The sequence below is a fragment of the Aquarana catesbeiana genome, linkage group LG10, assembly GCF_042186555.1.
Source record: "Aquarana catesbeiana isolate 2022-GZ linkage group LG10, ASM4218655v1, whole genome shotgun sequence".
Lineage (NCBI taxonomy): Eukaryota > Metazoa > Chordata > Amphibia > Anura > Ranidae > Aquarana > Aquarana catesbeiana.
Genome location: NC_133333.1, coordinates 201,018,109 through 201,090,197, shown reverse-complemented (window position 1 = coordinate 201,090,197; position 72,089 = coordinate 201,018,109). Strand labels below are relative to the sequence as shown.

Here is a 72,089-nt window from a genome sequence, read left to right as displayed (position 1 = left end):
CTATGCACAGATGCACCAGCTGCACCAGATTTTGCTGTAGCATTGACTTCTGGTGTGTGTCCATTGCACTGGGTGAAGGTGTGTGCTATACACTGGAAAATTCAGTATATTAAGGTGAAGGTACAGGATGGTTTTTGTTCAGTGCATAGGATGCTGTCTGCTCACACAGCCTCAAATGCTCTATTTACAGTTACACATTGCAGCCATTCACAGGACATTCACTCCCACTTTATTTACAATTACTCCTGTGCATATGCAAAATCTATCCCTCATATGGGTTAGTTATATAAGGTCTTCTGGGTGCCACTCACATACCATACAAAGTGGAGACACCCAGCTGTGATTTTATGACCTGTGGAGCATTGCCAGTTCAGCCAGATATGACAGAAATCAGCATAAATACTTCCCGGCAATAAGCTTTACAAATGACTTTTATTATCTAATGACCATTATTATTATTATACAGGGTTTATATGGCGCCAACAGTTTGCGCAGTGCTTTACAACATGAGACAGTACAGTTACAATACAATTCAATACAGGAGGAATCAGAGGGCCCTGCTCATTAGAGCTTACAATCTAGGAGGGAGGGTCAAGTGATACAAAAGTTAATAACTGTGGGGGATGAGCTGATGGAGAAAATGAAAATATAGTTTTTAGGTAAGGGGTTTTTTTTCTGAAGAGGAGGGTTTTCAGGGATTGTCTAAAAGCTAATAGAGTAGGAGATAATCAGACAGATTGGGGTAAGGAGTTCCATATGATTGGAGAGGTTCTGGAAAAGCCCTGGAGGTGAGCATGGGAGGAGGTGACGAGGGAGCTAGAGAGCAGGAGGTGTTGAGAGGAACGAAGAGATCGATTATGGTTGGTATTTTGAGACTAAGCTAGTGATGTAGCTGGGAGCTAAGTTGTGGATGGCTTTGTAAGTTGTTGTTAGTATTTTGAATTTACTTTGTTGGGTGAGCGAAAGCCAGAGGGTGAACATAGCATTTGTGGGGGAACAGGATCCAGAGGACAGGTGGTTAGCTGGACATTAGCAAGTAGTTTAGCAATCTCATTTATAGTGGTGGGGTTGAATGAGGGAAGTAATTATTGTACCTGTGGGCATGAAGTCAGCAGAGATCTCCTCAGGAATTGTGTCAATCTTATGTTTGAAGTGATTGGCGATCTCCTTTGCAGTGAGTGAGTTAGTAGTGTTTTCTGAGTAGGGATGAGCTTTATGTTCGGGTCGAACATGAGTTCAACTCGAACATTGGCTGTTTGCCCGTTTGCCGAATAGCGAATAATTTGGGGTGTTTGCGGCAAATTTGAAAGCCGCGGAACACACTTTAAAAGTCTATGAGAGAAATCAAAAGTGCTAATTTTCAAGTTTAATATGCAAGTTATTGTCATAAGAAGTCTTTGGGAACCTGGGTCCTGCCCCAGGGGACATGTATTAATGCAAAAAAAAAGTTTTAAAGTTTTTTCAGGAGCAGTGATTTTAATAATGCTTAAAGTGAAAAAATAAAAGTGAAATATTCCTTTAAATTTCATACCTGGGGGGTGTCTATAGTATGCCTGTAAAGTAGCGCATGTTTCCCGTGTTTAGAACAGTCCCTGCACAAAATGACATTTCTAAAGGAAAAAAAGTAATTTAAAACTACTCGTGGCTATAATGAATTGTCGGGCCTTGGCAATACAGATAAAAGTCATTGAAAAAAATGGCATGGGATTCCCCCACAGTCCATTACCAGGCCCTTTGGGTGTGGTATGAATATTAAGGGAAACCCCGAACCAAAATTAAAAAAAAAAATCGCGCGGGGGGTAACCCCAAATTCTGTACCAGGCCCTTCAGATCTGGTATGGATATTAAGGGGAACCCCGCGCCAAAATTAAAAAAAAAATGGCGTGGGGATCCCCCCAAAAATCAATACCAGACCCTTATCCGAGCACGCAACCTGGCAGGCCGCAGGAAAAAAGGGGGACGAGAGAGTGCCCCCCCTCCTGAACCGTACCAGGCCACATGCCCTCAACATGGGGAGGGTGCTTTGGGGTAGCCCCCCAAAGCACCTTGTCCCCATGTTGATGGGGACAAGGGCCTCATTCCCACAACCCTTGCCCGGTGGTTGTGGGGGTCTGCGGGCGGGGGGCTTATCAGAATCTGGAAGCCCCCTTTAACAAGGGAACCCCCAGATCCCAGCCTCCCCCTGTGTGAAATGGTAACGGGGTACAAATGTACTCCTACCATTTCACAAAAAAAGTAAAAATGGTAAAAATGACATGACACGGCTTTGGGACGAATCCTTTATTAAAAAATAAAAAAATAAAACTGTCCCCTCTGATGGATGGGGACATCCCTATGGCTTCCTCATAGCGTCAGAGGGGGCGGGGCCACCCGGTCATGGTGTCGCTGGTGGCGTGCAGGTTTTTTTTTTTTCGGTCTGTCGGCGGAGCAAGAGAAGAAGAAGAAGAAGACTAGGTGGGGACATTTTTATTTTTTTATTTCTTAATAAAGGACTTGTCCCCAAGCCGTGTCTTGTCATTTTTACCATTTTCACACTTTTTTTGTGAAATGGTAGGAGTACATTTGTACCCCGTTACCATTTCACACAGGGGGGAGGCCGGGATCTGGGGGTCCCCTTGTTAAAGGGGGCCTCCAGATTCTGATAAGCCCCCCGCCTGCAGACCCCCACAACCACCGGCAAGGGTTGTGGGGATGAGGCCCTTGTCCCCATCAACAAAGCACCCTCCCTATGTTGAGGGCATGTGGCCCGGTACGGTTCAGGAGGGGTGGCGCTCTCTCGTCCCCCTCTTTTGCTGTGGCCTGCCAGGTTGCATGCTCGGATAAGGGTCTGGTATGGATTTATGGGGGGGACCCCACACCATTTTTTAAAAAATGTTGGCGCGGGTTCCCCTTAAAATCCATACCAGACCTGAAGGGTCTGGTATGAATTTTGAGGGGGACCCGCACGCCATTTTTTTTTAATTTTGGCACGGGGTTCCCCTTAATATTCATACCAGACCTAAAGGGCCTGGTATGGAATTTGTGGGGACCCCCACACAATTTATTTTTTTTAATTTTGGTTCGGGGTTCCCCTTAATATTCATACCAGACCCAAAGGGCCTGGTAATGGACTGTGGGGGAATCCCATGCCATTTTTATCAATTAACTTTTATGTGTATTGCCGGGACCGACAATTCATTATAGCCGTGAGTACTTTTAAATTATTTTTTTTCCTTTAGAAATGTCATTTTGCTCTCGGACTGTTCTAAACATGGGAAACATGTGCCACTTTACAGGCATACTATAGACACCCCCCCAGGTACGAAATTTAAAGGAATATTTCACTTTTATTGTTTCACTTTAAGCATTATTAAAATCACTGCTCCTGAAAAAACAACAGTTTTTAAAACTTTTTTTTTGCATTGATCCATGTCCCCTGGGGCAGGACCCAGGTCCCCAAGCACTTTTTATGACAATAACTTGCATATAAGCCTTTAAAATTAGCACTTTTGATTATTCATGTTCGTGTCCTGTAGACTTTAACGGTGTTTGCGTGTTCGAGCAAATTTTTTGTCTGTTCGCATGTTCTGCTGCGAACCAAACCGGGGGGGGGGTGTTTGGCTCATCCCTATTTCTGAGTTACAATATTTGGAACAGGGTCACTTTAAATAGATATATTGTTGGTGGAAATACTCAAAATGGACCTTGCACTAAAACTCAAAGTCTGCCTAATATATCAGGCCTCCCATATTTTTCTAAAATGTCACATTATGCTGTTAAAAAAATATTGGAAGAAAATTTAGAAAGCATACTTACCTTTACCTACCTTTCCCTTGACTCTGCACTGGGGAGGGTGATGTCAAGATCCTTCCAGATAAGATTCTAGGAATGTTGAGTATCCTCTCAAGAAGACGCTTATGCACTGATCTCCATTGTTTCCAGGATGTCATTGCAAAGACCGCAACATTGCCCCCACCATGCACTATGTAAAAGGTAGGTAATAAATTATTTAGCATTGATGCAGCATTTTGGAGTGGGGTTGTATCTTTTGGCTGGAGTTCTGTTTTAAATTTGAGTAGGGAGTTACTAGAATCTCTGTCAACTTTTAATTGTCGTTTATGTTCCTGTTGTATATTTTTTCACTGGTAAAACATCTTTTGAACAGAAAGTAAGGTAAAATTTCTCAGACTTAGCCTCAGATAGCAATAAAAATGTGACATGGGTTCTAACCCTACCCTTTTTCAATTCAAAACAAACAAAAAAAATTGTTATATAAATGTTTTAGATAACAAATAATCCTTTGTCTGAACAGCATTTATTATTTTTTCAAGTTTAAAGTACACCTTTAGCAACATGTTACAGTCCCCTCCCTGTGACAGTGTACAGTGGGTGTAAATGAAAGCGGAAATTACACCCAAAAGGGGAAGCTCTGCTTGTTTGCATCTTCCCCCGTTTCATTGCCACATTTGCCACTTTTTGAGGGGGAGCGGGTACCTGGTTTTGACAGGTACCAGCTCCCTCTTCTGGGTAAAATCGCCGTGGTGACCTTCGAGTATGTCCGAACCCTCCTTCTTCCCCTTGCAGCCATCTGGGACACACGGGTCCCAGAAGATAGCGGGGACTATTCACAAAGCGCAGCATGACTCATGCATGCGCAGCAGGAAATAAGCTGTGAAGCGTGAAGGCTTCACTGCCAGTTTCCCTTAGTGAAGATGCCATCACCTGCACCCAAAGCTGAATAAAGAATTGGCTCCGGTGCTGACATTTCTGGATCCCTGGACAGGTAAGTGTCCTTATATTAACCTCCCTGGTGGTATTCCCGAGTCAGGCTCGGGGTGGATTTTTAATACCAAAAGCGGTATCCCCAAGCCAGACTCGGGATCGCATCACAAGATCGAGGAAGAGTTTATTTACCTTGTCCCCTGGTTCCTGCGATGTCTCCCTGCTGTGATCAGCGAGCCGCTGTGTCTCGCTCGATTCACAGTGCCGAGCTCCGTTCCCTGCGAGCGTTGCGACGCACGGGGACGGAGTTCGGTGGCAAATTCAAACAGTAAAACACACAGTATAGATACAGTATACTGTAATCTTACAGATTACAGTACTGTATCAAATAATTTCACACCCCCTTTGTCCCTAGTGGTCTGTCCAGTGCCTTGCATGCAGTTTTATATTGTAAATACTGTTCCTTCTGCCTGGAAACTGGAGATTGTCCATAGCAACCAAAACTGTCCCTTTACATCAAGAGTGGCTTTAGACCAGCTAGAAAACAGCAATAAAAAATTAGAATCACTCGCAAAATTGAGTGATAGTGATTTGTGGGGAAATCTGTCACCAAACACTAAAAGTAATGAAAGCGACAATTCTGCAACTGAGCAAATTTCAGTGTTTTTTATTTGATTACATTATTGAATATTTTTTATTATTATTATTATATTATTATTTGTTATAATTATTTATAGTTATTTTTTATATTATAATTTTTTATTTCGTTTTTCAAACTTTATCATACCCGGGATGTCTACTAGACTCTTGTTTGGACATATTTAAGTGAATTATTCCTAAGAATTACAGGCCTACAATATAAAATGCCAAATTTCTGTGCAAAATAATGGTACCGCTTTCAGCACCTAAAATCTGAAATAATCATACCGCCAGGGAGGTTAAATGTCAGCATTTTTGTATTTGTATTTGTACAGTATTTGTAGCTGCTGACTTTAAATTTTTGTTGGGGGGGAGACTAGAGCTCCTCCTGAAAAAAACTACAAGTCCTGTCTGCCATTGTGGTTCTCAGTGGAACATGAGTGCGGTCTTCAGAACATTTGTATTTCACTGACACTTCCTCCATCTTTCTAACTGAAAGCCCATATGGAGATATTGGCAGAAAGCTGGTGGAAGAGTGTGAAGGAGCCTAACATTTCACCTACAATCCACTGGTCACGGGTGCAATGCTTTGCAGGCTCCTGTGAGAAAAAATAATAAATGCACATTTTTCCTGCAAAAATATGTACATTTATTACTTTTTCTTTAAAGATGAACTTAGCCTTTAAACTATTTGGGCTTGTTCAACAGGTGCATTGAGCTGCACTGCTCTGCATTGATCAGGCAGGCTCGACGCATAACATAGATGTGTATTGGTGCGCCTTGCAAAAAATGCAACAAGAACTGTAATTTAGAGCTGTCAATAGGAGTAGAAGAAGACATACAGAGTAACAATAATGAAAAACATAAAAACAAATCTGTGGCATAATGTTTGTGACTTAAAATGTTTCAAGCAATGTCAATGGACTGTTTAAAGGGTATGCAAAAAAAACTACATCCTGCTCATCAAGGGACAGTCCAACCCTTCCTAAGCACCTGACAGTCCTTTGTACCTTTAGTCTGCTGCTCTATGCAGTGGAGTTCAATGATCCTGAAGTTTCCAGGGTTTCCCAAACTAGTGGCAGATTCCCTTTCAGCATCAGTCAAGAAATGTCTTGGAGAAAATATGGCTATGCTGTCAATATTGTTTAGAAAGGAACTTTCCTGGTGTCTCTATTAGTGGACAAGTGTGACCACAGTCTCTTCTTCTTGCCTGTATTCCTAACAAATATTAAGATGTTCTTTACTGAACCTTGCTGAGTATCCTTAGTAGCCTTCTAATTCTTGTAGTTATGTCAATTATTTTATTTGGGACATAATGCAACCCTTAAAAAAAAAGACAAAAAAAAAATGAAAACATGCCAATAGCAAAAGGAATAAAAAAACAAAAAAGGAAATAGCTAAGGGGAGATGGGAAGTAAGGTGTTTAATAGCAACAACTTTGATACTTTTTTTAATATATTTGCAGGTTTGCTAGAACTGATATTATGTACAGATCAACTGAAAAGTGCAGGTAAGCACGAAAAATATGAACTAACAATTGTTACACTGTAATAAGGTATCTATGAAAGAAGCCTGCAAACAGTGCAGGCTTTATTCATACAATCAAGCCCAAATGACAGGTACTAGCCCACTCCTCTCTTGATGATCAGGATATGGTTCTTTATTTTTAGCCATGGGGCTGTAACTTTCAAATCTCATAGGGCGCAGTGGAGAATAACTGTTGCTTTTCTGAAAATAAGAATCTTATTCTTGTGTGTTAACTTTGTGAATTGAATCTTATGTATTATATTACTTCTAAAATTAGTCTAATTTATCATGACACCAAATTTATGGTTCTGGTAGAAAGCATAGTAGCCTTATTTACAAAAAAAAATTAAGATTTGTTTCTTTAAAGAGTAACTCCACTTTTGAAAACATTCCCCTCTGGGTGATCTATGTATATTACAAGGATTGCAACAAACTTTTTTATCAATCAGCTGCTGCACCTGCAGGGCACTGATGGGGATAATTTCTGGGCTTGAATCCCTTAAGTCTGGGTTCACACTGGTACAACACGACAGACATACTACTGTGGATCTAACTTTGTCCTGTGACTTGAAGTCCGATTTCCATCCGACTTCAATGAACGGGATCCAACTTTGATCCCGACAATACCAGTCCCTTTGTGTCTTGTATGAATCTTGAGGGGAACTCCACGCTAAAATTTAAAAATAAAACAGCATAGGGCTCCCCCTTCAAGACCATACCAGGCCATTCTGTCTTGGTATGGATTTTAAGGGCAACACCCATGCCAAAAAAACAGCGTGGGGTCCCCCCAAAATCCATACCAGACCCTTATCTGAGCATGCAACCTGGCAGGTCAGGAAAGGGGGTGCGGACGAGCGAGCCCCCCCCTCCTGGACCATACCAGGCCACATGCCCTCAATATAGGGGGGTGCTTTGGGGCAGGGGGGTCCTGCACCCCCCACCCCAAAGCACCTTGTCCCCATATTGGAGGGCCTCTTCCCGTCAACCCTGGGGGGTGGTTGTCAGGGTCTGTGGGCGGGGGATTATCGGATCCCGCCCCCCCTTTGTGAATGAGTATGGGGTACATTGTACCCCTACCCATTCACCCCAAAAAAGTGTCAAAGATAAAAACAGTACACAGGTTTTTGACAAAGTAATTTATTAATGTAGCTCCGGTGTCTCCCTCCGGCGATGTCTTCATCCTCCAGTTCTTCCCCTTCTGCTGTTGACTCCCTCCGGTTTGGTTTTTCTCCCTCCGCTGATGTCTTCTTCCTCTGCCAGTTCTCCTTTCTCCGCTGTCTTCTCCCTCTGCTGGTTCTCCTCTCCCTGCTATCTTCTCCCTCTGCCGGCTCTCCTCTCTCTGCTGTCTTCTCCCTCTTTTCTTCCTCGGATCTTCTCCCGACGCTCACTCCCACTGTAATGCTAGGTCCGCTGTGTGCCATTACTTAAATAGCCATGGGGCTTGGCCTCCCAGTGACGTCATCCTGAGGCCATGCCCCTTGTGACGTCACCGCCCCATAATGCACATAAAATTACTTATTTACAAAATATGTTGACAGAAACTAAGGAAAAAAAATTTTTTTCAAAATTTTCGGTCTTTTTTTGTTTTTTTTAGCAAAAAATGAAAAACCCAGCGGTGATTACCACTTCACGCAAAACTACGTACCCGTACGTCAGTACTTTGATGCTAAATACCGGGGTTTTGGCAGCAGCTAGCTGCCATAACCCCGGTATTTTCGGCAATGCATGCTTTTCTCTTTAAGATAAAAGTGGTCTCTGTGGTGGATTCACTGTGAGTTCACTTTTATCGGTGGCGGGAGAGGTGCCCACCCCCCACCCGCGGCTATCCGGTTGTCTCTACCGCTTACCGGACCCGTCAGAAGCAGCAGAGATGATTGCGTCCTTTTCCCCTGGATGCCTAGCTGCCGACTGAGGGGAAAATGGCCCCCCGCTCGGCTCCATAGCATAGGAGGGCAGAAGCGACCACAAACATCATTTCCGCCCATAGCTCTTAAAGGAGAATTTTTTTTTTCAAGTGACTTTTTTTTATTTTTTATTGCATTTTAATGTAAATATGAGATCTGAGGTCTTTTTGACCCCAGATCTCATATTTAATAGGTCCTGTCATGCTTTTTTTCTATTACAAGGGATGTTTACATTCCTTGTAATAGGGATAAAAGTGACCCAAAATAAAAAAAAATAAAAAGACAGTGTCAAAATAAAAAATTAGAAGTAAAATAAATAAGAAAAACTAAATATTTTTTTTAAATCGCCCTGTTCTGACGAGTTTGCGCGCAGAAGCAAACGCACACGTGAGTGGCGTCCGCATATGAAAATGGTGTTCAAACCACACATTTGAGGTATCGCCGTGATCGTTGGAGCGAGAGTAATAGTTCTAGCCCTAGACCTCCTCTGTAACTCAAAACTGGTAACCTGTAGAAATTTTTAAACATCGCCCATGAAGGGCACACTCCCACAGCGTGTAGGGGGCGTGGGAGCGCACTCGCTCTTTGTTGCGCCTGCACTAGCCGCCGTACAGCTACGGCGATTTGCGCAGTAGAGACAACCTGCCGCCGTATAACAATGGTGGCTGGTCATCAAGTGGTTAACCACCTCAATACAGTACACTTACACCCCCTTCCTGTCCAGGCCATTTTTCAGCTTTCAGCGCTGTCACAATTTGAATGACAATTGCGCGGTCATGCTACACTGTAACCATGTGAAATTATTATCATTTTCTTCACACAAATAGAGCTTTCTTTTGGTGGCATTTAATCACTCCTGGGCTTTATATTTTTTCCTAAAAAAAGACCAAAAATTTTGAAAAAAATTTTTTTCTTAGTTTCTGTCAGTAAATTTTGCAAATAAGTAATTTTTCTCCTTCACTGATGGGCGCTGATGAGGCGGCACTAATGGGCACTGATAGGCTGCACTGATTAGGTGGCACTTATGGGCACTGATGAGGCGGCACTTATGGGCACTGATTTAGGTGGCACTGATGAGGAGGCAGGAATATGCCGCACTTATGGGCACTGATAGGTGGCACTGATATGTGGCACTGATGAGCACTGATAGGTGGGACTGATGGGTGGCTCTGGTGGGCACTGGGCACATATAGGTGGCACTGGTGGACACAGATAGGTGGCACTGGTGGGCACAGGCAGCACTGGTGGTCACAGATAGGCAGGATGGATGGGCACTGATGGGCATTGATGGGTGGCATTGATGGGCAGCAGTGATGAGCATTGATGGGCAGCAGTGATGGGCATTAATGGACAGCACTGATAGCCAGCACTGACTGGCATTACTAATGGCCACTGATTGCTGGCACTTGTGGGCACTGGTTGGCACTGATTGCTGGCAGTGGTGGGCTCTCATTGCTGGCACTGGTGGGCACTTAATTGTAATCAGGGCACTGATGATCAGTGCCCTGATTACATACCTAGCTGTCCCCTGTGAGGAGATGCCACTGATCGGCTCTCCTCTCCTCACACTCTGTCAGTGTGAGGCGATGAGCGCCAATAATCGGCATCTCCGTGTTTGATTGGACACAGCTGATCACATGGTTAAAGAGTCGTGGCGAGTGAGGCGATCATGGCCACGCCGCATTGCTAGGACACGGCGCGGCCGTGATTGCCTCACTGCGCACCCCCCAGGGGCGCACGAGAGTGATCGTTCTGGGAAGCCGTCATATGACGTCCACCCAGAACGAGAGCTGCACAGCCCAGCCGCCATTTGACAGTGGGCAGGCAGGCGGCAAGTGGTTAAAGAGCAACAATAAAAATGAAAAATTCCTTTAAATATAATGCCTGGGGGGTAGCCTCAATCTGCCTGTAAAGAGGCACATCTGTACCGTGTATAGAACCTGCTGCAGCAAAACTGACATTTCTGAAAAAAAAAAGAATGACTGAAACTATATTTAAATTGCCAGCAGCACAACACCATTGCCAGCAATAGAAAAAAGTTTTTAAAAAATGGCGTGGTGTCCCCCCTTCAGTCCATACCAGGCCCTTCAGGTCTGCCTCCCCACTCAAATGCACTTTGTCCTTATGTTGATGGGAACAAGGGCCTCATCCCCACAACCTACGCTGTGGTTGTGGAGGTCTGCAGGCAGGGGGCTTATTGGAATCTGGAAGCCCCCTTTAACAAAGGGGCCCCCATATCCCAGCCCCCATGTGAATGAGTATGGGGTACGTCACAAGGGGGGTGGTGCCACCAGGTGACGTCGCCAGTTGGCTCCACCCCTTACCTATATAGGAACTGTCAAACAACAAGTCAGGCATTTGGCGGCTTGCCTTAGTTGACGGCTGAGCATTTTGTTTTCTTCTTTTTGGGTATGGCAGTGGCATCGGCGTCATGATTGATGATGGATCTACATTGGGGGACAATGTTTTTTAATACTCATTCACATGGGGGGCGGGATCTGGGATCCCCCTTGTTAAAGGGGGCTTTTAAATTCCTATAAGCCCCCCACCCCAAAGCACCCCCCATGTTGAGGGCATGTGGTCTGGTGTGGTTCAGGAGGGGGGCCAGACTCTGCCTGCTCGGATAAGAGTCTGGTATGGATTTTGGAGGGGACCAGATGCGTTTTTTTTTTTACATTTTTTAATGCCGGCAATGTTTTTTTTTATTCAGCTGTCAGCGGGGAAGCCCATTAACAGATGATGACTCGTCGGTTGTTAAGGACACTGCGGCCTGGCTTCCTGGCCCGCTCCTTAGCAACCAGATATATTTACTGCACCCTGATTGGGGCTTAGAATGCACTGTGTAGCTCGCAGTACATTGCAGGGAGTTTGATGTGGCGAGCACCCAACGTACACCCTGCAAATTTGGGTGTTCGTGGAATGGGCGAACAGGCGATGTTCGGGCTGAACTATTTCTCTGCCCAAACCATTAGCCCAACTCTGTGTAAACTTCAACTAGAGCAACTTGAAGCCTACCCATAACTTAATTTCATCCCTCAAGGAGGCTGAATGGAGCAGAAGGGGAAGCAGAAAGAAGGTAAGCATATTCGGCTGCAGAGGCGACATTAAAGAAATCTTGTTCTACACAGGTTCACAAGAATGGCCCTAGCTGGGTTTCTGTTACATTAGCTACTAGATATTTATACACGGAAGTAAAGTCCGCTATAATTTTTTTTTTTAAGGCCCCCAGGTGGGTTATGCCATAATGTACTAGTATGCACAGCATATTAGTACATTATGGCAGACTTACCTGTCATATGGTGTCCTCCAGCGTAGCCCTGGGACCGATCCGGCAGGCCCCCTGTGCTTTTATCTTCGCCTGGTCTTCCTTCCGGGTCCCGTGCCTTTGGCCACTTGATAGGCCAGCGCAAAGGCACGGGAGTCACATCACCGCGGCACGGATTGGGGCCATAAATGCTCGCTGAGCTGTGCATGCATTACTCAGTGAACACTGCTGACAGGCAGAAGAATGCATTTATGGCAGGAGAGACCAATAGGGTCTCTTCTGTCAAAAATGCCCTGCCTGTCAGCCATTTGATTAAAAACAACTTTACTTCTACTTGAACATTTAGAATCCTTCTGTACTAAAGTCCGCGTAAAGCCAAAACTTTTTTTGTTTTGGAGTAGGGAAAGGTGTTGGGTTATTGTGCTTGCCTCCCACTGAGAAGATTTTCCATGACTCTTTTTCTGGTGAAGCAACAGGAAATGAGAGGAAATCTCTCCAAAGAGACAAGATTTCCATCTCAGACAGTTGTCACAGGAACAAGTTTCCCAACTGAAGGATATTCCCTCAAAACTTAGTTTATTGATAGTTCTAAAATGTTGGATTTCCAATCACTTTTTTGTGTCAGTGATAATGGTCACCAGAACAAATAAAAGGTTGAATTTCCCACGCCGAAATACAGACAGCAATAAAAACTTGACAACTGACCTAACCCATCCACACACCATTCTTAATAAAATAAACAAAAAATATTTTACATACTGTACACTTTAAATACAGTAAAAATTTTACTTTGCAGTTACAGCCAACATATCTTGCCACTGTTTTAAAATTGTGGGATACAGAATTTCATAAAAATAGGCTTAGTTTGAAGGCACCTGGCACCTGTAAAAAATTGCTCCCATGGATTGGAGTTTTTATAAAAGATAAGATACAACATCACTTTTTTAATACATAGAAAAAAAATGAAAGAACAAGCTTGTAAAATATGAAAGCAAAGATTATTTTTATAGTAAGTGCAATAGTGTATAGTGCAATTATAGCTCAACATATTAGCTAAATGAAATACGCCATACTTTATATTTAAAGCAAACCAAAGTTTGTTAACTACAGGTCTATCTCAACTGATTTTCTGGCTATTTTTCAATGTAGTTATGGACAATGTATTCTTATGTCAACAGGTATATATAGATCACACACCTGTACAGACTGTGAAGAGCCATCCCATAAACACGCAGTGGACACTCCAGGCAGGTACCATTTTTGAAGTTCTCATGAAACATGAAATAGTCCTCACAAAAATAGGATTTTCTTGGTAAAAATAAACCTCATTTACGCCTTCTTCTGAGTTAATTAAAAGTTTGAAGATGTAGTTAATCATCCACACACTTCACACCAATTTACGTCAGAATCAATTATCTGGTATGGTCTTTTTCCATTATGCTGGGGCATTGATTTGGTATATAGGTTATCTATAGATGTTATGGGTTCTTCATCCCTTCTTCTGCAGTATTGCACAAGGTCTTCCTCTTTTCAAATTAGCTGCATCCTTTTCTTGCTTCTGTATGCATTAGCTTTCTTATATATAAACCTGTCAAGCAGTAAACTCCTCTGTGTGATGTCATCCTCAAATGTTGGATAACAGACAAGGCCCCTGACTCCTCCTAGTTCCATTTAGAATAATCAAATAATCTAATTCATAGTCAAGCTATTCTGCAAAATACCAATCATAATACTTTAATCATAAGTACTCTTACAACTTTTTCTTTTAAAATATGTTTTTTTTCCCCCATTATGCATGTAAAGTAAAAAAGGCAACGTTCTTACCAAAAATACAGGCTGACAAGGATAAACACAAAATTGTCTATCTTGAAATACAATAAGCATTCACAAGCAATTTAAAAGAGTTTTCTTAAACTTTGCATGCCACGACATAGTAAATCTTACATGTACTGTATGTGTTTAGTGTACCATATTTTATTTTAGAGTTTGTTTCACTTATTTTTGAAATAGAAAAAAAATAGGTGCATACTGCGAAGTAAAGATCATAATACCTATGTTTTAACACATTCTCATATTTATCATTATAATATTTTTACATGATGTATTTTTGTCCAAAAAACAGCAATACATTCTTTGAAATAGGTAGTTACAAATAAATTAGAATACTGTGCATTTCATAAACAATTAAGAACGGCATATGCTATGTAATCCATAACAAAATCTTATACAATACATACACACATTCTGTTACACAATAGTAAGTCATGTATACATATATTTCTTTCTGAAAATTTATGTTTATACTTTTTCACTCATATACACACACCTAGGTCTAGCTATAAAGTGAAAAATAGGTACATTGATTTCACTCACAGTTATCACTATAATCAAGGTATGACAATGTAATACAGCTGTAATCATATATAAACTTGATACTTTGTGAAGCTTTCATATTTGTATTTTAATTTAAAAATAACTTGTAACGTGCAGGTCATTTCTATCTACCTACCTACCTATCTATCTATCTTATATACAAATCAGCAGGGGAACAATTAAGAAGTTTAAAAAAAAAATTTGGTGGTGTTTTTGATAGTGAAAAGCCTTGTAAACAAGATCAGAAAATCGTACAAAAATAGCGCTTTCCCAGCGATTGTACAATAATCCGATCATTAGTATACAGTTTTTGAAAACCAACCAGGACAGGTTGTGTAAAATTATCCAAAGGGACAAGCACAAAAATAGTTTTCGTACGATACCAGATCATACGATTTTCGTTTAAGTGGTACACTTTTCATCCAGAAATACAATACAATATAGTATATTACATCACAAAATTTTTATTCTGTCATACGAGAATTTTCATAACTTTAGTAACCTCTTAATTTTCAAAATCGAAACTAACTAGTATGATTATTCGTCCGATAATCTCATGGTGTGTACCAGGCTTAGGATTGGGCAGCACTACTGATCTATATTTCTTACTGCTGTCTGTGTCCTGATATGGGTCACAGAGGGCAAAAAAAAGAAAAGAAATACTATACTCTATAAAAAATTTTTTTATAGCTGTCTGTGTTTATTTCCACTGTAACTCTTCTCCCGGTGGCACCAGACACCAAAACAGGAACTAAAAAGAACTTCCTCCAACAGGGATTCAGCAATACGGATAAGAAAATCTGTTTGTGTTTGATTTGCGAACAGTTTCCCTAATCTTATTCAAAGTTCATAAAGTTTATAGCGAATTTCTTTAAAGCCTATAGAGTGAGCAGATCTTGTTATTCAATTCTAGCCATTGGTAGGGCTAAAAAGCAAGTTCCTGTCTGGCAAAAAGCACAAGAATCTGGGAACTGCTATTGTGGACATGTGTCAATGTAAAAAGAAATCATAAAAATAAAAATAAAACAGTATCTTTCCCTATACAGAATTGTCAGTTCTCCCTAAAATGTCCAACACAGGACCATAAGCATGCAAGCCTTTCATAGTGAGTGGACTGGGTTATCTATTTCTTCAAATTATTAACTCTTTTGTTTCAGCTGACCGGGCAAAAGGCACTGTATTATTTTTTTGGTGGGGAATCTGCAAAGTTATCAGGCAATCATCAAAAATCATCAAAAATTTGCAATTCACAATCTTCGCGAACCTATGATAGGGCAAAACCCAAATTTAATTTCGATTTGGCAAAAAAAAAAAAAAAAAATACAGACAGTGGTTCTGTTCCTTTTTTTATCCAAAACTCAGAAAAAATGTGGAAGAATTCTGCTTTAATCAGTACTCTGTAGTGTGAAGTTGTCAGTTAATCAGTACTCTGTAAAGTCTGTAATTCTGTGTTCATACATTCACAATTCAACAATTGCACTGAATAAAATATTAAATGAAACACCAAAATATCACCATAGAGGTAAAGTAATTATAGATCTTGTCATTGGGGGGTTTGATTCCTACCTTGAGCGCTGTCTGCATGGAGTTTGTACATTGTATGTCTGGAAGGGGGAGGGGAGGTTAAAGTCTAAAAACATACCACAGATTACTGTGGTACAACTGTATGGGAGCTCCTTTGAAAGACATTTTCCAATGTGCATGTATCTGTTTTATGCAATTCATTGTGTAGATTTTGTGGCACTATATACATTTTTTAAATTAGTAGGTGCATTCTTTTTGGGGGTAGCAGGAAAAATGGCCTTTTCAATGACATCCTAACAAAAACTAACATCGGAGAGCACCTGACCACATACTCTTAAAGCATCTTTAAAAAAAGGGATAATATAAATACACTGGTTAAAATTAATAATGGTTTTGGGACATTTTTTATTTTAATATGTGTTTTTAATGATGTTACAAAGGTTATCTAATACTCCAAAAATGTCCAAAATGTTATCAAAGTTTTAACTATATGTGGACTTTAAGCTGAGGGGAATTTTTATTGAAACTTGTTAATGAAAATGTCTGAAAGAAGAACTTGATGGGGGTTTTTTGCCACCAATCGGATGCTTACAGAAAAATTATCTGCCTAGATATTATATTTGTGATATTAAAAATGTTGATTCTCTGCTACACACAATTTGGTTGACTAATTTAACTAATAAAATAATTTGAAAAAGTAATGCAGTGCCCATGTTTAGGTATGAGCAAAATCGAGGTATTTACTTTTCATGAAACATCTGCAAAAATCAAGATATTTTTGGCAAATTTTCAAATTTTGGCAGAATGCTTTGAAATAAATAGGGAAGGTAAAATGAAGGTGGTTTTGGTGTTTTAATAAGGGTACAATGGACTTTAAAAGGTTTCTAAAAGTTAGAGAAGCTCCTTTCAATGGTCTTGTATAAAAAAATGGACACCTTTTAGCCTCAGGGTCTTACTTTTTTTACAAAAAGGAAAAAAAGGTAAAACAAAAAAGCATAGTCAAAATTGGTAATTATGTAAAGAAATCAATTAAGCTGAAAGTACCATGCTCACCCCTACTCATTAATCAAAATATATAGATAGATGTACTACTCTGGCTTCCATGGTCTAAACCAATGGTTCTCAACCCTGTCCTCAAGTACCCCCAACAGGTCATGTTTGCAGGTTTTCCTTTATCATGCGCAGGTGTTTTAAATCAGAGTCAATGGCTTGGTATTTTGGACAGCTATTTTATCTAAGAGAAATTCCCAAAACATGGCCTGTTGGGGGTACTTGAGGACAGGGTTGAGAACCGCTGGTCTAAACTACTGTATGTTTTAGAAACTTTGCTATGTGCACTCCTTATTGAAAAACTAGTTTTAGTCCTCGTTTTAATACAACTTTATCAGGCGTAAAACCTTCTCCATGAATGCAATTAAATTCAAATACTATGCCAGCGTGCCCAGATACATCCAATTGAAACTCCACATACCAGCAATAATATGAGATAAATTCGAAAAAGTAATTTGTCAATAATGTAGCTAATTTGAAGCCACTCCTGGATGACATATTGTTCGTCACTTTTTTTCAGATGTTCTCGAATGGATCCAACTTCTTTTAGTATGTTAAGAAGCAATTCTGAATCCTGTCCCACTTGCAGCTGCCTGGTGTCATCCAATATATTTTCATTATTGTAAATTGTCAGTTTCTCTGCAGACAAAAAGCCAAGATTTTCCACAAAACATATTTAATAATGACATAGTATTTACTTAGCAACTGTAAAATGTATAAATGTAATTCTACTCAAGACTAAAGCTGACCATACACTGTTTGAATTTTGGCCAATTCCTGTTGAATCAGCTGAAATTCCAGCTGTGGGTGGCCCTGTCAGCACCACCCAGCTCGGCAAACAATTCAATAGTAAAATTGAAGTAGGTGGGTGAAAATGTTTAGGCTGGGTTCACACTATTGCGAATTGAATATGGGTTTCCCCGCATCCAATTTGCATGTCAGGAGATTTTGACAGGAGCTCTGTGGAGCCGGTTCACACATCTCCTCAGCAGCTCCAGTGCAAATTGCACAGGAGCGCTCTACGTCTTTTGGATTTCAGAATCCAGATTTCAGAATCCGGGCTGAAATCTGACCTGATGCAGTGAATGGAGACTCACCGGACTCCTGCTGTGAGCCGCTGCGTTCTATAATGTGAACCCAGCCTTAGGCTTTACACCAACTGCATCCTTTCAGATGCAGGGCCCCGTCCTTACATTAGTGTCTCCAGAGAGCCCCCCTCCTACATTAGTGTCCCCAGAGGCCTCCCTCTTACATCAGTGTCCCCAGGGGGCCCCATCCTTACATCAGTGTCCCCAGAGGGCCCCTTCCTTACATTAGTGTCCCCAAAAAGCCCCCCTCTTACATCAGGGTCCCCAAGCAGCTGACTCCCCCCCTTGCAGGGGTTCCCCTGTACCTGGCTGGTGGAGGTGGGTAGCTGGCAATCGGCAGCTCTATGGTGTCCACAGGCAGAAGGATCTCCCTGGGGCTAGTAGTTCTATCTCCGAATGTATACAGTGGAGAGGGGAGGGGCTTCTGACTCGGACAGCAGCAACAGTGTTCAAGCAGAGTGAAAGTGAAACTGATACCTGCCCGGACCAGAGGCCCCTCCCTTCTCCTCTCCACTGTATAAACTGACACTCAAGAGAGTATTACAAGCCCCAGGGAGATCCTGCCGCCCACACAGGCACCATAGAACTTCCGATCGCCGCCTTCCACCTCCTCCCACCTCTCCCCACTGCACTCTAAATGGCCAGCCAGAGGTGCAGGGGGGATGCTGGGTCTTGGGGGCCCCCCACAGCGGTATAACGGAAGGGCCCAGTAGCAAATGCGACTGCAGCGCCCTCTAAAGTTCCACCACTGGATGTTGTAAACATTAATTGACGCGCTATGACACGAGGGGGAGGCGGGGCCTCGAGTAATTTGCGGGGCCCTACGCAGCTTGTGTAGTGAGCGTATAGGGCGGATCCGCTCTGGTGACAACTCTCACTGAGACTGAAAGAAAACCCAAAAGTTTTGGGTTTTCACTGAATAAGGAATAGAGAGAGAATCTTCCAATGAGGAACCTGTGGTAACAACTAAGAGAGGATTTTCTTTCCTTCTCTCCTTTATGCCCCATACACACGATCAGAAATTCCGTCAGAAAAAACTTGGATGGTTTTTCCGACTCCGAGTCTTTTATGTAATTTCACTGGATCGAGATGGGCTCAGGTAAGTATTAGGGGGGCTGGGGGAGCTGCAGCACACAGAGCATTTTTTTTAATCTTAATGCATAGAATGCTTAAGATTAAAAAAAGCCTTCTCCTAGAAGCATTTTAAAGTGGTAGTAAACGCCCCAATTACAATTCTTTATATTTTATTTTCCATGGATATATAAAAACATGCAAGCATAGAAAAGTATAAAGCTCTAGCCCAAACCTCTTTTCTGCCCACCTCCCCCCCCCCCTCCCCCAGAAAAGGCTTCGACCAACTAATAAAAATATGCATTTTACCTAAACTTTAAAAATGAACAAAATGTTTTGGCTGAAGTTGGGCTTTAACAGCTTCTGCCATCGCAGACTAACATTTTCCTGCACAATGCCTCCTTCAAAAGCAGGGGTGCTCAACCCTTTGAAGAGTGTGGGCCACTTAGGTGATATGGTAACTTGTCGCAGGCCACAATGAAATTAAATCGTTCAGAATTTTTATTTTTATTGTATTTTTTTTATTTGAATAGCATAATGGAGATTTTAAACAACAATCATGATCATCATTTTCCATGGGGCAAATCCCCATTGGATGTTTACCCATTGTTTAATCACAAAAATCACATTTTTTATTAACCAGATCACCATTAATCCCACTCTTGCCCTCAAGTGTGACCAGCCAAAAAAGCTCCGAACCAATGTTGCAGCCTTCAGTATATAATGGTCTTTGCAGTCATCCCTTGAACTGCCAAAACAAGGACTGTGGATAATCTAAACAAAAACAACAGACCAGGGAAGCGTATTCCCTAGTAGTGCAAAGATAAAATGACACATAATGCACTCACATGCTCCCAGAATGACACCACGCCCACCACACAATTGTGAGGATCCACCTTCAGAACCCCTGTTTGGATGCCACTAGATGTAATCCACCCGGCTAAAGGCTCCTTTTCCTGTGTCTGTGTGTTAGGAAAGAAAGAGAAGAGCGGGGAGCCGGCTGCAATAGCGGCTTGTGTATGACAGCCACCGGCATTATGGAGGACCTGCAATCATTTAGTAGAGTGGTGTGCATCCCAAGGAGGCTGTGCTATATCAGTTATCACCAGGCTGTCACTCCATTAATGATGGGGAACTATTCAGAGTGGTTTCAATCATGTGACCACTATGTCACCTTATTATCCGCATTACTTCTATATTTGGCAAGCAGTGTAGGTTTTAAGGCCATGAAGGGAAACGTTCACTTCAATGCACACTTCAACAGAAGTCTGCTCAGCTGTCAGGAGTGAAAGCAAAGCCCATTATGAGCTACAAGTTTCTTGTATCAAAGCTTACAAAAGGCTATGGTCTGCCCATTTCACAGTGCTGACTGGCCCAGAATAGAATGGGTGTAACTAAGTCCTATGCTCCGCCATACCCAGAAGTACTTGGTATTTCCATTGATTCCTAGCACCGAATGAAGTGGCAAGGAGATAAAGGAAAGGCAAATATATGCTGCAGGGGATAGGGGTATTAAGCAAACCTGTTGCTTTGTTTTTGTATTCTTTTAATTGAGGGCTGGAGGAGGGACTTGCTGGTTAAAAAGTGTTCATATATTTTAATTTCCCCTGCCTTAAAGCCTTACCGGTGCTTTTCTCTGTTTGTTCAGTTGACGATGAACTCTCTTCTTCAGGTAAGGTAAAGTGTACCCATTCTTTCAAGCAAACCAGGGGAGCCACTACTACCAAGATAAATTTCTTTAGCCACTTAGGAACCTCTGGGTGTAGGCTCTCCTTGTGGATTATTCGAACTAGCAGTATGCTCTCCATCAAACTGACAACAAGCATTACCATGCACAGCACAAAGTACACACCTATGCAAATGGAAAATAAAAAAAAAATCATTATAGCTCACCACTGTAATATACTGTATATTAACTTTGGCACACGGGGGAAAACTATTCTGAACCCCACACCAATTCCCCCCCCTTCCCCCGGCTGGTCAGCTTAATACTCTGAATCAAACTATTGCTATTTTAGCCTTCAGTAATAATAACTGAGAATATTATTAGTTGCAAGAAAATCATCAGGTCCTTTTTTTTTTATCCCGTTATTGTTTTTGCCCTGACTTACCTTAGGCACTGCTTAGCCACTTTTACTGTAAGGAACCTTTTCCTAAACTAAAGCTAAAATATTTTCTATTCTACATGCAACTGATTTCCCCTTGTAGCTGGGATAGAAAAAAAAGGTAATTTTCAAAAGTAATACGTAAGAAAGTTTGGTTTCACCTACCTATAACAGGCATCCCAGTTGCTGGCAATTGTTCTGAAACGACGATAAGGAAAACTGAGTAGCCTAGAAGTAGAGTAACCTTGAAAGAAACTCTCTCCCCACCCTCAGGAGGAAGGTAAAATCCAATAATATCCATGATCATGAGCAACATACTTGGAAAAATCAGATTAACGATGTAGAACAGAGGCCTCCTTCTGATAATAATCTGTTAAAAAATCAGAAGATATATGGATATTAAAATCATTTGTTTGATGATGGATTACTTGCAAGGCCATGCAATATTAACTAAAGCTCAACTCCAGGTAGATATGAACCAGCACTATTTAATGCAGTTATGTATTCTATCAAATTAATTAAATGTACAGTATTTTAACATACAACTTGACTCTGATTGGGTACCAGTTTCTTTCAAACTCAGCACAGCAGCACTCAGACTGGGGGAGGGAGGGGCTGTACTGGAATCCCACGAGATCTTGCTGCATGCAAAGGAGTGACACTGATGCAATACAGTAAACACACAGGAATTGCTGCGTTTCCCACATGGCACCAGCATAGCACTCGCACTGTATTCATGCGTTCTGCTGTGGGTGTCAATTAAAAGTTGATGACACCCCAAAAGCAGGTCGCAGAATGCAGTGCATCTGCTGGAATCGGATTGCAGGGTTGTGAACACATACCTGAACTTTTTTTGTACGGATGCAGTGTAATTTTAGCCACACAAAATGATGGGCATAAAACGGCACCGCACAGAATCGCATGTGATTTACACAGGAATGTTGTGCAATTCCTATGCGAATCACGTGCGATGTGCCGTGTCGTATTAGTGTGAGCCCAAGCGGAATCATGCTAATGAAAGAAGAGAGGATGGTGACCCATCTGTGTTTTGCTAATACTTTGCTGTTCAATCAGCAAGCTGGGGGCAGGAAGGTAAGACCATTGTATTCTTTTATCTTTTATCTCGCAAAAGTGGCTGAACAGAGTTACAGATCCTTTGGCACATGAGAACAGATCATATATGTGTGGATATCAACTATGCATTGAACTGTATGTATAGAATTCAACTTTAAAGTGGAAGTAAAGGCAAAACCTAATTAACACTAAACCCATTCTATCTAACCCTGTAAAGAAAAGATCTGTATACTTACCTATAGCCGATCTGGTCCGGTCTCCAGCAGTGGCTTCTGTATGCAGGAGTAAGCCGACAATGGCTGGGAATGCCTGGGAGATGATGTCACCCATAGACTTACTATGGGGCATCCAGATAACTATAACCCTGGAGGGGTACCATCCCAAATGACACATATACTACAATACATTGAGATTTGTGAGACTTTGCATGTACCCTCCAGGGTCAAATGAATATTATAGCAAATATTCAAATATTTTAAAAATAAACACAATTTTATTGAAAATTACACATAGGTTATATTAAAAGAGTAACAGGATAATTAAAAACAAAGTTACAAGCTAGTTGTTCAGGATATGATCATCCTGGCTGTGAGATCCGGTTGGATTTTCCGACGAGTTTCGCGAGCTAACCCGATTCGTCAGGGCCTTAGAAATCCTCAAAATACTGTATGTTATTGTCACCAGCTTAATGGCAATTGAGCCCGGGGAGCCTGTGGGGATTATCACCAGCCAACCCCAATGGGATATCCATATATATGAATGGACGGAATTTGAATAGGGGTTTGATGGTCGCTGCTAACATGTACCTAAAAGATCTTTTGAAAATGATAGGGAGACCCCAAAATTTGGGAGGGGGGAGAAAGAAAAATAAGATGCACCCAGAGGCACCCTGATAGACGTTTTGAACTGAATGGTTCTTCCAAGCGATCTTGTTTCCAAATGTTAACATTAAACGCCCAAATGCACTTGTATCCCCGTGTTGATCTAATTGACTAATCGTCGCGTCAGCAAACCATCCGGATCTCACAGCCAGAGCCAGGATGAGTATACCCTGGACAACTAGTTTGTAACTTTGTTTTTAATTATCCTGTTACTCTCTTAATATAACTTATGTGTAATTTTCAATAAAATTGTGTTTATGTTTAAAATATTTGGTTTAATATTCATTTAACCCTTAAGGACATATGCAAAGTCCCACAAATCTCAATGTATTGCCCTCCTCTACACAGAAGCCGCCACTAACAGCTGATCCCGGGACAGGACTAGGGATGAGCTTCGAGTTCAATTCGAACTCATGTTCGACTCGAACATCGGCTGTTTGCCTGTTCGCCGGACAGCGAACAATTTGGGGTGTTCGCAGCAAATTCGAATGCCGCGGAACACCCTTTAAAAGTCTATGGGAGAAATCGAAAGTGCTAATTTTAAAGGCTTATATGCATGGTATTGTCATAAAAAGTGTTTGGGGACCTGGGTCCTGCCCCAGGGGACATGGATCAATGCAAAAAAAAAGTTTTAAAAACGGCCGTTTTTTCGGGAGCAGTGATTTTAATAATGCTTAAAGTGAAACAATAAAAGTGTAATATCCCTTTAAATTTTGTACCTGGGGGTTGTCTATAGTATGCCTGTAAAGGGGCGCATGTTTCCCGTGTTTAGAACAGTCTGACAGCAAAATGACATTTCAAAGGAAAAAAGTCATTTAAAACTACTCGCGGCTATTAATGAATTGCCTGTCTGACAATACACATAAAAGTTCATTGATAAAAACGGCATAGGAATTCCCCACAGGGGAACCCCGAACCAAAATTTAAAAAAAAAATGACGTGGGGGGTCACCCTAAAGTCCATACCAGGCCCTTCAGGTCTGGTATGGATATTAAGGGGAACCCCGGCCGGCCAAAAAAAAAAAATGGCGTGGGGTCCCCCCTTAAAATCCATACCAGACCCTTCAGGTCTGGCATGGATTTTAAGGGGAACCCCGCGCCAAAGTAAAAAAAAAAAACGACGTGGGGTCCCCCCAAAAATCCATACCAGACCCTTATCCGAGCACGCAACCTGGCAGGCCGCAGGAAACCCCCCCTACTGAACCGTACCAGGCCACATGCCCTCAACATTGGGAGGGTGCTTTGGGGTAGCCCCCCAAAACACCTTGTCCCCATGTTGATGGGGACAAGGGCCTCATCCCCACAACCCTTGCCCGGTGGATGTGAGGATCTGCGGGCTGGGGGTCTTATTGGAATCTGAAAGCCCCTTTAACAAGGGGACCCCCAGATCCCGGCCCTCCCCCCTGTGTGAAATGGTAAGGGGGTATAAAAGTACCCCTACCATTTCACAAAAAACTGTCAAAAATGTTAAAAATGACAAGAGACAGTTTTTGACAATTCCTTTATTTAAATGCTTCTTCTTTCTTCTATCTTCTTCCTTCTATCTTCTATATTCCTTCAGTTTCTTCCTCCATCTTCTTCTTCTTCTGGTTCTTCTGGTTCTTCCTCCGGTGTTCCCATCCGGCATCTCCTCCTCTTCTTATCTTCTTCTCCTCAGGCCGCTCTGCATCCATGATGGCATGGAGGGAGGCTCCTGCTGTGTGACGCTTCTCTCTTCATCTTTTCCTCTTCATCTTCTTCTCTTCATCTTCTTGTCTTCATCTTCTTTTCGGGCCGCTCCGCATCCATGATGACATGGAGGGAGGCTCCCGTTGTGTGACGATTCTCCTCTTCTGACGGTTCTTAAATAACGGGGGAAGAAAAAAAGATGAAGATAAAGATGAAGAGAGAAGCGTCACACAGCGGGAGCCTCCCTCCATGCCATCATGGATGCGGAGCGGCCCGGGGAGAAGAAGATATGACGCCGCGGAGGAGATGCCGGACGAGAACACCAGAGGAAGAACCAGAAGAAGATGGAGGAAGGAACTGAAGGAAGATAGAAGATAGAAGAAAGAAGTTAGAAGATAGAAGAAAGAAGAAGCATTTAAATAAAGGAATTGTCAAAAACTGTCTCTTGTCATTTTTAACATTTTTGACAGTTTTTTTGTGAAATGGTAGGGGTACTTTTGTACCCCCTTACCATTTCACACAGGGGGGAGGGCCGGGATCTGGGGGTCCCCTTGTTAAAGGGGGCTTCCAGATTCCGATAAGCCCCCTGCCCGCAGACCCCCACAACCACCGGGCAAGGGTTGTGGGGATGAGGCCCTTGTCCCCATCAACATGGGGACAAGGTGTTTTGGGGGGCTACCCCAAAGCACCCTCCCAATGTTGAGGGCATGTGGCCTGGTACGGTTCAGGAGGGGGGCCGCTCTCTCGTCTCCCCCCTCTTTTCCTGCGGCCTGCCAGGTTGCGTGCTCGGATAAGGGTCTGGTATGGATTTTTGGGGGGATCCCACGCTTTTTTTTTTAAATTTTGGCGCGGGGTTCCCCTTAAAATCCATACCAGACCTGAAGGGTCTGGTATGGATTTTAAGGGGGGACCCCACGCCATTTTTTTTAAATTTTGTCCGGGGTTCCCCTTAATATCCATACCAGACCTGAAGGGCATTTTTTTTTTAATTTTGGTTCGGGGTTCCCCTGTGGGGAATTCCCATGCTGTTTTAATCAATGAACTTTTATGTGTATTGTCGGACCGGCAATTCATTAATAGCCGCGAGTAGTTTTAAATGATTTTTTTTCCTTTGAAATGTCATTTTGCTGTCAGACTGTTCTAAACACAGGAAACATGCACCCCTTTACAGGCATACTATAGACACCCCCCAGATACGAAATTTAACCACTTGAGCCCCGGACCATTATGCTGCCTAAGGACCAGAGGTCTTTTTCCAATTTGGCACTGCGTCGCTTTAACTGCTAATTGCGCGGTTATGCAATGCTGTACCCAAACGAAATTTGCGTCCTTTTCTTCCCACAAATAGAGCTTTCTTTTGATGGTATTTGATCACTTCTGCAGTTTTTATTTTTTGCGCTATAAACGGAAAAAGACCGAAAATTTTGAAAAAAAATGATATTTTCTACTTTTTGTTATAAAAAAAATCCAATAAACTCAATTTTAGTCATACATTTAGGCCAAAATGTATTCGGCCACATGTCTTTGGTAAAAAAAATGTCAATAAGCGTATATTTATTGGTTTGCGCAAAAGTTATAGCGTCTACAAACTAGGGTACATTTTCTGGAATTTACACAGCTTTTAGTTTATGACTGCCTATGTCATTTCTTGAGGTGCTAAAATGGCAGGGCAGTACAAAACCCCCCCAAATGACCCCATTTTGGAAAGTAGACACCCCAAGGAAATTGCTGATAGGCATGTTGAACCCATTGAATATTTATTTTTTTTGTCCCAAGTGATTGAATAATGACAAAAAAAAAAAAAAAAAAAAATATTTACAAAAAGTTGTCACTAAATGATATATTGCTCACACAGGCCATGGGCCTATGTGGAATTGCACCCCAAAATATATTCAGCTACTTCTCCTGAGTACGGGGATACCACATGTGTGGGACTTTTTGGGAGCCTAGCCGCGTATGGGACCCCGAAAACCAATCACCGCCTTCAGGATTTCTAAGGGTGTAACTTTTTGATTTCACTCTTCACTGCCTATCACAGTTTCGGAGGCCATGGAATGCCCAGGTGGCACAACCCCCCCCCAAATGACCCCATTTTGGAAAGTAGACACCCCAAGCTATTTGCTGAGAGGCATATTGAGTCCATGGAATATTTTATATTTTGACACAAGTTGCGGGAAAGTGACACTTTTTTTTTTTTTTTTTCTTTTTTTGCACAAAGTTGTCACTAAATGATATATTGCTCACACAGGCCATGGGCCTATGTGGAATTGCACCCCAAAATACATTTAGCTGCTTCTCCTGAGTATGGGGATACCACATGTGTGGGACTTTTTGGGAGCCTAGCCGCGTACGGGGCCCCGAAAACCAATCACCGCCTTCAGCGTTTTTAAGGGCGTGAATTTTTGATTTTACTCTTCACTGCCTAACACCGTTTCGGAGGCCATGGAATGCCCAGGTGGCACAAACCCCCCCCAAATGACCCCATTTTGGAAAGTAGACACCCCAAGCTATTTGCTGAGAGGCATGGTGAGTATTTTGCAGCTCTCATTTGTTTTTGAAAATGAAGAAAGACAAGAAAAAACTTTTTTTTTTTTTCTTTTTTCAAATTTCAAAACTTTGTGACAAAAAGTGAGGTCTGCAAAATACTCACTATACCTCTCAGCAAATAGCTTGGGGTGTCTACTTTCCAAAATGGGGTCATTTGGGGGGGTTTTGTGCCACCTGGGCATTCCATGGCCTCCGAAACTGTGATAGGCAGTGAAGAGTGAAATCAAAAATTCACGCCCCTTAGAAAGCCTGAAGGCGGTGCTTGGTTTTCGGGGTCCCGTACACGGCTAGGCTCCCAAAAAGTCTCACACATATGGTATCCCCGTACTCAGGAGAAGCAGCAGAATGTATTTTGGGGTGTAATTTCACATATTCCCATGGCATGTTTGAGCAATATATCATTTAGTGACAACTTTGTGCAAAAAAAAAAAAAAAAAAAAAAAATTTGTCTCTTTCCCGCAACTTGTGTCGCAATATAAAATATTCCATGGACTCGACATGCCTCTCAGCAAATAGCTTGGGGTGTCTACTTTCCAAAATGGGGTCATTTGGGGGGGTTTTGAACTGTCCTGGCATTTTATGCACAACATTTAGAAGCTTATGTCACACATCACCCACTCTTCTAACCACTTGAAGACAAAGCCCTTTCTGACACTTATTTTGTACATGAAAAAGTTTTTTTTTTTTTGCAAGAAAATTACTTTGAACCCCCAAACATTATATATTTTTTTAAAGCAAATGCCCTACAGATTAAAATGGTGGGTGTTTCATTTTTTTTTTTCACACAGTATTTGCGCAGCGATTTTTCAAACGCATTTTTTGGGGAAAAAACACACTTTTTTAAATTTTAATGCACTAAAACACACTATATTGCCCAAATGTTTGATGAAATAAAAAAGATGATCTTAGACCGAGTACATGGATACCAAACATGACATGCTTTACAATTGCGCACAAACGTGCAGTGGCAACAAAATAAATACATTTTTAAAAGCCTTTAAAAGCCTTTACAGGTTACCACTTTAGATCTACAGAGGAGGTCTACTGCAAAAATTACTGCCCTCGATCTGACCTTCGCGGCGATACCTCACATGCATGGTGCAATTGCTGTTTACGTTTGACGACAGACCGCCGCTTGCGTTCGCCTTAGCGCAAGAGCAGGGGGCGACAGGGGTGCTTTTTTTTTTTTTTTTTTTTTTCTTTATTATTTTTTTGCTTTTTTATCTTATTTTTAAACTGTTCCTTTCATTTTTTTTTTTTTTAAATCATTTTTATTGTTATCTCGGGGAATGTAAATATCCCCTATGATAGCAATAGGTAGTGACAGGTACTCTTTTTTGAAAAAATTGGGGTCTATTAGACCCTAGATCTCTCCTCTGCCCTCAAAGCATCTGACCACACCAAGATCGGTGTGATAAAATGCTTCCCCAATTTCCCAATGGCGCTATTTACATCCGGCGAAATCTAAGTCATAAAATGCTCGTAGCTTCCGGTTTCTTAGGCCATAGAGATGTTTGGAGCCACTCTTGTCTCTGATCAGCTCTATGGTCAGCTGGCTGAATCACCGGCTGCATTCTCAGGTTCCCTGTTGAGACAGGAGAGCCAGAGAAAAACACGGAAGACGGTGGGGGGGGGGGGGCATTCCCTCCCACGGCTTGTAAAGGCAGTCTAGAGGCTAATTAGCCGCTAGGATTGCTTTTACATGAAAGCCGACCGCTGGCTGAAAAGAATGATACCAAGATGATACCTAAACCTGCAGGCATCATTCTGGTATAACCACTCAAAGTTGTGAATGGCGTACCTGAAGACAAAAAAATGGTTAACAATAAAGCACAGTAAACAATAAAGTATAAATAATTACATACCTGAAAAACAAACATGATAAAACATAATAACAATAACAATAACAATAACAATAAAACACTGCAGAATAGAATACAGTAAAAAAAGAGCAGAACAATAGAGAGAGAGAATAGAGAGAGAGAACAATAAAACGACAACTATTTTTTTTTATTTTATATATATTTTTTTTTTTTTTACACTTTTTTTGTAACTAACTTTTATAACTGTAACCGGTTCCAGGTTCGGGTCTCTCAAAATGCGATGGCATCTTGGGAGACCCTGTGAAAGTGTGCCTAGTCTGTGCAATGCTGTACCCTACGCTAATACTCAACTAGTGTATGGTAGCGTTCAAAACATTCACCAATGCAAAGACCAGGATTGTCAGGACAGAAGGGACAATAATAGCGGGTGTCACGCCTATATCCGCGTTTGCTGCAGACACGACATCTTTTTGGGGGGGGTTCGTTGGGTAGGGGTACTCGGGAGGACATAAAAATGCCTCTCATGCAGCCGACTGCATTTGGTTGGGGATGTGAATGGGGGAAGTACGGGTGCTGCAGAAGCGGTGGGTTCCCAATTAGGATTGGCGAATGCAGCAGGAAGGGCACTATGGGCACGACGGGCCTGTGTTTGTCTTTTTGGTGGCAGCGGGACACTACTTGTGCTTGCCACCTCACCAGCTTGAACTGCACTTATGGGACTCGCCACGTCACCAAGTGTTACTGCAGTGCTGGTTTGACTACGACCGGGGTGTACTAGGCCGCTGGTGCTTGCCAGTTCAATAAAAAGCTTCCAAAAAAACTGTTAGCGATCGCAGGGATCAGGCCTGACTCTGCGAACGCTGCAGTTATGCGTTTAGTGTTTTGTAAGTGACAGTGATCGATCGATACTGCACTTGGGTGGGCTGGACTGGGCCGGGCGGAGGGGCAAAACGCAGGTGCTAGCAGGTATCTGGGTTGATCCCGCTAACACTGCGTTTTTGGGAACCCTAAACTGCTGGGGACGCTAGTATAGATCTGATCTGATCGGATCACATATTGATCCGTTCAGATACTATACCACTAAAGGAGGCGTATGCTGCGTGCGTGGGTGTTAGTGGTACTGGCGCTAACCTGACGCTGCCTGGGGCCAGTGCTTGCTAGTTCACCAAAATGCTACCAAAAAAACTGTTAGCGATCGCAGGGATCAGGCCTGACTCTGCGAACGCTGCAGTTATGCGTTTAGTGCCTTGTAAGTGTCAGTGATCGATCGATACTGCACTTGGGTGGGCTGGGCTGGGCCGGGCTGGGCCGGGCGGAGGGGCACAACGCAGGTGCTAGCAGGTATCTGGGCTGATCCCGCTAACACTGCGTTTTTGGGAACCCTAAACTGCTGGGGACGCTAGTATAGATCTGATCGGATCAGATATTGATCCGATCAGATACTATACCACTAAGGGAGGTGTACGGTGCGTGCGTGGGTGTTAGCGGTACTGGCGCTAACCTGACGCTGCCTGGGGCTGGTGCTTGCCAGTTCACCAAAATGCTACCAAAAAAACTGTTAGCGATCGCAGGGATCAGGCCTGACTCTGTGAACGCTGCAGTTATGCGTTTAGTGTTTTGTAAGTGACAGTGATCGATCGATACTGCACTTGGGTGGGCTGGGCGGAGGGGCAAAACGCAGGTGCTAGCGGGTATCTGGGCTGATCCCGCTAACACTGTGTTTTTGGGAACCCTAAACTGCTGGGGACGCTAGTATAGATCTGATCGGATCAGATATTGATCTGTACAGATACTATACCACTAAGGGAGGCGCATGCTGCGTGCGTGGGTGTTAGCGGTACTGGCGCTAATCTGACGCTGCCTGGGGCGACGCATATCACCGCCGGGCGATCAGGGGGCTAAACCTTTATTAGGTAATAAACGGCGGGTGCCCTGACACTATAAAAAATAAACAAACTAACCTGCGTCACCCGTAACGGTTATACGGTGATCAGTGGTGAAAGGGTTAACTAGGGGGCCATCAAGGGGTTAAAACATTTATTAGGTAGTATATGGGGGTCCCTGACACTATAAAACGCTGACGGCGAACCTAAATATTTACCTCACTAACTAGCTTCACCAGCGACACTAATACAGCGATCAGAAAAATGATCGCTTAGCAACACTGGTGACAGGGGGTGATCAAGGGGTTAAAACTTTATTAGGGGGGGTTAGGGGGGTACCCTAGACCTAAAGGGGGGTAATACTCACTGTCCCAACACTGTAACTGTCACAAACTGACACTATGCAGTAATCAGAAAAAAAAAAAAAAAAAAAAAAAAAAACCTGCTGGTGTCAGTTTGTGACAGGGGGGGGGGGTGATTGGGGGGGGATCGGGGGGCGATCGGGGGGGGGATCGGGGTGTTTTGTATGCCTGGCATGTTCTACTGTGTGTGTGTGTGTTGTGCACTCACATTGATGTCTTCTCCCCTCGGCGCTGGAACGGAAAATACCGAGCCGAGGGGAGATGACATCATTTCCTTTGCTGCTGTTTAGCATACAGCAGCAAAGGAGTGTTCCCATTGGCCGGCGGCGATCGCGAGGGGGGGGCCACGAACGGATGGCCTCCCCCTCATCTCGGATCGCCGGGGAACAGAACGGGACCGCTTCGGGCACCGGGGGGGGGTCCGATCGGACCCCCCACCCGCGAGAGGCAAATCACGTACATGTACGTGATTTTGCCTGCCCGTGCCGCCTTGCCGACGTAAATCGGCGTTAGGCGGTCCTTAAGTGGTTAAAGGGATATTACACTTTTATTGTTTCACTTTAAGCATTATTAAAATCACTGCTTCCGAAAAAACAGCCGTTTTTAAAACTTTTTTTTGCATTGATCCTTGTCCCTTGGGGCAGGACCCAGGTCCCCAAACACTTTTTATGACAATAACTTGCATATAAGCCTTTAAAATTAGCACTTTTGATTATTCATGTTCGTGTCCCACAGACTTTAACGGTGTTCGCGTGTTCGAACAAACTTTTTGCCTGTTCGCAAGTTCTGGTCTTGATTTTTGACATAGTTGTCTTGAATAGTTTTATCATGGTGTGGTGAAGGTTGCTTATTTGTGGAATTTTCCAATTGTATCAATAAACATGTTTACCTTGTGATATTTACACCACAGTGTGTTTCCCTTTGGAGTCATCTTGTATCTTGGTATTTTTTTATCCAAGTTTGATCTGTCTATATATATGGAAGAATGGTGGAAGAATGGAAGTGCCTTTTTCCCAAAATCTGTTGATGCTCCTATAGTTTCATTTGTTGTTAAAGGTTATGTTCCCTTTTTGTATGCTGTAACCATTGTACATCACTCCCAGATGCTAGGTTTTAACTTTTTTATTAATGTATAAATAAAGTTTTGTATTTTTTTACATTTCCTGGAGCATATTTGTCTGTGTTGCCATTTAAAATAGTACCACAAAATTGGGGGGTATTCGTTTTCTATATCTAAAAATGTATTAATCCTGATGTACTAACGGCCTTTCTCATTTCTTGAGGCCGAAAACCCAGGACAATACAAATATCCCCCAAATTACCCCTTTTCGGAAAGTAGACAGTCCGATGTATTTAGTAAGAGGCATGGCGAGTTTTTTTGAAGTTGTGATTTTTTTTGTCACTTTTTTTGAAAAATTAAGAGATTAAAAGAAAGTTGTTTTTTTTAAATTTTTTTAATACTTACTGTCACCTGTGCAGTACAGCATCATCATATAACTTGTGTGGTGGTGATCAGGGACACTGACTGGTGACAGTATGTAAAAAATAAAATAAAAAAATAATTCTTTTTTAAAAATTTGTAGTATTGAGATGGCCGCGGTGTGATGTCAGTACGCAGGCTCCGCCCCTAGATGCGTGTCCTCAGGGCGTTGACTTCTTCAGTAGGGGTTGCTACTGAAGACCCCTACTGAAGAAGTCAACGCCCTGATGACACACGTCTAGGGGCGGAGCCTGCGTACTGACGTCACACCGCGGCCAACAAGACGATCAGGGTTCCACGGAGCCTAAAAAGGAGCCTTTTTTCAAAGGAGGTCTTTGCATCCATATTACGCCAGGTGTCTTCATTATCCCCGGAGGGGAAAACTGCTGATTCTCTTTTATGAGGTGAGCAGCTTGTGGAAACCAGTGGTGGAGAGCACTTATTATTGTCTGCACTTTGGTGAATTGATGTTCAGTTGGATTTTCTTCGATCAGTCATATTTCTTTGTTTGCACAAACTTTTTGAGATATTTTTCACATTCAATGGACTCTATATATATATATATATATATATATATATATATATATATATATATATATATGTATTATGAATGCATTTATGGGGAAAAAGGGAAAAAGTAGCACAAAAAAAACAGTGAACTATGCTGTGGGGCTCATGCATTAAGAAGGGATATACTGAAGGAGAGAACAGAGTGACAGACAGATGAGCTCATCAAGCTGCTGCCTCTCCTTTTACTGCCCAGTCACAGTCCAAGTAACAGACAAGACTTGTGAATATCACGTAGCTGCAGTAGAGCAAAATCAGGTACCTTGCCCTGCTAGACCAGGCTGTGCTGCTTGGCAGAGCTGTGTAAATGTGAGAACTAGTTGAACACAACAAATCCATAACACACAACATTTTTCAACTGGGTATTTAGCTGTTTGCCTGGAGTTCAGCTCTAAATAATAAAAAATACTATATACTTACATAATAGAGGACTTCTCCATAGTTTAAACCATTATCTTGGTGATGTATGTGTTTGGGAATAACATCCCTAACATCCCACTCCCCCTCATTCTTAAGGTTGTCTGGGAAATATGCTGCTCCAATCTTCAAAAAGGCAAAATCAATATCCTCAACTAGAAAAGAGAAACACACAATAAATAAATCTACAAATAATACTTTTTGTAATAAAAAAAAGAGTGTTATAGTGGGAAAAATAATTATTTGATCCCCTGCAGATTTTGTAAGTTTGCCCACTTATAAAGAAATGAAGGGTCTATAATTTTTATCATAGGTATATTTTAAGTGATAGAGACAGAAAATCAGCCAAAAATCTAGGAAAAGCACATAAAACAAATGCTATAAATGAAGTTGCCGTTCAGTGAGTAAAATTAGTATTTGATCCCCAAGCAAAACATGACTTAGTACTTGCTGGAGAAACCATTGTTGGCAAGCACAGAGGTAAGATGTTTCTTGTAGTTGGTGACCAGGTTTGCCCACATCTCAGGAGGGATTTTGGTCCACTCTTCTTTACAGATCTTCTCTAATTCCTTAAGGTTTCTTAGCTGTCATGTGGCAACTTGAAGTTTCAGCTTCCTCCATAAATTTTCTATAGGATTAAGGTCTGAAGACTGACTAGGCCCCTCCATGACCTTAATGTGATTCTTCTTGAGCCACTCCTTTGTTGCCTTGGTGGTATGTTTTGGGTCATTGTCATGCTGGAAGCCCGATCCAGGTCCCATCTTCAGTGTTTTGGCTGAGGGAAGAAGGTTTTCAACCAAGATTTTACAATGCATGGTCCTATTCATTGGCCCCTCAAAGTGGCAAAGTCGGCCTGTACCTTTAGCAGAGAGACAACCCCAAAGCATAATGTTTCTACCTCTGTGCTTGACTGTAGGGATGGTGTTCTTAGGGTCATTGTCAACATTTTTCTTCCTCCAAACACAGCGGGTCGAGTTAATATCAAAGAGCTAAATATTGGTCTCACCTGACCACAGCACTTTTTCCCAATCCTTCTCTGAATCATTTAGATGTTCATTGGCATGACTGTACATGTGCTTTCTTGAGGAGGGGGACTCGTGTTTTGAGGAAGAAAAATGTTGACCATGACCCCAAGAACACCATCCCTACAGTCAAGCACAGAGGTGGAAACATTATGTTTGGGGCTGTTTCTCTGCTAAAGGTACAGACCGACTTTGCCGCATTGAGGGCCAATGGACCACGTATTGTAAAATCTTGAATGAGAACCTTCTCTCAGCCGGAACACTGAAGATGAGTCACAGATGAGTCTTTCAGCATGACAATGACCCAAAACATAATCCTATAGAAACTTTATGGAGGGAGCTGAAACTTCGAGTTGCCAAGCGATAGGCAAGAAACCTTAAGGATTTAGAGAAGATCTGTAAAAGACAGTGGACCAAATTCATTTCTGAGATGTGTGCAAATCTGGTCACTAACCACAAGAAACGTCTTACCTCTGTGCTTTCCAACAGGGGTTTCTCCACCAAGTACTAAGTCATGTTTTTCTTGGGGATCAAATACTTATTTTACTCACTGAACTGCAACTCAATTTATAACATTTGTATCATGTGTTTTTTCTGGATTTTTGGTTGATATTCTGTCTCTATCATTTAAAATACACCTATGATAAAAATTTTAGACCCTTCATTTCTTTGTAAGTGGACAAACTTACAAAATCTGCAGGGGATCAAATAATTATTTTCCCTACTGTAGACCGTGGGTGCACACAGTAAGGGAATATCCAACAAGTAAACATGAATTTCAGGACACTAACAGGTATTTGAAAGAGCATAAATAATCTAAGGGTTTATTCATTATTCATTACTCCCCCTCCCTTTCATTATTGATAGTATCACCTGCATTGACACTTTAACAACCTGACCTCTGATTTTACCCCCTTCATGACCAGAGCATTTTTTGCTATTCAGCACTTTGCTACTTTAACTGGCAATGCCACATTGTACACAAATGAATATGTTATTGTTTTTTTTTTCACACACATAGAGCTTTCTTTTGGTGGTATTTAATTACCACTGGATTTTTTATTTTTTTGCCTTTGAATTAAAAAATAAAAATTTAGGAAAAAATATTATATAATATTATATATAAAAAACATTTTTTCATAAATTTAAGCCAAATTGTAGTCTGCTACATTTCTTTGGTAAACATACCACAAATCAGTGTATATTATTCAGTCTGTGTGAAATTTATAGCATCTACAAACAATGGTATTTCCTCCGCTTTAGCAAATTGGGGCATAATTTGCTGGGGTTTTTCGCCTTCCTCTGGATCAACTGTGGGTTAAGGATTGTGTATATGGGATTGTATTTTTTTTTTTTTTTTGGTTGAACTAAATGGACTTGTGTCTTTTTTCAACCTGACTAACTATGTATACACTGTATATTTAAAATTTGATCAATCCTGATGTTATGACTGCCTCTCTCGCTTCTTGAGGCCCTAAAATGCCAGGACAGTACAAATACCGCCCAAATAACCCCTTTATGGAAAGTAGACAGTCCAAGGTATTTACTGAGAGGCATGGCAAGTTTTTGTAGTTATTGTCAGTTGTAATTTTTTTGTGGCAATTTTTTGGAAAATGATAAAATAAAATTAAATAAAAATAGTTCACCATTTTTTTTTACATACTGTCACTGTGCAGTACAGCATCAACATATTTTTCTTTTAACATTTTTTTCTTTTTTTACTTTTTTTTTTCTTTACATACTGTCATCACAGCTATCACATGGTACATGATGCTGTGATTGGCCTAGGTACCATGTGATCACACACACAGTAAAAAAACAATGATGTCATGAATAGATTCTATTCATGACTGTTGTTTACTATGTGACATGTGATCACACAGCGTTCATGTGATATCTGGGAGGCTCACAGTGGCCTGGTACAGAGCACCTCAATCCACTGTGTCCACTGGACATAGCGGTTGCAGATTGCCCCAGGGGGCACATGCAGTGTGCATGTGCACCATAACATGCAGGTACATCACAGTGCCTGGGGGAGCTACCCAACAGCAGTACATATATCTACATGAATCTAAAAGAGGAAATCTATTTGTTGAATGATATGCTTTTCCAAAACCTTTAACTTATACATGTTGTCACCGAGAAATTTGGGCCCACATTACTTGTGTTGTGTAATTATTCAGCTCCATGTATTGCCCTTTTAGGAATATGTTATGTTTCCTGTTTGTGGCTGCTATTCCTCCGATTCCCTCAACCACCGGTCTTGACACGTCCCATTTGTAGTTCTATCTACAGCAAGCAGGGATGTATTTCTGTCACTGATTGCTGTAGTGGGAGGATGGGACCTTGTCCTTAAAATGACAGCCCCCCTGGGCTGCTCAGAAAGGCTGCATCTGTGTGTAACCTGATGCCTGTGAAACAGTTTCAGATGCAGCGGATGGTGATTACATGTAAACTCCCCCTCTCCTCTGTCAGTGCCCAGCAGTGCTGCCAATCAGTGCTGGTCAGTGCGATCTATTATTGCCCATCAATACTGTGGCATTGTGCTGTGTGATAAAACTGCACATTTTAGAGCAGCCTTTTATTGTGGCCAGCCTAAGGCACACCTGTGCAATAATCACGCTGTCTAATCAGCATCTTGATATGCCACACCTGTGAGGTGGATGGATTATCTCGGCAAAGGAGAAGTGCTCACTTACACAGATTTAGACAGATTTGTGAACAATATTTGAGAGAAAAAGGCCTTTTGTGTACATAGAAAAAGTCATAGGTCTTTGCGTTCAGATATATATCTATGTCTATATATATATGTATCACCCTCTACCTAAAGGTAGGTGCTAGAGTAGGATTTTTCTAGCAAGGCCCAGATGCAGGTAAATTTGACCAGGCCTGTGTTTCATTTCAGGCCTGGTTGGTTTTGATTTTGGGACTGGGAGTGTCTGGTGTAGTGGGGGTGTGGCCACCTGTACTCTGGCTCTGAGATGTCTCCTCTGCTTTCAGATGGATAGTTCTGGAAGAGAGGTTGGACTCGAGACCTGAGTGGCAGGCAGCTCATGTGAGGAGCCCTGATCAATTATCTTTTAGTATTGGCAGGGGGCAGGCCTCTCATATAAGCTGGGGTCACATGCTTCCAGGGAGGAGTCTGAAAGTAGGAACAGACAACGGAGTACTGAGTTGCTGTCCCTGGCACCCCCATGTGGGCATGCGCCGAGGAGGAATGGAGGAATTCCAGGGAAGGAGCTAAAGATAAGGATCTTCATCTCTGAGGAGACATCGGGCTGTTGTGACCGGGGAACACAAGACTTGGATGTAAGGAAGATCAAGCAGAGGAAGTAGCAGTCAAGCGGAGGAGAGTAGAGCAAAATTCTGTGACCGGGGACACAGAATGATCTTTTTAAGAGGAGAAGGTCAGTGCAACAGAGAACAAGTAGAAGCTGGTCAGAGCAGTGCAGAATGCTATGGCCGGGGAGCACAGCATTGTTATTGACGGACTGGCTGAGAGCAGTAGTTCACTTATTGTCATGTGTCAGGTGATCGTGGGGGAGATGCCGTGTTGTCTGTGGCTTGGTTAACACATTGGTAATATCTTCCAAAGACTGGGTGACTGTCAGTTTCATGGAGTCTGGAAGAGAGGGTGTGTAAGCCTCTGATTCTTTGATTCATAAAGGCAATATCATTCTGGTCTACAAGTCGGAATTATTCAGAGTGATTCCCCTTGTTCCATTGGAAGTGAAGTTAGTGACTAAGAGAAGAAGAAATGGTCAGTAGAGAAGTTAATGCTCAGAAGAACAAAGTTACAAGGCCAAGGCCACGAATAATGTCAAGAATGTGTTGTGTGATGGGCATCTCATATTCCTTTTTTCTCTCATCCAAGTTGTACCCCACAATAAAGTAACAAAAAGAATCAAAACGACTGTTAATTGTATTTAACCACTTCCGGACCGTCGCACGCCAATGTACATCCAAAGTTTACCGGTGGATATCGTTATGGCTAGCTGCCATAACCCCGGTATCCCCGTTTTCGTGCAGTGGCCGGCTTTCTGATAAAAGTGGTCCCTGCTGCGGATTCGCCGTGAGATCACTTTTATCAGTGGCGGGAGAGGGCCCCCCTCCCGCCGTGATCCGGTGCCCGCCGTTGCTTACCGGAGCCGTCGGTAGTGGCGGAGGCGATTGCGCCCGTCTCCCTTCTGTGCCTGGAGACGAGTGAGGCTAAGATGGCGCCCACTCATCTCCATGACACTGCTGGGCAGAAGCGACGTCAAATTTGTCACTTCCGCCCAAAATGTCACTTCCACCCCTCTTAAAGGCATATTTTTTTCAATGTCATTTTTTTTTAAATTACTTTTTTTTTTTTTATTGCATTTTAGTGTAAATATGAGATCTGAGGTCTTTTTGACCCCAGATCTCATTTTTAAGAGGTCCTGTCATGCTTTTTTCTATTACAAGGGATGTTTACATTCTTGTAATAGGAATAAAAGTGACACAAAAAAAAAAAAAAAAAAACAGTGTAAAAATAAATAAAATAATGTCAAATAAATAATAAAAATTTTTAAAAATGTAAAAACCCCCCATCCCGACGAGCTCGTGCGCAGAAGCGAACGCATACGCGAGTAGCGCCCGGTGGTCAAACCACACATGTGAGGTATCGCCGCGACCGGTAGAGCGAGAGCAATAATTCTAGCCCTAGACCTCCTCTGTAACGCAAAACATGCAACCTGTAGAATTTTTTAAACGTCGCCTATGGAGATTTTTGAAGGTAAAAGTTTGACGCCATTCCACGAGCGGGCGCAATTTTGAAGTGTGACATGTTTGGTATTAATTTACTTGGCATAACATTATATTTCATAATATAAAAAAAAAAATTGGGCTAACATTACAGTTGTCTAATTTTTTTATTCAAAAAAAGTGAATTTTTTCCCAAAAAAGTGCGCTTATAAGACCGCTGCGCAAATACGGTGCAAAAAAAAGTATTGCAACAAACGCCATTTTATTCTCTAGGGTGTTAGAAAAAAACATATATAATATTTGGGGGGTTCTAAGTAATTTTCTAGCAAAAAAACCTGTTTTAAACATGTAAACACCTAAAATCCAAAACAAGGCTGGTCCTTAAGTGGTTAAAATGATGGATGGGGGGTTGGCAGCAGGGTGATTGGCGGCTTGCTAGTAACCAAATCAGCAGCCCTTACGGGGGTACCACTACGTATATATAAACATGCAATAAAATGCATAAAAATGCTGGATAAATTGGTGTGCATTGTCCTTCCTTTAACATATGTTGACATGTGTTTTAATGTTTAAGATGGATTAAATTGCTATGGTATTTCCGTTGACATCACATCATTTTCCTGTTTGTGAATTGAGAGAAGAAGTGAGGGAGAAAAATAGAGAGAGACAGAGAGGAACATATTTTTGTGTTGGAGGGGCATTGGCAACCAGGATGTCAAGTGTAACAGCCCTAATCATTGTGATAGCACTAGCTACAGTATATTGAGAAGGAGGAGGCAGATCAGGAGATTTGGGCAAGCCAAATGGTGCTATTGGGTGCATCTATTGCTCACACAAAGTGGACCTTATACCGGGATTTATAATGTCACTCAACTATTTCCATAAACCCTGCCATTGGGACGCCTTACTAGACAGCTCTTCACTGCACACAATCTACGTCCCCTCTAATATGGCTGCTGTATGGTCTTTGTAAGGGACAAAATAATAAAACACAATACATTGCACATGACACCAGTGTTGTGCTGTAACCAGGACTCATAAAAAACAATTGTATCGTAGGTGTTCTTGTGCTGACCTGCATCTTGCAGTGCAGTAAAGCAGGTCACTGCAGTATGTGTGAACAGGGCCTTAGTTCCACCTGTTAATGGTCAGGGGTGTATTTGTTAATAGAAAGTTGGTGAATCAATTAGTGATCCAAATTCTGCATCCCAGTTTAAAGATCCAAATTGTCCCTTGCATATAACTAGAAACTATTTGTAAACAGGGAACTTCTGCATATACCCTCCCTGGCATGTAGTGCAGGAGCTTGCAGTTAAGACCCACCCCCCCCATACATTCCTATTGGCCCATCACTTTGATGACCAGTCTTATTGGTCAACAGGAATGTTTAGGAGATGGGAAGGGGCAGGCAAGCTTTGGCACTTTGACTTCAGAGAGTGCAAAAGTTCTGTTTGCTGGAAAGGCTGGGAATTCTTCAATGATGGAAAGCTGCTACAGATATGTGCACACACCTCCAGGTGCCTACACTTTATACCAACAGCAAATTTTGTTTTTTTTATATGAAAGCAGCAGCTTTATTGTATTTTTTATGGTTGATTCTGTTTAAATTTACACAGCAGGATAATGTAGGGCAGAGGAAAACAAGAGCAAGAATGGAATTTGGAAAGCAACCGTTAGTTGCTTTACTCAGTTTACAAGTTACCATAAGGATGGACTGGCATGTTCAACAGCAAGGCATTGAAATAATTTTGGCTGATTAGGTTCAGTAGGGTTTATTTACTAAAGGAATGGAGAGTATTTACTTAACAAAGATTATTCTTATTTCGTATATGGTGGGGATGCTTTTTTTTTTCAATCAGTCAATTATGTGCCACGAAAAAAAAAGTTTACAGATGATTTAGCATATACAGCAATATAAGTGAGCATTTAACCCCAATGTGTATTGTTTTCTTAATGTACTGCATCACAGACATCAGTGGAGTCAGTTCACAGATATTTCTTTTGTTTTCTTTTTTTTAAATAAAGTCCTTTAAGCTTTATGCATCAGAATTGCAGTCTCACCACATGTTAGAATTATTGTAAATTTTAGACCACTTAGGACATTGACAAAAGACATACTTGTGTAAGCCCAGCTTGAGAATGTGAGGGAGCAGTTCTGGTAATCAAACGGAAAACTGTGGATGTTGAGGACACAAGCAGAATCTACATGCATTGGTTTGTACTGGAAAACTCTGCCATCACTGTTTATAGTGACATAACTGATCTCACGGGTCTTTTCCTCATTTACTCTGAAATGAAAAATAACCATATGCGAATTACTGGATATGTCTGTAGAAAAGCAAGTGCTGTACATCAATAGTGATTGGATAATCAGGTGAATCATCACAGAATATTCATTGAAATTTGTTCTAAAATTCATGAAATACAATTGTCTGGATTCCTAAATAGCTTGATTGTATGTAAATGAGGTAGAGCTGCAGGCAAATATTTTGGCAATCCAAAGTGTGTGAATGTGTAACTCTCATTATTAGATCATGAGTATGCATCAACAAATAATTATACCTTTGCACTTAGAAATAATTCAATATTCTAAAGGATGCATATTTGTAATTCATACATTTATATAATGCTGATATGTTAAGTAAATGTATAGAATAAATTGAATCATTCTCTTAAAGTAGGACTATAGGCAAACTTTTTATTTTGGATAGAGTAAAGGAGGGCTATAACCCCTGTCAATTTTTATTTTATTTTTTTGCCATCTGTGTCCCATTATGGAGATTTCCCTTTACTTCCTGTCCTATACCCAAATAGGAAGTGAGAGGAAATCCCTGCCAATTAAGGGAATTCCTTGGGGACCCCAGATCACCAGAACTAGCATCTCCATTGGAAGATTTCCCCTCAATTACTTTTCAGGGGACAACCCAAAATTTGGGAGTTTCTTTTACTTTCATGTTTAATGATAATGGTAAACAGGACAAATAGAGAGGGTGAATCTCCTTAACGGGGACACAGACAGCAATAAAAACCGACAAGCATTCTAATCTCTCTCCACTACCTAAAACTAAAAAAAAGTTTTGCCTTTAGTTATACTTTAATTTCTGGTTGAGGAGGACCGTAAAACATAATTTACTGGAATTTTAATTTGATGAAATATAAACAATAATGTTGCCAATAATAATAAATATCTCCTGTAATAATCCCAAATAAGGGCAGAAATGTAGCTACACATAATATATTTTTTATGACTTTGTTCGTTTCTGTAATGTGATTTAATTCAAGTAACTAATATAAGAACGGATTGCAAATATAAGTTGCATGTTACCATACATTGCAGGCTATCCAATCCCCTTTCTGATGGGCACTAAGGACAAACAAACTTAAATTGTGTGTCATGCCAAATAAATATTTTTTTCTAGTTTTGGATAAAATTGAAAAGAATTAAAATGCCTATTAGTGTCTTTACTGCTATTCAGGACTCCATTAGAAACATTTTCCCTTCCTTCCCTCACATTTTTTTTTATATTTCAAATTATTTTATTTACAATTGCCCAATGAGAAATAAAAGCATAATGAGGACACATGGAATTACAATATACTGTATGTGAGAAAGAATATTGCTTAATTTCTAACTACATAAAAACTATACAGCAATGAAATCACAGACTAACCAGATGAATCAATCTTGTGTGCTGATTATGTCCACAATGGTGAAATATGCCTGTCCATGGGTGGATGTTTAGAGTCTGAAGAAGTTAGCAATGCTTTTGAAATCCCAATCTGTAAACCAATGATGAACTGAATGTACTAGACTGTTAAGGGTGGGCTTGATGAACTGTACCCAAATTTTGATGCAAAATACAGACCACATTGAAGTCAATGGGAGCAAAAACCGTAATGGTCATTTTGTAGGCTAATAAACAAGGCATTGTCAAACAAATGACATTGGAGGGCTGGGCAATGGCCTGAAGGATGTAAATCAAAGCAAAAAAAAAATAAAAAATGGAAGGTAGCAGGAATTTTAACTGCTTCCCACCCGACCTATAGACAAATGACAGTCAGGGGGAAGTTTCCACGTTCTGGGTGGACATCATGTGACGTCCTCCCCAGACCACACCTCACATGGGCCCCAAGGGCCACACTGCAGCACTATCTGTCACCTACTGTGTCCACTGATGACAGATTAGTATACCGGCTCGCTGCTGGTACCATGTGATCACTGTGACCAGTCACAGCAGATCACATGATAATCCTATACAATGGATGGCTTTGATTCATGACATTCATTGTAAAATGTGTGTTGCTCGCTGTGATTGGTCACAGTGATCACATGGTACAGACAGGGCCAATCACAGCCCATCTGTACCATGTGATTAGCTGTGGCCAATCACAGCTTTTCACAATATTGAACCATGAATGAATGCATTTCATTCAGAAAAATGGTTGCTTATAACAGTGGAATTCACTGTTAAAAGCAATCATAGTGTGTAAAAAAACTATGGTAACACTGTATTGCTCTGGTCACAGTATGTAAAAAACAAAACAAAAATAAATTAATAAAAAAGTAATAAAAAAGATTAAAAAAAAAAATTAAAAATATTTATTTATTTTTACATACCGTCATTAGTTAGTGTCCCTGATCACTGTCACACCAGTTATATGACAATGCTGTACAGAGCTGAAGACAGTAGGTAAAAAAGTTAAATAATTTTGAACAAAGTTCAGTGCCACCTCATCAGTGTCCATCAGTGCCGCCTCATCAGTATAAGCTCATCAGCACACACCAGTGAGGATGAAAAATCACTTATTTGCCAAATGTTATGATAGAAAAACTTTTTTTCAAAATGGTTGGTCTTTTTTCATTTAGCAAAAAAAATAAAATAAAAAACCCAGTGGTGATAAAATACCACCAAAAGAAGGCTCCATCTGTCTAAAAAAAATGATAAAAATGTCATATGGATTTAGTGTTGCATGACCACGCAATTGTCATTTACAGTGTGACAGCTCTGAAAAATGAAAATTAACCTGGGCAGGAAGGGAATAAAAGTGCCCTGTATTGAAGTTGTTAATAATAAAGTGAAACAATAAACACCATGTACTTAAAAAGTGGGGTATGCCTGTAAAAATGCAAATTTCCTTTAAATAACATGCCTGGGGGGTGTCCTTTACTTGACTGTGACATGGTGCATCTGTACAATTTATGCAAACTAGTACAGCAAAACTGTCTTTTTAAAAGCAAAAATATTGCCATTTATTTTGACGGTAAATGACAGCTTCTGCCTGCTTCTTTCTGTTTGTAAACAAACGGACAGGGATTACCTTTATCCTTGACGAATAAAGAAAAATAATAGAATAGAATAGAGTAAAATAGAAATAATATAACTGTTTTCTGAAATTCAAATTTTGAATAGAATAAATTTGAATTTGAATAGAATAGATTAGAATGGAATAAAAACAAACAATAGAATAGAATTTAAAAAATATAACAATCGTCCAAAATTAGGGATGAGCCTGATGTTCGAGTCGAATGTAAGTTCGACTCGAACATCGGGTGTTCGTTTGCTTGCAAACAAACCAAACATTTGGGGTGTTCGCGGCAAATCCGAGCGCCGCAGATCTCCCCATAATGCACTGTGAGATCGCAGTGCATTGACATCTGATGATTGGCCAAAGCATGCACCTGACCTGCGTGCTGCTGTGAGAGCCATAATTGGCCAAAGGCAGGGTGCCTATGGCTCAGGGGGACTAAGTCCACTCCCCACACTATATAAGACTGCTTACATAGTGGCCGTGTATAGTGTTTGGATGGAGATAGATTAAACTAGATTAGGCAAGCAGGTTAGTTAGTGGCGTGCAGGCAGTATATATAAAGTGGATGTAAACCCAATGTCATCCTTTCTAAACTACCGCCATAGGGGTTATGCCTCCTGCATGTATCTTTACCTGTCAAATGTCTCCCCTCTGTCTGTTATGAGACCCGAAAAACTGCAGATTCTGTGGGTGGGTCTGTTGTCTGGAGCTCGGTGGGTGGAGTCGTGATGTCAGTAGACTCCCCGCCCACCTCTACACTTCCCTTGTCAATATGCATTTTTTTTGTGTATTTCTTACACTGAACTTCTGCTGAACTTCTGCTATGATCTATAACATCCAGTGAAAAGACAGGAAAGTAGCCACATGACTTCAGCATGCCAAATCATGGTGAGGTGTGGAACAGCCAATCCTTGCAGAGCTGCTGAAGAAAGGAGTGGGGGAGGGAATTAAAAAATAATGCCTGTGTCTTAGGCTGTCACTCACAGCAAGGGGGAGGATTTGACAAAGTTTTTCTCAGTTTTTCAAGATTTTTCTCACTGAACAATAAAAGAGGATTGCTCACAGATGGATTAACTCTGTGTGGCAAGACTGGGCTCAAATTATAGGAAATCTTATACTCTACAGTATGATATATATAAAAAAAAAAAAAAAATTCGGGTTTACATCCACTTTAATACATATATATATATATATCTATATATCTATATAGATATATATCTATATAGATATATAGATATATATATATATATCTATATATCTATATATATATATATACACAGTATCTCAAAAAAGTGAGTACACCCCTCACATTTTTGTAAATATTTTATTATATCTTTTCGTGTGACAACACTGAAGAAATGACACTTTGCTACAATGTAAAGTAATGAGTGTACAGCTTGTATAACAGTGTAAATTTGCTGTCCCCTCAAAATAACTCAACATGCAGCCATTAATGTCTAAACCGCTGGCAACAAAAGTGAGTACACCCCTAAGTGAAAATGTCCAAATTGGGCAAAAATTGTCAATATTTTGTGTGGCCACCATTATTTTCCAGCACTACCTAATGCTCTTGGGCATGGTGTTCACCAGAGCTTCACAGGTTGCCACTGGAGTTCTCTTCCACTCCTCCATGACGACATCATGGAGCTGGTGGATGTTAGAGATCTTACACTCCTCCACCTTCCCTTTGAAGATGCCCCACAGATACTCAATAGGGTTTAGGTCTGGAGACATCATGCTTGGCCAGTCCATCACCTTTACCCTCAGCTTCTTTAGCAAGACAGTGGTCATCTTTGAGGTATGTTTGGGGTCGTTATCATGTTGGAATACTGCCCTGCGGCCCAGTCTCTGAAGGGAGAAGATAATGCTCGGCTTCAGTATGTCACAGTACATGTTGACATTAATGGCTCCCTCAATGTACTGTAGCTCCCCAGTGCTGATAGCACTAATGCAGCCCCAGACCATGACACTCCCACCACCATGCTTGACTGTAGCAGGACACACTAGTCTTTGTACTACTCACCTGGTTGCCACCACACATGCTTGACAACATCTGAACCAAATAAGTTTATCTTGGTCTCATCAGACCACAGGACATGGTTCCAGTAATCTGTGTCCTTAGTCTGCTTGTCTTCAGTAAACTGTTTGCGGGCTTTCTCGTGCATCATCTTTAGAAGAGGCTTCCTTCTGGGACGACAGCCATGCAGACCAATTCAATGCAGTGTGCGGCATATGGTCTGAGCACTGACAGGCTGACCCCCCACCCCTTCAACCTCTGCAGCAATGCTGGCAGGACTCGTACGTTTTTCCCAAAGACAACCTCTGGATATGACGCTGAGCACTTCTTTGGTCGACCATGGCGAGGCCTGTTCTGAGTGGAACCTGTCCTGTTAAACCGCTGTATGGTCTTGGCTGCAGCTCAGTTTCAGGGTCTTGGAAATCTTCTTATAGCCTAGGCCATCTTTATGTACAGCAACAATTCTTTTTTCCAGATCCTCAGAGAGTTCTTTGCCATGAGGTGCCATGTTGAACTTCCAGTGAGAGCGTGAGAGCAATAACACCAAACTTAACACACCTTCTCCCCATTCACACCTGGGACCTTGTAACACTAACGAATCACATGACGCCGGGGAGGGAAAATGGTTAATTGGGCCCAATTTGGGCATTTTCACTTAGGGGCGTACTCACTTTTGTTGCCAGCGATTTAGATATTAATGGCTGTGTGTTAAGTTAGTTATTTTGAGGGGACAGCAAATTTACATTGTTATACAAGCTATACACACTCCTTAACATTGTAGCAAAGTGTTATTTCTTCAGTGTTGTCACATGAAAAGATATACTAAAATATTTACAAAAATGTGAGGGGTGTATTCACTTTTGTGAGATACTGTATATATATATATACACAGTCTAATATATATATATTTACATATACAGTGGGGACGGAAAGTATTCAGACCCCCTTAAATTTTTTACTCTTTGTTATATTGCAGCTGATCATCCTTGAGATGGTTCTACTCCTTCATTTGAGTCCAGCTGTGTTTAATTATACTGATTGGACTTGATTAGGAAAGCCACACACCTGTCTATATAAGACCTTACAGCTCACACTGCATGTCAGAGCAAATGAGAATCATGAGGTCAAAGGAACTGCCTGAAGAGCTCAGAGACAGAATTGTGGCAAGGCCCAGATCTGGCCAAGGTTACAAAAAAATTTCTGCTGCACTTAAGGTTCCTAAGAGCACAGTGGCCTCCATAATCCTTAAATGGAAGACGTTTGGGATTACCAGAACCTTTCCTAGAGCTGGCCGTCTGGCCAAACTGAGCTATCGGGGGAGAAGAGCCTTGGTGAGAGAGGTAAAGAAGAACCCAAAGATCACTGTGGCTGAGCTTCAGAGATGCAGTCGGGAGAGGGGAGAAAGTTGTAGAAAGTCAACCATCACTGCAGCCCTCCACCAGTCAGGGCTTTATGGCAGAGTGGCCCGACGGAAGTCTATCATCAGTGCAAGACACATGAAAGCCCGCATGCAGTTTGCTAAAAAAAACACCTTAAGTACTCCAAGATGGTGAGAAATAAGATTCTCTGGTCTGATGAGACCAAGATAGAACTTTTTGGCCTTAATTCTAAGCGGTATGTGTGGAGAAAACCAGGCACTGCTCATCACCTGTCCATTACAGTCCCAACAGTGAAGCATGGTGGTGGCAGCATCATGCTGTGGGGGTGTTTTTCAGCTGCAGGGACAGGATGACTGGTTGCAATCGAGGGAAAGAGGAATGCGGCCAACTACAGGGATATCCTGGAGGAAAACCTTCTCCAGAGTGCTTAGGACCTCAGACTGGGCCGAAGGTTTACCTTCCAACAAGACAATGACCCTAAGCAGACAGCTAAAATAATGAAGGGGTGGCTTCACAACAACTCCATGACTGTTCTTGAATGGCCCAGCCAGAGCCCTGACTTACATCTAATTGAGCATCTAGGAGAGACCTAAAAATGGCTGTCCACCAACGTTTACCATCCAACCTGACCGAACTGGAGAGGATCTGCAAGGAGGAATGACAGAGGGTCCCTAAATCCAGGTGTGAAAAACTTGCATTTTTTCCAAAAAGACCGATGGCTGTATTAGATCAAAAGGGTGCTTCTACTAAATACTGAGCAAAGGGTCTGAATACTTAGGACCATGTGATATTTCAGTTTTTCTTTTTTAATAAATCTGCAAAAATGTCAACAATTCTGTGTTTTTCTGTCAATATGGGGTGCTGTGTGTATGCTAATGAGGAAAAAAAATGAACTTAAATGATTTTAGCAAATGGCTGCAATATAACAAAGAGTGAAAAATTTAAGGGGGCCTGAGTACTTTCCGTCCCCACTGTGTGTATATATATATATATATATATATATATATATATATATATATATATATATATATATATATATATACTCTGCATTTAGTGTAGACTAGATATTCTCTGGCAACCTCACCAACACCCCCTTTCCTCTCTGTGATCACAACCTCATTACTTTCACTGTATCCTTGCCTCCAACCACCCATCCCCCCAAGCAGCAAACAATTACTTGTAGAAACCTTCACCACTTTAACCCTTCTCTTCTCTATTGTGCTACTGACCACCTATATGACATAATCTCTCCCCTGTCCTGTCCTGACCTGGCCATCTCTGTCTACAACAGTTCACTCTCAACATCACTAGATGCACTTGCTCCTCTAACCACACGCAGAATCAGGCCCCAACCATTACAACCCTGGCAAACTGACAACACTAGAAATCTCAAGAGACATTGCCGTGCTCTTGAACGACTGTTGCGTAAAACCAAATGCCTGCAAGACTTCACCCTATATAAATCTGCCCTTCTAAAATACAATTCAGGCCTCCATGCTGCCAAACAAGCCTACTTTGTCTCTCTTTTTAATTCCTTGTCATCCAGTTCCTGTCCCCCACCCCCTCTACCCACTAACTCACTCACTGCCCAAGAGATTGCCAATCACTTCAAAGACAAGATTGATGCAATTCGCGAGAATACCTACACTGTGCGTACATCTTCCCCACCCAACATACCTTGCCTAACAGCACATTCAACACTCTCCTCTTTTGAATTAGCTACTACGGAAGAGGTTATAAAACTTTTCTCAGATGCCCACCTAACCAATTGTCCCCTGGATCCTGTTCCCTCACATCTACTACGGTCACCCTCTTCTTCTATTCTATGCTCCCTCACTCACATCTTCAATCTCTCCCTCTCTAGTGGCACCTTCCCCTCTCCTCTAAAACATGCGCAGATCACTCCCATACTTAAAAAGCCCTCACTGGACCCTACCAACCTGAACAACTTAAGACCCATCTCATTGCTCCCATTCACCTCTAAACTTCTAGAACGCTTAGTCTACAACCGTCTTAGCTCCTACCTCATTGAAAATAACCTTCTTGACCCTTTACAGTCTGGCTTTTGCTCACAGCACTCCACAGAAACTGCCTTACTAAAACTCACTAACGATTTACTAACTGCTAAAACCAACAGCCAGTACTCCATACTCCTACTACTTGACCTCTCCTCGGCCTTCGATACTGTTGACCACCCGCTCCTTCTCAATAAACTACATTCCCTTGGCCTCCAAGATTCTGCTCTATCCTGGTTCTCTGCCTATTTATCACAGCTCTCCTTCAGTGTCACCTACAACTCTGTCTCCTCCTCTCCATTGCTCCTTTCTGTGGGGGTCCCCCAAGACCCCTTCTCTTCTCTATCTACACCTCCTTCCTTGGTCACTTGATAACCGCCCACGGCTTCCAATATCACTTATACGCTGATGACACCCAAATCTGTCTACTCCTCACCTCATTCCTTCAGTCTCCTCTCGCATTACTAACTTACTAACTGACATATCAGCATGGATGTTGCACCACTTACTTAAACTAAATCTCTCTAAAACTGAGCTATTAATATTCCTCCCCGCCCGTGCCCCCCTCCATGACTTTTCCATCAAAATCAATAATGCAACCATCAGTCCCTCCCCTCACGCCAGGGTACTAGGTGTAATCCTAGACTCTGACTTGTCATTTCAGCCTCAAATCCAATCGTTGTCAAAAGTTTGTAGAATTCACCTCCGTAACATCTCTAAAATTCGTCCCTTTTTAACAAATGAAACCACCGCCTTGACTATTGCAACTCCCTTCTCATTGGCCTGCCTCTTCATAGGCTATCCTCTCTTCAGTCTATCATGAATGCTGCTGCCAGACTTATCCACCTTACCAACCGCTCAGTGTCTGCCAACCCTCTCCTCCAATCCCTACGCTGGCTCCCAATCACCCAGCGAATTAAATTCCAAATACTAACCACAACATACAAAGCCATTCACAACTCTGCCCCGAGCTACATCACCAATCTTGTCTCCAAATATCACCCAAATCGTCCTCTACGCTCTTCTCAAGACCTAATACTCTCAAGCTCTCTCGTCTCCTCCTCTCATGCTCGTCTCCAGGATTTCTCCAGAGCCTCTCCCATCCTCTGGAACTCGCTACCTCCACCTGTCCGGCTATCCCCTACTCTTGCTACCTTCAGGCGATCCCTGAAAACTCATCTCTTCAGGAAAGCCTATAACGTCTTTAACTAAACTTTTACCACTTCCATCAGCTCATTCCCCACAGTTACAACCTTTTGTACCACCTGCCCCACCCTATTAGATTGTAAGCTCTTCTGAGCGGGGCCCCCTTAATCCTCCTGTATCTTATTGTATTATAACTGTATTGTCTCCCTTTTATATTGTAAAGCGCTGCGTAAACTGTTGGCGCTATATAAATCCTGTATAATAATAATAATAATATTCAGTGAAGACTCTATATTCAGTCAGTGCAGGCAGTGTAGTATATATAACACAGTGTATTGAAGTGGTTAAGGGGAACCCCATGCCAAAATAAAAAAAAATGGCATGGGGTCCCCCCTAAAAAATAAATAAATTCAGGCCCCCCAAAATCTATACCAGACCCTTATACAAACATGCAACCTGGCAGGTCAGAATAGGGGGGGAGGGTGGTTCGGGGTCCCCCCAAAGCTCCTTGTCCCTATGTTGATGGGGACAAGGACCTCATCCTCACAACCCTTGCCCAGTGGTTGTGGGGGTCTGTGGGCGGGGGGCTTATCGGAATCTTTAAGCCACCTTTACATTGTACCCCTACCCATTAACCAAAAAAGTGTCGAAAAAGTAAAAATTACACTTTTGGATAATTCCTATAAAAAAAAAATGTCCTGCGATGTCCATCCATCTTCAATCACGGCGCCCACGGACCCGAAAAAAAGAAAAAGAAACATCTTGCCTCGATGGGAGGTGTCCCGCCGACTGCTGTCTCTTGGCTGTGATGTCATGTGTCGTCAGAGGGGGCGGGTCATCCGGTTACATCAGCGGGTGGCCCTGCCCTTGTCTTTATAACAGCTGTCACAGCGAAAAGACAGCAGTCAGCGGGGTGCCTCCCATCGAGGCAGAGCTTTTTTTTTTTCTATTTTTCGGGTCCATCCAGAAATTGTCCAAAACTGTCTTGTCTTTTTTACTTTTTGACACTTTTTTTGTGAATGGGTAGGGGTACAATGTACCCGATAGACATTCACATAGGGGGGGCGGAATCTGGGGGCCCCTTTGTTAAAGGGGACTTTGAGATTCTGATAAGCCCCCCACCAGCAGACCAGCACAACCATTGGGCAAGGGTTGTGGGGATGAGGCCCTCCCCAGAGCATCCTCCTCATGTTGAGAGCTTGTGGCATGGCATGGTTCAGGAGGGGAGGCATTAGCTTGCCCCCACATCCTGTCCTCTAAGCTGCATGCTCAGATAAGGGTCTGGTATGGATTTTGGGGGGGACCTCCACGACACTTTTTTTTTAATTTTACATTTTTTTAAATTGGAGTTCCCCTAATATCCATACCAGACCCGAAGGGCCTGGTATGGACTGGGGGGTGGAGCACTCCGTTTTTTTTCCTTGATTTTTATCTATATTACCGGGTGCTGGCAATGCATTACAGCCGCAAGCAAGTTTAAATTTTCCTTTAGAAATGTAATTTTGCTGTGGGACTGTAAAACACATCAGACAGATGCTCTAATTTACAGGTAGACTAAGGAGACCCCCAAGTACGATATTTAAAGAAATATTTCATTTTTATTGTTTCATTTTAAGAAATGTTAAAATCACTGCTCCTGAAAAACGGTCATTTTAAAAACTTTTTTTTTGCATTGATGCATGTCCCCTGGGGCAGGACCCAGGTCCCCTTACACTTTTTATGGCAATAACTTGCATATAAGCCTTTAATCACTGACTGACCGTCGCACGACGATGTACGTCCAAACTTTGAACGGGGATATCGTTGTTATGGTAGCAGCTAGCTGCCATAACCCCGGTATCCTCGTTTTCATGCGGCGTCCGACTTTCAGATAAAAGTGGTCGCTGCGGCGGATTCACCGCGAGATCACATTTATCGGTGGCGGGAGAGGGGCCCCCCTCTCCCGCCGTGATCCAGTGCCCTCCGCCGCTTACGGGAGCCCTCGGTAGCGGCGGAGGCGATCGCGTCTGTCTCCGTCCTGTGTCTGGAGACGAGTGAGGCTAAGATGGCGCCCACTCGTCTCCATGACACTGCTGGGCGGAAGCGACGCCAAAGCGTCACTTCCGTCCACGCCTCTTAAAGGCACATTTTTTCAAATGTCATTTTTTTAATTACTCTTTTTTTTATTGCATTTAAGTGTAAATATGAGATCTGAGGTCTTTTTGACCCCAGATCTCATATTTAAGAGGTCCTGTCATGCTTTTTTCTATTACAAGGGATGTTTACATTCCTTGTAAAAGGAATAAAAGTGACACAATTTATTTTTTTTAAAACAGTGTAAAAATAAATAAAATAATATAAAATAAATAATAAAAATAAAAAAAAATTTTTAAAACCCCCCGTCCCGACGAGCTCACGCGCAGAAGCGATCGCATACGCGAGTAGCTCCCACATATGAAAACGGTGGTCAAACCACACATGTGAGGTATTGCTGCGACCGGTAGAGCGAGAGCAATAATTCTAGCCCTAGACCTCCTCTGTACCGCAAAATATGCAACCTGTAGAATTTTTTAAACGTCGCCTATGGAGATTTTTGAGGGTAAAAGTTTGACGCCATTCCACGAACGGGCGCAATTTTCAAGCGTGACATGTTGGGTATCAATTTACTTGGCGTAACATTATATTTCACAATATAAAAAAAATTGGGCTAACTTTACTGTTGTCTTATTTTTTTATTCAAAAAAGTGAATTTTTTCCAAAAAAAGTGCGCAAATAAGGTGCAAAAAAAAGTATTGCAATGACCGCCATTTTATTCTCTAGGGTGTTAGAAGAAAAACCATATATAATGTTTGGGGGTTCTAAGTAATTTTCTAGCAAAAAAACCTGTTTTAAACATGTAAACACCTAAAAATCCAAAACGAGGCCAGTCCTTAAGTGGTTAAAATGGGCACTATTTGCCTGTTCGCATGTTCTGGTGTGAAGCGAACCGGGGGGTGTTCGCCTCATCCCTATCCAAAATTCTAATTTTAAACAGAACAGATTGGAATAGAAAAGAATTGAAATTTATATTTCTAATAGAATACTTTACAATTTTAATAGAATCAATTAGAATAAAAAAGAATAGAATAGAGCAGAATAGAAAATTAAAGCATAGAATAGGAAAAAAACAATAGAATACAATCCAATAAAATAGAATATAACCGTCTTCCAAAATTCAAATTTTAATAGGCTAGTTAGAATAGAATAGAGAAGAATAGATAAGGAAAAACATTAGAATAAAATAAAATAGAATAGAATGAAATAGAAAGAATATAACCATCTTCCAAAATTTGAATTTCTAATAAAATAATGTCAAATTTGAATATAATAGATTAGAATTGAATAGAAAAGAATAGAACAGAAGAGAATAGAAAAAAATATAAAAGAAAATAAGAGACTAGAATATAACAGAATTGAATAGAAAAAACAATAGAATACAATGAAATCTTCCGAAATTCAAATTTCAAATAAAAGCAATATGCTGATTCGAATTTGAATGCCGATTCAAATTTGAATGCCAAATTTTTTAATCGAATTCTGAAACCGAATAAAGGAAACAATTTCCGAAAAGAAATTTAACTAAACAAAATTATTTAAACTAATCTAAACAAATTTTCTGAATCTGCACATGTCTAGCTTTGGATATTGAAAATGAATTAAATAGCGTTTTCAGTTTGTTGAGCTCAGACACAGTTTAGTTCTGCTTTAAGGAACACCTTAAAGCGGTTCAACCTTAAACTGCGTAGAGGGTTCTTTACTGTCAGAGCGGTAAGGATGTGAAATAGGCATGTGCAATTCATTTTGTTCCAAATTAGTTTTTAACTAATTTAGACAAATTCATTAATTCGGAAACATCCGAATGAACAAAAACTCATTTAACTAATTTTTCCGAATATTTGTAAATTCGAAAATTCGTAAATTAAAAAATTTGTCTTTGTACTATTGGGAAAATATTCCTTCACCTCCTCTCCCAGAAATAAACAAGAAGTTAGAGGAAATCTCCTGAACTGAAGTGGATTCCAATCTTAATTGTCCCCATAACAGGTGTCCTCATTGGTAGAGTTTCCCTTATCTCTTGCTCTAAGAGGTAACATTTTGCATTTCCACTGACTTTCGTAATTTGGTGGCAATGGTCACCAGTACAAATATGCCACGTACACACGGTCGTAATTTACGACAACAAATGTTTGATGGGAGCCTGTTGTCGGAAATTATGACCGTGTGTAGGCTCCATCGGACATTTTCCATCGGAATTTCTGACAAAAAAAATTTGAGATCTGGATCTCAAATTTTCCGACAACAAAATCCGTTGTTGGAAGTTTCGATCGTGTGTACACAATTCCGACGTAAAAAGTTCCACACATGCTCGGAATCAAGCAGAAGAGCCGTACTGGCTATTGAACTTCATTTTTCTCGACTCGTACGTGTTGTACGTCACCGTGTTCTTGATGTTCGGAATTTACGACAACATTTGTGTGACCGTGTGTATGCGAGACAAGTTTGAGCCAACATCCATTGGAAAGAAAACATGAATTTTGTTGTCGGAATGTCCGATCGTGTGTACGCGGCATTAGAGTAATGAATCAGACAGCAATAAAAACTTAACAGAGAGTTTAATCCTCCTCCACTCTATCCAAACCCAACAAAAGTTTTTTTGCCTAGAAAATACACGTTAAACAAAAAATGTATACTTACGATTCAGTAATTGTAGTATCTGGCTGCCAGACGTGGTGTGCAGGAATGGAAATTTTAGTCACATTGTCAAATTGCATAGGCTCCCATGAGAGAAATTCATCCACCCAGCTCTAGCAGGCATAAAAGGAGACATTGTAAAATAAAGTGATGTAAACTATAATCTTATTTCTTCTTATATGTATGCAGAAGTAAATTGATTAGAATGATGTTCAAAAAAAAACTGCAAACTGCATTGCTTCTGTTTACAAAAATATAAGTTTAAAATGCATTATTCCCATAACTCATTGCAAGGCTTTCTATTTGGAGAAAATGTGTTCTGAGGTCTCCGATCCCTTAAAATACATTATATTGCCAAAAGTATTAGTTCCTTTACACGCACATGAACTTTAATGGCATCCCAGTCTTAATCCGTAGGATTCAATATTGAGTTGGTCCACCCTTTGCAGCTATAACAGCTTCAACTCTTCTGGGAAGGCTGTCCACAAGGTTTAGGAGTGTGTCTATGGGAATGTTTGCACATTCTTGTGAGGTCAGGCACTCATGTTGGACAAGAAGGCCTGGCTCGCAGTCTCCACTCCAATTCACCCCAAAGGTGTTCTATCGGGTTGAGGTCAGGACTCTGTGCAAGGTAGTCAAGTTACTCCACCCCAAATCCCCTCATCCATGTCTTTATGGACCTTGCTTTGTGTACTGGTGCGCAGTCATCTTGGAACGGGAAGGGGCCATCCCCAAATTGTTCCCACAAAGTTGGGAGAATGAAATTGTCCAAAATGTCTTGGTATGCTAACACCTTAAGATTTCCCTTCACTGGAAACTAAGGGGAGAAGCCTAACCCCTGAAAAACAACCCCACACCATAATCCCCCTTCACCAAACTTTACACTTGGCACAATGCAGGCAAGCAAGTATAGAAGGAATCTCTTCAGTTCTCCCACATAGAGGAGTTTCGCTCTCATGGTTGAGATGCAGGATCTTTTATTCTATTACTAGGGTAGGACCCACTAATCGGGGTACTTTGTCACAGTAAGTGGGCTTAGCACTATATGACCATATAGGGTGACTAAACCCACTTATTTTTTTTAATATGTTCAGGTGTTTTTAATTAGTCTTGCAGGATAAATGTCATTCTTGAATGTGTGCGCTGTAATCTGTTTTGTACTGTGTGTTGGTCTTTTAGCAGCACCATCTTGAATTTAAAAGCATTTTAGGGTGTGCCCCCCAAATATGCTCTAGAGTGCAGTGGCGGCGTGCTTTACACCACTGCATGCAACGCTTTGCATTGCACTTGTTGATGCAAGGCTTGGATGCCGCTGCTCGGCCAAGGAAACCCATTCCATGAAGCTCTCTACCCACTGTTGTGCTAATATGAAGGCCACCTAAAGTTTGGAGGTCTGTACTAACTATTGACTCTGCAGACAGTTGGCGACTTCTGTGCACTGTGAGCTTCAGCATGTGTCTGAGTTGCTATTGTACCCAGTTGCTTCCACTTTGTTATAACACCACTAACAGTTGACCATAGAATATTTAGTAGCACAGGTGGCAACCTATTGCGGTACCACGCTTGAATTCACTTAGCTCCTGAGAGCGAACCATTCTTTCCCAAATGTTTGTAGAAGCAGTCTGCATGCCTAGGTGCTTGATTGTATACACCTGTGGCCATGGAGGTGATTGGAACACCTGAATCCAATGATTTGGAGCGGTGTCCCAGTACTTTTGGCAATATAGTGTAGTTGCGCCTACTGGAATACCCTATTTAACCACTTCAATACAAGGCACTTTCCCCCCTACCTGCCCAAGCCAATTTTCAGCTTTCAGCGCTGTCTCTTTTTAAATGACAATTGGGCGGTCATGCTCCACTGTACCCAAACAACATTTTTATCATTTTATTCCCACAAATAGAGCTTTTTTTTGGTGGTATTTGATCACCTCTGCGGTTTTTATTTTTTGCTAAACAAATAAAAAAAAGACCGAAAATTTTGAAAAAAAATAAGTTTTTCCTATGAAAAAATTTCTTATAAAATTTTGTAAATAAGTACGTTTTTTCCTTCAATGATGGGCACTGATGAGGCTGCACTTCCGGGCACTGATAAGGTGGCACTGATGAGCACGGATGAGGTGGCACCAATGAGGTGGCACTGATGGGGTGGCACTGATGATGGGCACTGATATGCGACACTGATAGGCAGCACTGATGGGCACTGATATGCAGCACTGATGGGCACTCATAGGCGGCACAGATGGGCACTCATAGGTGACACAAATGGGCACTAAAAGGCGGCATTGATGGGTACTTATGGGTGGCACTGATGGCCACTGATAGGAGGGCACTGATGGGCATGGATGGTCACTGATAAGTGGCACTGATGGACACTGATGAGTGGCACTGAGTGACACTGATAGATGCCACTGATTGGCATCACTGACTAGGAGGCACTGGCAGGTATTGCTGGTGGGCACTGATTGGCATCATGTGTGGGCACACATTGGCATCATATGTGGGCACACATTGCCACCCATGGCCACCAGGAATGCCATCCCTGGTGGTCATCAGTGGTGGCCATCCCTGGTGGTCCTGGGTGGGCATCTGAGGGGGGCTGCTCTGATAAACAATTAGCGCAGACCCCCCTGTCAGAGGAGCAGCCGATCGGCTCTCCTCTACCCGCATCTGTCAGACCGAGTGAGGAAAAGCCAATAAACAGCTCTTCCTGCTTACATCTTGATCAGCCGTGATTGGACAGGACTGATCACGTGATAAAGAGTCTCTGTCAGAGTTGAGGTGTGTTAGACTGACACGCTGCAACAACGATCACCACGATGCGCGCCCCCGGGCGGCAAGTGGGTAAATATGCTAGCAGACCATTGAATGAGTTCAGAAAAAACTTTATACCCAAAACTGGCAGTAAATGGTTTTCTATGAGGGGCGTCCCAAAAGGTTACAGGAAGAGTGGCTTGGTGCGGTGATAAAGTTTGATGTCTGTTTCAGGTCATTCCTTCCATTAACTTTTGGGACGCCCCTCGCACAGCAGTAAATTTTGACAAGGTAAATCTCAAAAATTCATATTTAGTAGTGAATTCCTACATGTGGGAAATTATTATTCAGAATCTAGTTGTTTTACGTATTCTACATGAAAAAGCATCCTAAATTCTCAATAAATTCCAACATTCAGCTCACCACAGATCCATATTATATTTCATAAGGCAATTGTACAAATTTGAGATGTTTTCTGACAAAATGAATTCTCTTGTCCTACAGAAGAAGATTGGATCACACTATCAAATTCTCAGTCTGCAAATTTGTTTAATGCTAATTACTCAAATTGTCAGGGGCGTACTGTGAACACATTTAACTGCTTTCTGACCGCACGCCGCAGATTTGCTGCGGCAAGGTGGCACGGCTGCACGAAACAACGTACCTGTATGTCGCTTCATGCACTGGCCCACGTGGGTGCGCATGTGCCGATTGGCCAAAGGGGGACGCGATGTCCGCCAGCCACCACAGAGGCAGAATGGCAATCTGCCTATGTAAAGAAATCAGATTGTCATTCTGAGCAGGAACACGGATCTCTGTGTTGTCCCAGTCAGTCTATCCCCCACACAGAAAAATTAGAAAACACTCCAAGGGAACACACTTAACCCCTTGATCGCCCCTGGTGTTACAGTAACAGTGCATATTTTTAGCACTGATCACTGTAATAATGTCACCGGTTCCCAAAAAGGTGTCACTTAGTGTCATATTTGTCCGCCGCAATGTTGCAGTCCCGCTAAAAATCGCTTATCGCTGCCATTACTAGTAAAAAAAAAAATAAATAAATAAATACAAAATTCCATAAAAATATCCCATAGTTTGTAGACGCTATAACTTTTTTGCGCAAACCAATCAATATACACTTATTGGGATTTTTTTTACCAAAAATATGTAGCAGAATACATATTTGCCTAAATTGATGAAGAAATTAATTTTTTTTAATTTTTTTATGTTTTATAGCAGAAAGTAAAAAATATTGTGTTTTTTTCAAAATTGTCACTCTGTTTTTGTTTATAGCGCAAAAAATAAAAAACGCAGAGGTGATCAAATACCAACAAATAAAAGTTCTATTTGTGGGGAAAAAAAAGACATCAGTTTTATTTGGGTGCAGTGTCGCACGACCGCTTAATTGTCAGTTAAAGTAACGCAGTATCGTATCGTAAAAAAATGGCCTGGTCAGGAAGTGGGTAAAACCTTCTGGTCCTTAAAGCGTTTGTTAACCTAAAAAAAATATATATATATTGATCCTGTTCCCTTAAAGCATGTTATACAGCACAGTGCTTGTGCTTTGTAATTTTTGCCCCACGTAACAGCCTGACATTGCACCTGCAATCAACTGTTCGCAGGTGCAATGCTTTGCAGCCTCCTGTAGGAAAAATAATACATTTACAATTTTTTAACCTGCATAAATATGCCCATTTATTATGTTTTCCTAAAAAGTGAACTTTGACATTTAGGGAATCCAATTTGCCATTTACATTTTATATTTAAAATATATTATAATATTTTATATTTAATTTCCCCAGTTGATTTTAGATATAATTGGTTATATGCACTGACAAGGATTGTATACAGTCATGTGAAAAAGTAAGTACGCTCCATGGAAGGTGTGGCCTTTTTTAACATATTTCACCAAGCAAACATTAGATCATAGTTCAATTCAATACAGATAAAGGTGATATATTTGAATAAAAAACAAAGAAAATTGCCTTTTCAATCATTTATTTAACAAAAATATTAACAGTTAATAGTAACTAATAGTAAAAACGATAATAGTGAACCATGAAAAACATAAGTACACCCTTGGCCTCCCCTTTAGCAGAACTGACTATTTCTAAGGAATTTGCTTTTTGCATAACTGAATAATTGAAGTGAATATTCACACCATCTACTGAGTGAAGATTCTGAACTCTTTTAGTAAACCAACCTCAGTGTGTTAACAGAAGCACTATGACGTTACTGGTGTTTTTACATGCCCGGAAAGTTAAAGTTAAGAAGATACAGTAAATGGCCTTACCTGATTAAACCAGAGGTAAGTGGAGATTATTTGATTTTTTTCATCCTAGTAAAATAATTATTATTGATGACAAAGATAATAACATAACACAACATTTTACAAAGCAGAAAAAGGAAATGCAGGTAAGTTGATTAAAAGCATGTATAGTGTATTTGTTCAGGTCTTTAATTCAAATCTATTTGCAATGCATATGAAATTAATGATTTTAAAATAGAACCTTTTATTTAAATCAAAAAAGTTTTAAAAGACAACTGTTACAAATGTGTGCTTTTTAACTTTTCTGTTTCAATGTATTTATTGGTTTAAGCCACAATGTAAGAAATCAAAAACAAGCATTAAGGTCACCCTCGGAGGGGAATGATCAGGAATTACAGAGGACTCCAAAAGGAATACAAACATAACAATCATAGTGATACCTTCTTGCGATTAGAATGATATTGAAGGATAATAAGGGGGAAATAGAAAGGGAAGGGGAAAAGGCCATACACCACAACCTACTCACAGTCCTCCCAGGGGTGGTCCCTTTCCTGAGACCAACCCCAAAGGATGGAGTCTGTAAGACAAAATAAAACATAAACAATACCGCGCTAACATAAAGGTTGTGCTACTAGTGATTGGTAGAATAAAGCAAGCTGCAGTCCTAGAGTGAGGCGTGCACTCAAACATATAAAGAAAAATCAAAAAAGGACTGCGCTAAAACACATATTGAACACCATACATGGTTATGTGAATAATAAAAAAACAGCAATCAATCAAATATTCGAAGGTGAATGAAAACCATACAGTAGGAATAAATGAATAATAGGGTGAACCGAATGAGACACAAATGGTAACAATGAAATTGCCAAAAATATATCCAAGGGAATGGTGAAAATGTTCAAAGAAAATGAGTCCCTGGAGCCGGAGCTAATAGAGGGTGATCAAACGGTTAAACACTCAGCACCCAGTGAGAAATCCTCCACCTTATAGGATGTATGCTTACCAGAGGTAAGCTGGATAATAGCTTATCTTAGGATATCCACACGGGGGACACAGCTCTATGGACCTCCTCACAGGAAAGGGGTAGGCAGGAACTCTCTAGAACCGGACCTCAGACAGCATACCAAGGGAACCTCCTTCCCTAGCCTTCCTTCTGGGTTCACGGGCCTCGGCTCTCCTACGCATGCAGAGAGCATTTGTTCTAGAGAGTTCCTGCCTACCCCTTTCCTGTGAGGAGGTCCATAGAGCTGTGTCCCCCGTGTGGATATCCTAAGATAAGCTATTATCCAGCTTACCTCTGGTAAGCATACATCCTATAAGGTGGAGGATTTCTCACTGGGTGCTGAGTGTTTAACCGTTTGATCACCCTCTATTAGCTCCGGCTCCAGGGACTCATTTTCTTTGAACATTTTCACCATTCCCTTGGATATATTTTTGGCAATTTCATTGTTACCATTTGTGTCTCATTCGGTTCACCCTATTATTCATTTATTCCTACTGTATGGTTTTCATTCACCTTCGAATATTTGATTGATTGCTGTTTTTTTATTATTCACATAACCATGTATGGTGTTCAATATGTGTTTTAGCGCAGTCCTTTTTTGATTTTTCTGGAGTCTGTAAGAACAAGAAGAAAGAAGAACCAGAAAGAAGGTAAGAGGGAGGGAGTAAGAAAAGACAGAGTCTAGAGAAGGAAGGAGAAAAAGGAAGGAAAAAGAACTCAGACTCAGATACGCCGCCGGAAGCAGTCAGAGAAGGCCCGAACAAGCCAGTTGGAGTGAGGGAAACTCATAGGAAATCCAAGGTTTCCAGACTTTGAGGCATTTGGGGTGTGAGTCGTCCACGATGCTAGACATCTGCCCATGGAGCATCAAGGCAGTCTTACGTGACTTCACCCCTTGAAAGGCAACGTGTGAGGTCTTCCAGGACTGGTCTATGGTCCGTTTAGCAGAAATAAAAAGATAAAGTAGCCAGCTTATGCTGGGATGTGTATAGGCCAGGAATCGGGCAATGCAATAGGACCAACTTTGCATCCCTGTTGACTGTTATATGGAAGAGGGTTTGGAGCAGGAGCTTTTTTTACTTTTAAATGTAACATAGATATAAAAGAAGTTATGCCATTTTAAGGAGGACTGCCCCCCCTGATCAATGGCGATCTGATGATAGGTGAGGTAATATTCAGGAAGCAGTAACAGGAGAAGTACGGAAAAAAAGATTCCCAGAATACAATAAGAAGCAGAGAAATCCTTGCACTGCAGATTCTCAGATCCAGCTTCCTCTACCACAAGGAGAACAGTAAGCAGAGAGGTAGAGACATCACCAACTCTAACTCACATCTCTCAACACAAATCGTTTGAAGTCAGAGGCAGCAGTACCTCAGTGCAGCACATCAGTGCGATTTGCAATGCCGATTTCATTGCGGCTTGAGACTTCATTTAACCACTCCAGAAGATTTACTCCCCTTCCCGTCCAGGCAATGTTTGCTGTACGGCACTGCCTCAGCCTAGACTCAATCCAAAGCTAAGTCCCCAACATGTTTTGCCCTGCTTACAGGGGTTAGTATTGGGAAACACATGACTAAGCCCCATGGGCAGGGCAAAACATATTGGGGTTGGATGGAATCTAGCCTGAGGCTGCTTTCACTGTTTATATGAGGGTTTAGTGAGATGTTCAGCTCCCGGTACTTCTTCATTGGTACCCTTCCCTGCTCTTTACACTCTACTTATGTCAGATACCAGACAGTTGCACTGAAAGTCAGTGTTGCCAAGAGAGAAACTCTTAAACCCTGTAACTATCCAATGAAGAACATTAGTTGGGTGCTATTTGAGAAGTAAGACAGTTTGCCCAAGCTCAAAATCCAAACGCAAGTCAGGGCATAGAGGCAATATACAGTATGTCTGGTACAATGTCATGGAAGTCTCCAAGTCAGGCTTTGTGAAGTATGTAAATGGCATTATTCAATTTAGGTCAAAGCTGTACAGTTTGTTTTAAGGCATCCCTTATCTGCATAGGCAGTTTTTTGGTAAAAGTGAACTGACCCTTTAAATAAAATAATAACCCCCAATACACTTATCTAATTGTCAGTATGTTAAGTTAGAAAACATTTGATTTATTTTAATGTTACAAAATGTACATATTATGAACTACACTATATTGCCATAAGTATTGGGAAACCTGCCTTTACACGCACATGAATTTTAACGGCATCCCAGTCTTAGTCCATAAGGTTCAATATTGAGTTGCCCCTTTGATGCTATATAAGCTTCAACTCTTCTGTGGAGGCTGTCTACAAGGTTTAGGAGTGTGTCCATGGGAATGTTTGACCATTCTTTTAGAAGCACATTTGTGAGGTCAGGCACTGATGTTGGACGAGAAGGCTTGGCTCACAGTCTCCATTCTAATTCATCCCAAAGGTGTTCTATCGGGTTGGGGTCCGGACTCTGTGCAGGCCAGTCAAGTTCCTCCACCCCAAACTCGCTCATCCATGTCTTTATGGACCTTGTTTGTGCACTGGTCCAAATCATTTGGTGAAAGGGGGATTTGTTTGGTGATTGCCAGGAGAACGGTACTTACCTACCTGCATTGTGCCATGTGTAAAGTTTAATAAAGGGGGGATAATGGTGTGGGGTTGTGTTTCAGGGGTTGGGCTTGGCCCCTTAGTTCCAGCAAAGCAAACTCTTAAGGCGTCAGCATATCAAGACATTTTGGACAATTTCATGCTGCCAACTTTGCGAGAACAGTTTGGGGATTGCACCTTCCTGTTCCAACATGACTGCACCACCGTGCACAAAGCAAGGTCCATAAAGACATGGATGAGCGAGTTTATGGAGGGGGAACTTGACTGATCTGACCTCAACCTGATAGAACACCTTTGAGATGAATAATGCCACGTACACACAAGCAGACATTTCGACCGGACTGATTCTTGTCCAACATCAGTGCCTGACCTCACAAATGCACTTCTGGAAGAATTATCAAACATTCCCATGGACACACTCCTAAACCTTGTGGACAGCCTTCCCAGAAGGGTTGAAGCTGTTAGAGCTACAAAGAGTGGGCCAACTCAACGTTGAACCCTACGGGCTAAGACTGGGATGCTATTAAAGTTAATTTGTGTGTAAAGGCAGGCGTCCCAATACTTATGACAATATAGTGTATGTGTGTATTATGAACTATGAATAGTGTTGTAACTGCATTGAACATATTCAGTGTTTCGTAAACATGTATAAAACTGATAGTCTTTTGACATTTGAAATGAAACACAAATTAAAACTTGTGCAATGCAAACTGTTGTCATTATTTGTGTAATCAGCTTCTGTTTTCTTTATTTCATATTGAATTCAAAGTTAGTCAGTTATGAACTTTTGAACTGGAAAGAATGTGTGTGGTCTAATTTGGTGGCTTTTCCTGTGTACATTTTTCAAATGAGTTTCCTCTCATTTTAAATACATTTTGATATGTTATGTTAAGGTAGCAGCTTTTCTAAGCATACTCAGAACATTTAAATACCTATGGCTTCGTTCCTATCTAGTGGTTGGCTCTTTATTTCCTTGTGTCATACTGAAAGGACATATTTGCAAGTAAAAGCATAAAGAAAATATGAGAATAGGAAAGTACAATTAATTAATGGAAATTATTTTCTTACCACATTCAAGAGGACATACAAAGTGACATCTAACTCCACAGTGGTTTTTTGCTTCCAATTTAGCACAGGCCTTACGGCCTTGTTGTATCCATCCATCAAATAATTAGCAAGCCTTCCATAAGTTGCGTTCTTCATTTTTATCTTCTCTTCTATTCTCTGGCCTTGCATAAAGGCATCATATATTATAGCAAACAAAATAAACGATTTGCAGTCTAAGGGGTTGATTTACTAAAGACTATTAGGCTGATTACTTTGCAAAGGAATTTTCATCCTAGCTTAGTGAATAGGCTGGAAATTTAGTTGGCAAAGAAAACCCAATCACAAGAAAGGACAAAAAAACATTTTTTTTTTTTTTTGCTTGCATATGATTAAAATGATGGAAGTCAGCAAAGCTTTACCTCATTCACTAACTTAAGAGAAAATTCCCTTACAAGCAAACGGCCTAATTTAGAGAAATAATCTCTGTGTATAAACTACTTCAGCAAATATGACAACAAATACACATACACAGAACTCTGGTAGATATATTGAAAATCAAATCAGGAGAACTGTATAAAATATGCAAAGCACCTGAAGAATGGTCATTTCTGAAATTTGCAAATAGCCAATGATAGGGGAAACAAATCAATTTAAAGGCGCTGAGAGTTTTAGTGCTTAATATTAGTTCCAACAAATTTTATTTACCTATAAATACTATACTTAAAATAAAAAATAAAGCAGTTTGTTGGCAAACATCAGGCCTCTTCCAAAAAAAAAAAAAAAAACTGCACTGGATGTTGAGATAGATAAGATAGATAAGATAAATAAGATAGATAAGATAGATAAGATAAATAAGATAGATAAGATAGATAAGATAGATAGATTTGTCAGATAAACAAAGATGGACATTCCACATGCTCAGGCCAATATATTTTAACCAGTCTGTCTCTCCCACACAAATGTGCAATTACATAATGTATACACATACATATTTAAAAAGTACTTACCCCCGCAGGCTATGAAAAGACATATAGTAAATAGAGTGGAGTACATCCAGGCCATTCTTGCTTTAAAGAATCAATTAATTTCGGTATACGTTTGAGTGATTGATTAATTTTTTTTGTTGTTCTTCTGGATCCTGGGTCTGTTATTTCGGAATTGATCCCTTTGCTCTCTCCTGAAAACCTTAATAACCCTTCATTACGATGATTGTTATAAATATATTCTGTTCTTTAAAAGCCATTAAAAAAAAAACATTTCTTGCCTTAATTTGTGTTTTCTCTTCTTTACCTGCTCACTTTTCTTTACCTGTTCACATCTTATTCCTTTCCCCTTTGCTAATCGTATTGTGTCCTGTCCTTTCATATATATACCTCAACCACAGACATAATTTCTCTCTTCTGAAAAATGTTACCCTGTAATGACTCAACCCCTCCCTACTCATCATTGGCACCTTTAGGTTCACTTGATTGTAATCACTCAGAGTGGTTTTCAATTAGATGAAATTTAAAAGCATCTTCCGCCAATCTACAAATGTAAGTACTTTGTGATGTAAATGCAATAATGGCTTGTAGTAATGTTCTAAATGAAAAATAAAACGTAAGCCTGAAAAATTTGCACTTTGTTTTTGTAGGATACAAAGCTGGACAAATAGGATACAAAAAAAACTCCCACATTCTGTTCATTCACTACCTGTAAAAAAAAAAAAAAAACTCCAGCTTTTTTTTTTATTTTTGAATAAAGAAAGTTTAGAAGTTCTTATTACTGTCTATGATCCTGTTTCAAAGATAGCCCCTTACCTATGACAGTAGTTTCCAAACCACTTGAAAAGAAAAGGAATTTTACATATTTGTCAGTTTTTGTTGAGTGGTACACTTAGCCTCACTGGGGACATTAAAAAAATGATTTATTGTGTTTGTGTGCACTAAAACTTATTAAAGTGTATTTTTTTCCAAGAAAATTTATGTTTAAAAAAACACTGTGCAAATATTATATTATATGACATATAAAATTACAATACCCACCATTTTATTTTCTAGGGCCTCTATTTAAAAATAAATATATGATGTTTGGGTTTTTTCTAACAATGTAATAGTGACATGTCAGAATTGGTCTGGGGGTCAAGTGGTTAATCCTTATGCTGCTAGCCTTCGCAGATAGGAAATTATATTATATTTGTATGTTTAAACTTTTCTTTACATTTCTTTAGTTGCTTCAAGGTTTCTGGCCTAGGCCAAAATTATGTCATACATCCCAGGGGTCTTCATGGGCATTTTTCATCTGGAGAAGCAGAGGAGGGGCTTTCTTAGCTAAGCACACCCTCCTACCTGCATGCCTGAGCTTAGGGCAAATGGATTGCAGGAAGTAAATGATACATGAATCACCTGCCCAAACTTACTCAAGATGACTGTTTCTAGAAAAGTTAGGGGGTGTTTTTCGAAGTGATTTCTCATCAGAGTAAAGCATGGAGACATGGCTGGGTCAGTTCGCTTTGAATATTAAAATTAATTTAATAGCATTTTTGTTTTGTCTTGCTCAGGTATATATCTACTTTAACCTCCCTGGCAGTTTTCCCGAGTGTGGCTCGGGGTTAAATTTCAGCACCATTAGCGGTAACCCCGAGCCACACTCAGGATTACATCTCAGGATCCTGGTGCAGTGTACTTACCTTGTCCCCAGGATCCTGCGATGTCCCCCTGCTGTGTCTGCGGGCTCTGTCCTCTGCCCCGATGTCCTGTGTGCCGGGCTTCCTTCCCTGCGATCGTCGTGACACATGGGGGCGGAGCCTGGCGGCAAATTCAAAAAAGTGAAAATTCATAACACATACAGTACACTGTAATCTTACAGATTACATTACTGTAAGATTACAGTGTTACATTAATGAAATCATTTCACATCCCTTTTGTCCCTAGTGCTTTGTCCAATGCCCTGCATGCAGCTTTATATGATATATACTGTTATTTCTACCTGGAAACTGGAGATTGTCCATGGCAACCAAAAAGTGTCCCTTTACGTCAAAAGTGGTTTTAGACCAGCTAGAAAACAGCGATAGTAAATTAGAAAACTTGCAGAGAATTGAGCAATAGTGAATCGTGGGGAAATTTATTTTATTAATATTTTTTTTTTGTTTCAAATAATTTTTATTGGAAATAATAAAACATTTACAGGCAAGAAAGACAGGAATAACAAGTATATTCAATGCACTTGGTACAAGTAGTCAAAGCATTTCCAGTTAGAGTAGCTGATGATCGTATCGCAGTATAACAGTTGCCATATACAGGTCAAGCGTATATTGAATTATGTATAACTGTATCGTATTAATCTAACAAAATTAAATAAGATAGAGTAAAATAAAATATAATTTTTCTAGACATATCATGGGTCACCGCAGGAAGATGTCAAGGGGGTTTTCCTGTTAAGATCAGGTAGACCAAGGTGGGCCCACCCCCACCCCACGCACCCCTAGTGGGAACTTACTGTGTGAGGGAAGGGGTAGTAGTGTCGTCTTGTGGAGTTCCATCAGTGTAGGTCCACAAGGTGGTATAATGTGCCCTTGACCTCTGGTATAATGTGTTGTATATCCCATTTCTGGAAGTGTGTTGAGGTTTAGTTGTGGAGGAACAATCTGGTAAAGTCGTGGGCTTGGCCTCATGATCGAGGGTTAGTCCAGTCCAGTCCAGATAAGAAGGCGTGCATGTCCTATTAGTTTGGGGTCAAGGTGTTTTACGTTGATGCGTGGTGGGGGATTTACTAAATGAGATGCGTGGGAAGACGTTTGAATAAATGGATATGGCGGGTACACTAACCGTGGTGAGGAGGGAAAGTAAACAGGAAGCATCAAATTATTTCCCCTATGAGGTACAGTTATGAATTGTGTGATAACTCCTGAAACTCTGAGGAGTCTCTAAAGTGTAGCCAGCAGGCCCAGGTGGTCCGATATTTCGTCGGGTTGTCTTTAGCTTGGGGGATTAAGTCTTCCATCTCTGCAATTTTTTCAATGTGTTTAAACCAATCGGTTATTTTAGGGGGGTAGGTGTTTCTCCAATATAGTGATATACATTGTTTAGCTGCATTAATGAGATGGAGCATAAGGGATTTTTTGTAGGTAGAATGAGGTAGCGATGTGTGATGTAACAGATATTGTGCTGGGGTGAAGTCTAATGTGTATGTCGTAATTCTGGTAATTATATTATGCACTTTTTCCCACAAAAAGTTTTATGTGTACACAATCCCACCAGATATGGAGTAGGGAACCTACATTAGAGTTACATCTCCAGCACAGTGGTGAAACAGTTGGATGGAATACGTGTAGCCTTTCAGGAGTATGGTACCATCTGGAGTATAGTTTGAAGCTATTTTCCTGTGCTGAGATATTGATAGATCCTGGGGGATTTGGAGGCCCAGATAAAGTTCCTACATAGTCTTTTGTAGGTTTTAAAAAATGATATTGGGAGTTTAACTGGTACGGTTTGTAAAATGTATAAGATACGGGGTAAAATGTTCATCACATTTAGTGGGGATATGAATACCTAAATAGGTGAGGGCATGTGATTCCCAGCTAAAAGGGAAATTTGCTTGGCATTGAGATATTAACGTTGATGGGAGGGAGATGTTGAAGGCTTTCGATTTTGTAAAATTAATTTGCAGGTTGGATAGTTTGTGAAAGAGGGTAAAATCCTGTAATAGATTAGGAATGGTGATCAAAGGGTCAGAGAGGAAGAGGAGGATGTCATCAGCGTACGCTGCTACTTTGTATTGCTTGTTTCGAATATCGATGCCTTTAATGTTGGGTTCTAAGGTGAGAACAAAGATGAGAGGGGATAGGGGGCATCCCTGGCGGGTGCCATTTGAGACCGAGAAGGCGTCCGACAGGCGGCCATTAACCCTAATTCTGGCTGTGGGGGACGAATATAGCGCAAAGATCATTTGGAGAAAGTGTGAAGGAAACCCCATAGCCTGCAATGCTGCCTTAATTTAGATTTTATTATTACTATATTATTATTTTTTATAATTATTTATATTTATTTTTTATATTATAATTTATGATTTTGTGTTTCAAACTTCATCATACCGGGATATCTACTAGACTCTTGGTGGACAGATTTAAGTGTGTTATTGCTAAGAATTACAGGCCCACAATATAAAACGCCAAATTTCTATGCAAAATAATTGTACCGCTTTGAGAAGCAAAAATCTGAAATAATCATACCTCCAGGGAGGTTAATACAATAACATGCTGTGCTCTGTTTTGCAAATGAATGCTTACTTTCTCAGATACTACCAATATAATTGCCCTCCCTTCTCTGTCCTGTAGATGGCAGGATTTACCTATCGTTGGTTGTCTGGCCCTGGAAACTCACATATAAGCACTCCTGATGTCATTCCTTACCCTCACATGTGCAATCCACTCTCTGTCACAAAATTCTTTGCCATTAAATGTTTTAAAAAAAGATCTTTAAGTGAAATTAACCTTTGCACCAGACATTTCTCTGTAAACCTCCAAGAATTTACCATCTGACGAATACTCCATTTGTCATCATCAGAGAAGTACCATCCTAGGATCAGATCAAGGATTTTTAACTTTGACAATATAGTTGTAAGGTAGTGGCCCTTTAAAAGTGAAAAATCCTGAAGGGGAGGTGTATTCCTGTTATAAGCATGCCAAAAAGCCCACTGCATTGTTCTGATGAAGCTTGCAGAGTTGAGCGAAATACATTGACATCTCGGTGTCCTGCACATGCGGTCTTTTCCCCCACTTCACCCTGCATAGCACAGAACTGGTCAGGCATCACGGCACCGCAGAAGTTTACTATAAAGCCCCACTGCACAGTCCCAGTGTAATAGAGCTCCAAGCAATATACCTGGATGAGGTTCATTCCAATGTTGTCATGGAACATAAGACAGACTCATTGGGAGACCATGTGAGCTTTTTAGTGGTAACATTTCATAGTCATGGACAGACCATGGGAGCAGACTGCATGATGGGTGAGACCTATCCATAGGACAGTTTGTCCAGCTTTATATTTTCACACTGTGTTTTGATTATATAGACTCTCAAATCAATATATTGCTGCAGCTGCACTCATCAGAGATAATCCATCTCCACCTATATGCTCTTTCACTGACAGTGTCCATGTCTGCACCATCTCCATTTGGGATCTGTCTGCATA

General features: G+C 41.1%; 1 protein-coding gene across 1 annotated transcript; it reads right to left on the bottom strand.

Annotated features, from left to right (window-relative positions):
- Positions 1 to 17,237: 17,237 nt before the first annotated feature.
- LOC141111097 (5-hydroxytryptamine receptor 3A-like) lies at positions 17,238 to 67,335 on the bottom strand. The gene is made up of 9 exons (XM_073603105.1): positions 66,927 to 67,335; positions 65,941 to 66,101; positions 61,317 to 61,361; positions 56,276 to 56,385; positions 41,814 to 41,983; positions 33,952 to 34,103; positions 21,413 to 21,617; positions 20,767 to 20,994; positions 17,238 to 17,622 (listed from the first exon to the last, which is right to left on the bottom strand). The coding sequence occupies exons 1-9, from the start codon at positions 66,979 to 66,981 to the stop codon at positions 17,354 to 17,356; spliced, it is 1,395 nt and encodes a 464-aa protein (XP_073459206.1). The 5' UTR covers positions 66,982 to 67,335; the 3' UTR covers positions 17,238 to 17,353.
- Between the last annotated feature and the right edge of the window lie 4,754 nt (positions 67,336 to 72,089).

Coding starts and splice junctions, on each gene's coding strand:
- LOC141111097 (XM_073603105.1), bottom strand. CDS start 66,981: ATGGCCTGGATGTACTCCACTCTATTTACTATATGTCTTTTCATAGCC. Junction 66,102..66,926: donor TCTTTTCATAGCCTGCGGGG/GTAAGTACTTTT, acceptor CCTTTATGCAAG/GCCAGAGAATAGAAGAGAAG. Junction 20,995..21,412: donor AACTGGGATGCCTGTTATAG/GTAGGTGAAACC, acceptor CCATTTGCATAG/GTGTGTACTTTGTGCTGTGC.